Source organism: Pezoporus occidentalis, unplaced genomic scaffold (genome assembly GCF_034315485.1).
Source record: "Pezoporus occidentalis ecotype Australia unplaced genomic scaffold, CSIRO_AGI_Poc_V1 ctg48, whole genome shotgun sequence".
Taxonomy (NCBI): domain Eukaryota; kingdom Metazoa; phylum Chordata; class Aves; order Psittaciformes; family Psittacidae; genus Pezoporus; species Pezoporus occidentalis.
The window spans coordinates 2,242,591-2,314,679 of record NW_026915813.1 but is presented as its reverse complement, the minus strand read 5'-3'; the positions used below and the strand labels follow the sequence as shown (position 1 = coordinate 2,314,679).

At 38.1% G+C, this 72,089-nt stretch overlaps 1 long non-coding RNA gene across 1 annotated transcript; it reads left to right on the top strand.

Moving 5' to 3' along the window:
- The first annotated feature begins 40,386 nt into the window (after window positions 1–40,386).
- Window positions 40,387–48,388, top strand: LOC134172832 (uncharacterized). Its single transcript, XR_009968029.1, has 3 exons — window positions 40,387–40,600; window positions 42,904–42,958; window positions 48,274–48,388. It is a non-coding gene; the product is annotated as an uncharacterized LOC134172832 (long non-coding RNA).
- Window positions 48,389–72,089: the final 23,701 nt, after the last annotated feature.

The following is a 72,089-nucleotide window of genomic DNA, read 5'->3' as shown; positions in this document are numbered from 1 at the left end:
TCCAGAGACCAGGCTTCCCAAATGTCTTCTTGTTTTGGTTCTTCATTTGACAAAATGGAAACATTTAATTTTCTTATGGTTTGTGTGGGCAGGATTTTGATCATATGTTATATGAGTATGAGGTAAACTAAGAAAAAAGTACATAAAAATTTATTTCAGAATAAAAATTGAAATATTAAATTATGAATATAGCCTCAAGACATGTTTTGAAATTGTCAGAAGTGTTGTTTGCTTCAGAATGAAATGCCAGTGAAACAAACTGTTTTTATCAAAATTGCATATTCTTACAAACAGGATTTGCATAAGGGTTTTCTTTCATGCTGAGCCTTAGGCAAAGAAGGGGGACCTGGCTTTTGAGATAGCCTCTAGACAAAACACCTCCCATTCCATCTTTTGCATAATTACTTTTTCTGATTGTGTTAATATCCAAATAAAAAATATAGAAAAAAAAAAAGAAAGACCAAGCTGCTGTTCCATATTCTTGACAGTTTGGTAAAACAGATAGAGTAAGAAAAGACACGCAAAACAGACAATGTGGTAAGGAAGGCGGGAGAAACATTCTTATGCAAAAATTTGTTTTTTTGTCTTCTGATTTCATCCAAGCCATTTTGTTTCTGTGTATCTCATCTCTCATACTGGTATCACCTGGCACGTTCATACCCTATCCTAGCTTTGTTTCCAGAGCCCTAAATGTGGACAAATTTTACTGCTGACTTCCCTAAATTTTCCAAGATTATAATATTCAGGCTGCGTAACTGGGGGTCTAAACACAGATTTAAAGGATTATCATTAAGTTAAAAATGCAGACTCCAGTGAGGGGAAACACAGAAGTTGTGCAGAGATTAAGAAATACCTGCTGACCCTGACAGGTACAGCCTCACTGAAAAGGTCTTAATGGCATATTGACAGAAAAAACAGATGAACCCAAAAAATGTTTTGAAACATAGTAAAGGTGAAAATAGTTGCACAAAGACATAAATATTTTAATTGTTTAGTAAATAAGAATTAATGCAAGAATTTGCAACCAGTTAGGAAAACATCATCAAACCTGAAAGTCTTCAACATAAATTCTCTGCATCTCAGCTAAAGTGTCACAACAAAAACACACACATGCAGAAAAAAAGTCAAAAAGCAGAAGCCCAGAAAGAGCCTGTGACTTGAGTAAGAAAGAGGAGCCTCGCAGTGATGGCACTTGGCACAGAATGCTTCTGCACAGCCTCTTCAGAGCATGGTGTGTATGCCAAACTGATTTGAAAATACAAATCTGAGAACTGAGCTTCTTAGAGAGACTGTGGTTTCCACCTGGGGCTTCATTTAGTATACTCCACCCTGGTTACTTGATGGCTTTTGAGGATGGAGGGTCAAAGAGAAAGATTTAAGAGACTCCCGAGTGCAAACATCAGTTGCAGAATAGGACAGGACAAGATTTAGCACACTCACAACACCTGAAACATAACCATGCACTAGGGGGTCACCAATCATCTAAACAGTTACTCCCTATTAAATACATGGGCATGTTTCTCAGCCTAGCTTAACATTTTAAAAGCCTTGGCTGCCATACCAAGGCAGCTATGAAGCATGTACATGTCCCTTTAAAGACACTGAACCACAGGCCATGTATTAGTCCATATGCACATGATCTAAATACTTATATCTAGTTAAAAAAAAAAAAAGGCAAATAGAAAAAGGAAAACAAAGAGGAAAAAAACCCCAACTGTGGTACAAGCAAATACCACCTACAATATATACATGGAAAACGTTTTCATCTGCTTTATGTTTTGATACGTTAGTCTATATTTTGACTCCAGAGTGTGATGACTGTATAACTTTTCACATGAATTTCATTTTTCCCGTCAAGGCACATTATTTTAAGGGTGACAATAACTTGGCTTCAAATGAGGTGAAACCATCACAGTGATAAATGAGTTTCTTGAGGAGGGAGGTTATACCCTGGGAATACACTTTGAAAGACCACACACCTCAGCTTAACCAAGCTTGTTGGCTTTACAACACATTACAAATACTCCTTCTAATGCACATGGCAGTGAAGAGACCCGAGCACTTGACTTTTGAAAATACAGTGTGTGTTGAATGGGGAGATCAGTCTTGGTTTTCACACTGGCCTTTTGTGCAAGTCTGTTTAACAGCTGAAAGTTGCCTTTGGTCCCTCTCTTGCTCTGTGAATATTTTCAAAATCTTTTGAATTTTATGTTTTCTATGTCAGACTCAAAAAAGAGCTGGTCAGGTTTTGACGTGCAACTTCATCTGCAGCCGTGAGGGACAGTCTCATTTACTTGCTGTGTAAAAAAATGTCATGCCAAACAGTATCAAACTTTTAGAAGCATTTCTAGGCTTCGCTTTAATAGTTAATGAAACAAGCTGCTGAACTTCATGGGGCATGTGATTATCTTGCTATGTCACTCTTGTGTTGCTACCATTGTATGTAACATAAATGAAACAAGGATCAAAAAGCCCTGGGTGCTCAAGAACACAACTGCCATCCACCATGGAAAATATGCATCATGCTGCCAAGTTTAATTTTGCTCTCCCACAGCTTTTTCGCACATGTCGACGTAATGGCTCAGTGGATCTTTGAGAGTTGCATCAAAGAATACCTGTGTGATGCTTTACTCCATTATATGCTTCATGCAATCTCTTTAAATGTTAATAGCACAGCCAAAAGATAGATGATTTTTTTTTTTTACATTAATTTTCTTCTTCAAGGAGTTGCCTGAGGGACAAACAGACTTTTCTCATGGTTAGATGAAAGGATGGCAGAGCTCATGTGTTTGGTAATGTACTTTCTGTTGTTTTATTCTGAACAAAAACAGTAAGTTAAGTGACAGATTTGACTGAGATACCCAAATCCCTATTCCCACAATGCAACCTCTCTCTCCTTTTCTGGTTCACTTAGTCTCCCTCCTTTCATGTCTTAAGGGAGCACTTTTAAGGCTAAGCAGACCTAAAGGTAATGCAAATGAAACTCGACTGTCAGGTGGGGTTTTTAGCAAAAGTCAGTCTCCTGAGCTGCTCAGATTTCAAGTAGTGACTACAGTGGAATCTCAACGCCTTACAGGTAGTCATGTGTCCACAAAAAATGGATGCATTAACCCAGTGATGTGTCACTGGAGCTGTCTCTGCTAGCATAAACCCAGCAGCACTTGATGCTTGAGCACATGGTGTTGGTACCCTGGACATGCTGCCAGCATGCGATGGGAGCTGCAGAGGTACTCCATCTGTTGTACAGCAGAGCTGTGACACCTGTCCAGGAGCATCAGGAGTCAGCTGGGATCTGGAGGCAGTGGGATTATTGGAGGTTTGTCTTTGTGTGGTCCCAAAGCCCTGGATGGCAGAGAACTGGTCATATTGAAGCCAGGACTCCCACAGACAGGAAAGCTTTGAAGATGAGGAGGAGCAGTTTTCTCAGTAGTCTTCTCCCTTCCGAACTGAAGGTCACCACTTCCAGGAAAGAATGCAAAACCCTTTCTGTGATACGGAACCCTTTTCATACTACAGCTACTAGAGAGCATTTCATCTGAGAATGACCTGGGAGTACTGGTAGATGGGAAGTTGATTATGAGTCATCAGTGTGCCAACAGTATTCTGGGCTGCATCAAGAGAAGTGTGGCCAGCAGGTCGAGGTGATCTTCCCCCTCTACTTGACACTGGTGAGGTCACATCTGGAGTACTGTGTCTAGTTCTGGGCTTCTGATACTGGAGGCGGTCCAGCAGAGAGCCAGAAGGATGATCAGGGATTTGGAGCATCACTTTTATGAAGAGAGACTGCGGGAGCTGGGCCTATTTAGTCTGGAGAAGAGAAGACTGAGAGGGGATCTCATTAATGTATATCAATATCTCAAAGGCAGGTACTAGGAGGATGGTGCCAGACTCTTTTCAGTGCTGCCCACAGACAGGATGAGGATCAATAGCCATAAACTAAAACATGCAAAGTTTCACCTCAGTGTGAGGAAGAACTTCTTCACCTTGAGGGTGGCAGAGCACTGGCACAGGCTGCCCAGGTAAGTTGTGGAGTCCCCCTCTCAGAATGCAAACAAAACTCACCTGGACGTGCTCCTGTGTAACCTGATGTAGGTGACCTCGCCTTGGCAAGGGGCTGGACTTGGTGATCTCTTCCAACCCTAATGACTGATTCTGTGATACCGTTTGGCAGATACTTGGGAAACTGACGGCGTGGAGACAAGGGGAAGGGAAAGAAAGAGACGTGACACAGTCTTGGAGTGAAAGAGCTCATCCTCCCTCTATGAGCCCTCTTTGCACCCCGAGGCCAAATTCTGGAAGCCCTCGGGCGGCGAGACAGACGTTCCCCGGTCTGCACTGCCCCCTGCCGGTGAGCGCGGGGAGAGCGGCTGAGACCGACGTGCTCGCAGGGACAGGGGGAGGCTCTGGGCAGGAAGACGTGAGAAATCAGTTAGCGCAAACACTCTTTTCCTTGTACACAACCCATACATATATATTTAAAAAATATAAAACTCTACTTGAATTTCATTTTTTTTTACTCCATGAAAGACGAGGCCTGCCCGCAACAACTTGTGCCAGATACAACACAGACAGGTGCTGTGCAAACTTCCCACTGCGGCTCAGTCAATGCTCCTCAGTCTGGGCTGGTTATGATCTTGGGTCTCTTGTGATGGAAGGAGTGATGTTTTTATGAAGTGCATAATGCTGACTGCCACTCACGCCCGCTTGCCATACACTGGGAGGTGGGAGAGCAGAACACTAAGCCTTTCTGCTGCGGGCATCTGTACTAACCCCGATCAATTAGCACTTGCTTTTGGGGGCCCATCCTCTCCTGCTGCCGAGACCTACCTACACAAGCACTTCTGGGCCACTCACACCTGCTAATGCGAGCCCTGCATGCCACACACAGTCAGTGGGTGAAACTGGGTTGAAAGCTAGTTGTAAGTCAAGCCCTTATGTTGCTAAGTTTCATCCACTCTCTCTGAATAATAACTTTTGCGTTGGCATGAAAGCTGGGATGATATCCCCCAATATTTGGAGTGAAAGTGGCATTCATAAGGGCTGAGCTCCTGGCTGGGAATGGCTGCTGTGAGGGAAATGCTGCTGCCTCTGTCAGGATGTGATGGGCTCAGAATGAAAACTGAAACCTAGCACTGCTCTGCTCCAGCAAGTTGTTGGGGTTTTTTGTAGAGATGTGACAGGTGTCTATTTTTAGAGAGCTGCCACCAATACTGACTGGAAGACATCCAGATGTGTTCAGGGTGAGGATTTTGCCAGGAGTTAGCTCTCATCTTTCTTGCGACAGCAAGTCTCCAGGTGCAGCTGTGCCTGGAGCACTGATTCCTGATGACAGTGGTGCGAAAGACTGCAGGGCTTTCTGAGCCTGTGATAGCCTGCTGAAAAGCTTGACTTTCCTGGCATCCCTCTGCTGAGGTAGAGCCCAAGATGGATTAAGCTCTTGCATGATCAGACCCAGAGGCTTCTATGCCCCTAACTTCAAAGCACTGCATCATATGCTCAGTCAGTACATTCAAAAGAAATGCAGTCTGTGTGCTCTGAGGCTGCTCCACAATGCGAACCGAAGAAAAGTGGGCACTATCAAAAGACAGCTTCAAAATTATGTGTTCCTGACCTGACCTAAACTACCCCTCAGAATACCTCTGAGGCTATTAGGAAGGTTAACTTTATTTTACACCATATTCAGTAACCCAGCTGTACCTCAGTTTGGCCTATTTGTGCTTGCAACATTTTGAGCTTTCCATTATAGCCTAAAAGCTCTTAAATATATATGACGTGCCCTTTATCCAACCTTCAGCAGCAGTGCCAGCACTCCATGCTCATTTAGTGGGATGACTTTGATGCTTTTTCTACCCCCCCCCCCCCCCCCCCCAATCTATGTGTTTTCCTCCCTGTCCATATTTTCCTTATTTCTCCCTTTCCATTCCTGCAACCGCATTTTCCTTGTCCTTCCTGATCTTCAATCTAGTCTTTACTTCAACCCTGACTTATCAAGGTACATAAAGGATTAGTACATGCCAGATACAAGTAGCCTTAATATTAACTTCTTACTAATCATCATAGCTGCTTTTTTGGAAGTGTTTTTAATTTTTTTTTAACCTGTGCTTAAATAATATGATTTTTGGACAGACTTGTGTTTTCATTTTATTTTATTAATGTGCTTGTACTTGTAATAAATACAAAAATCCTATGCTGGCAGTGATATACCTGAAACTGAGGTTTTATTTGCAAGAGAACGTTTGGAAATACTGAATGAAGACACTTAGTTGTGTCTGGTCAGGAAATACTTTTTTTTTTTCCATCTTTCAGGAGAGAGCTAAAAACAATAAGGCTTTTTAGTAATCTGAGTATTTCTATGGTTATGTTGGGAAAAAATAAATCAAGACCTCTTAAAGAGAAAAGTTAGCATTTACAGGTGTTGTTTTCCTAGAGAACCTCCTTGATAATTTTGTAAAAATGGATACTATTCATGGAGTTTTCCATTTCAGCAAAAACTTCCTTTCCATTAAAGTCTTTGATGGAAATTCTTGACCAATTTGAGTTCAGCCTTTTTTAACGCAGCTGTTGATGTGCTTCTTGGTCACTGTGATTTTTCAATTCGGTCATTAGATGGTGCTCAAGAGATTAAATTCAAGCTTTAGATTGCCTTTCCAGTTTTTATTTTAAGAAGCTCTAGGCTAGACACACATTCTTTCTTCACAAAATGTATGTAATGTGTAGCTCTTTATTAAATAGTGGAAGATTTACTATTCACTTTGATGGAACAAGGTATTTACTAATTAACTGGTGTGATGGAGAATAGATACTGGGAATTACTGTACCATTAGACCCAAATTGAAAATGTAGCCACTGTTTTGTCAATATTAATTAATCTGTAAGCTTTTGGTGTTAGCACTAATGGGCTTTTGAAAAAGATTTGGCAAGTGCTTTTGGATTGAAGTAATTAAAGTTGAGGCATATCTGAGGCTTCCTTCTATTGGTTAAAGGCACTTATGAAAATTCAGTAAGCAAGATTTATAAAAAAAAATTTCTGCCCTGTATAGGGTATATAAAAGTGTTTAATGATAAGAAAGGTTTCACTGTGAACTATGATGACTTTTAATAGACATAGGACTGTTTGTTTTTTTTTTTAATTTATTGTATATGCAATTAACACCCAAAAATGAATATACCATGAAGACGTGTCCCTTAGCATAATGTAACTAAATTCTGATGTGTGGTTTCATTAATATAAATGTGTGTGATTGTTTTCACAGCCTTTTCTCACAGCGCTGCTCATAGCCATGTTGTGTGCTGCATGCAGACTTCTGATCTTGTTATGGCTCTGCCTTGAGCTGGAGATTCACAAGGTGGGAGTGCACCATCTGCTGCACTGACTCTGACGGACTATGTAACACAGATGGAGAGTGTTAGAGTGGTACTACAAACAACTATGTGACCTCAAAATGTATTGATCTGGAGATGCTGAACAGGGAAATGAATCCTGCTTATTTCGTCTTCACATCCTGATTAAGCCATTCTTATGATAAAGAGCATTTTCCCCTCAGTATATTGTGTCATTGCTGCTGTTCTGAATTGTGTCCTTGAGAAGGAAAGTCAGCTTCTCTGGTTGCTTACTTCCCTTAATCTGTGCTTGTGAGACTCTAGCTCTAGGCTGTTCATTTGAGCAGTTAAGTGCTAGAAGGCAGCCATACATGCATTTGTTTGCCATGTAGTTTGGTTAGTTTTGTTGAAATTATCACTGCTGAATCAGCAGAGATTTGGCAGATACTACTTAGCTAGGAGTCTCACAAACATTTTAACAGTTTCCCATTACCACTACTTTGCCAGGCTCTTTATTTATTTATTTATTTACTTTTTACTTTTCCCTGTTATAGACCCAAAACAATGTTGGTATCAAAGCGTCAATGACATACTTGTCTTTGTATTTGCCATGAAAAGGTGTTGAGAGAATATTTCCTGTAGTCTTCTGTTAGCATTCAAAATCCATGAAAGAAAGTTATCTGGGACCTTTCATGGCACTAAACAAAGACTAGAAGGTAATTAGCAACTGGTATGAGGGTGCTTTTCTCCACTGATCACCTTAATTTTCTACTAGAAAAGATTAACAAGTCTTGAATGTGTTTTCATGCTGAAGTGTTGAGCATAAAACAATTCAGATAATACCCCAAAGATAGTGTTAAGGTAGAATAGTAGAAATGCGTTACTGATTCTGTGGAGGATATATCCAACATTCTAATGAGCAAACATTCCATACTGAAGCCGGGTCTGAAGATTCCCAGTTAGTGGCAGTGGATGTGGTGGTGGTTGCAAGTTTCATGTTGGAGATATCAAAAAATACAAAGCTTGCATTCTGATTAAGCTACTTATCACCACTCTATTCAAGGAATGTCTAGGTAAAAATCAATGGGAGAAGAATGTGGTATGTTTCTTTAACTGGGAGCTAGAACTGAGATCATGTAGAAGATAGAGGTCTGACGGACATTTATCAATGCTGTTGTCATGTCTGTTCATTTTGCATAAATTGGTTATGATTTTCCAAAAGAAGAGGACTTTGAAACACTTCTCAAAGATGTTTAGATTCTCAACTTAATTTATTTTCTTTTGGAAACTGATTATGAGCATGAATTTCATTGTCTGCATTATTCTAGATGAACTTAATTGGCTTGGTTCATAATTTTATGTTCAACTTCTAGTGTTACTCAGGCTTAGTCTATTAATGGTCCTGAAACTTAGGATGAAAGCCTAAAGAAAATATGTTCATGATTTCTGATTGTCGTCATTTAAGCCATGGCAAAGGCAGGCAGATGTATCACATATTAACTAGAACCTGCAGTTATGCTTCATTTTCAACATCAACTAGTGTGAATAACTGTAATCCAGCCTGGCAATGACAAATATGAGAGTTAGATTGACTTGTTCTCACTTGGAATGAAGATGAACTTTTCTTAGCAGTCTAAAGGTGAAATGTTTTTTCATTTTGATCAGCACTCATTTCCAGCTACTGGTGGTTTGTCATCCAGAAGTGTATGTAGATGTTCTGACATTTGAGGAGTAACAGCTGCATAAATTAAGAATAAAATACATAATTGAGTGCAGAAGACATACGTCTGGCAACTAAATAACACTCTCTCATTCCCTTTCCCATTAGTATCCTTGGGTTTTTAAGACCAAAAGTTCAATAAGCATCTCTGTGGGAACTCGACAGATAAAGACACTTGTTGGGAAGGATTTGTAATTCATCTCTGCTCTCAGCTATGCTGGGGAAAGAAAAGAAAAGAAAAGACTGATTACTAAGGAGCCTGTCTTGGTCCATCACTTGCTCCTACTGCATCACACAAACATGTTAACAAAACCTTGTGGCTCATTATCAAATGGTACAGAGAGAGCAGGACTTCTGGACTCATGTACTCAGTGTTTAACCATGTTTTCTGTTCATTCTCTATGAGTTTTGCCCCTTATTTGAAGTCACCACTTCCCAGAGGTTGCCCGTTTGATTCAAAAAAAATTACAAATATACAAAATACAAGTTACCTCTAGATGTCAGTTCAAAGGACAGATATATCTCCAGGAAAATTATCCCAAAACAAATCAATGCCAGTTTCTACCCACAGTGCAAGATGACTGCTATTGGATATCATTGCTTAGTGGAAAAACCTGCTATATCTACAGCCCAATTATACCAAGAAGTTATTAAAGTCAAGTCTTAGTTTCCTTAGGGAAAGGACTGTGTTTGCATAGATCTGAATGAAAGACCAGAGTTTCAATATCTACAAGAATAAGAACTTGCTCAAAAATATTAAAAGAAGGTGGCTGGGTTTTGTTTGCAGCCTTCACAAGGAAATTAAAGCAAAAAGGTCAGGGTAATGAAGAAGTCAATGAGAGTTTTACCACAGTTGTTATTGTTGAGAGGATGAGATATGTTCCTGTTGCCAGGCATGGATTTACCAGAAGGTGTTAGAAAACATTAAAGCATTAAAACTGTTGCCTTTTTCTTTTCTCTCCTCTCCTGCACTTCCATCATTAAATTGGCACTGTCCATTGTGGAGCATAAAGCCCAGGACCCTGCAACAGCTGCAGCCACACTTGTGAAATAGCACAGCTACATTTGCCCCTATGTTTCAAGGTCATTCACACAAATAATTAGAGTATCATATTGACAGAATATATAGGGCTTTTTTTTGGACATCTGGAAAAGAACAGAATAACTCAAGAAAGTCATTATATAAATCACTAGGAACCAGCAACTCTCATTTGAGGATTTTGGAGGAAATGTAATGCCAAAGAAAAGAAATGGTGTTGAGAACTTGCAATAAATAATTGAAAGTAGAAAGTTTTTCTGTAGTCTAGAAAGATAACAACTTGAGCAAATATAATGCTAAGGGGAATTTTGGAAGGTACAGGCTGAATGCCTTGCTGCTTTGTGTGTAGTATATAGATGTTATAAGGTCAAGGTAATGCCAAGAAAAATCCTGCCTAGAAAGCTTTTACATTTTTCATTCCATAAGAGAACAATCTTAGGTTCCACTTCCAAAAAATATACCCATCCTTATTTGCTGACAGACACTATGTAAACTCTCTTGTGGTTCATATTCCTCCATTCGTATAAAATACTCACAGGCAGCAATGACTTTTCCTGGGTGGGAATGTTACTGATGGGTAGCTAGCACACAACAGCAAAAAACCCCACAGGCAACTATCGTTTGGAAAGACACCACTGTCAATTCCACATCTACCTACAATGTCTTCATGTTAAAACACTTCCAGACTTGGATTTTCTTTATTAAATGATAACTCAGAAGAAGTAAATTAGACTATAACCAATTGTGTGTTCAAAGTAACCCAACCCAAGTAACTACTCTTAAAAGTGCAAGCCAAGCAGGGGTTTTGGAACAGATGAAATAAGAACATGAAAATAAGATCCATTCAAGGGAACCAAGATAATCAAAATACACTCTGCCAATTAAAACATCCTGTCCTGTTCCAAAAGAAATTAAGGAACAGAAAACACCCAAACGAGCATTGCACATTAAAGCTTGTTTAGCTCTATCAAGATGCATTGTTTCTTGACTCCTTGTCTCCATCCAGTCGTGGATGTTCGCATGACAGCGTAGTAAAGAACAAAGTATCCTTAATTTGAACTGGCACTAAAGATTGGCCCAGAGAAATGCTTCTGTGTGGCATGTTGGAAAGGAGAACAAGCAAGCAACAGTTGAAAGAAAGTGTGGGAAAAGAGCAAAAGTACCATTTTCAGCTTTAGTGTTTAAAGGCAGTTGGTGGTAAAGTCAGCATGGATGATATAACACCAAGTTGGATTTTTCAGACATGGAAGCTGGAGGCTGTTCTGTCCCCCTTCAGGCACCTTTTGGGTTTTTGCTTCTTAGTTGGTTCCAGTTGTGCTTTTTGTCCCTTATAAGCTTACTGTTACCCATTACAGTTAACTGCTGCGAGACCTTTTTTTGTTTTTTTGACAGTCTGCCATTTATGATAATGAAATATTTCACTTCCCCCCTCAAATTTTATAAATTCAGTTTTGCCTGCAAAATGTGTAGATCCTGTTTTAAAATTAAATACCACAGATACTTTTCTCTTGCTTTGGTACTTCTCACTTGCCATTTTTATAAATGCTTCCAAAAAGACTACTGATGCAAGGTAGACCTTTACTTTTTTTTATAGGACTTTCTGTGTGTGAAACATTTCTACATTCCATGCAAGGTGCCCTAGATCGGATTTTTGAAGTCTTTCACTTATGAAAGAAAGTAACATTTTTTTTCTTCTTCAGGCTGAAGTCTGACCTTGCTTCTCAACTAATAAAGCACAGATAGACTCTTCTTCTGTTGACTCTCCACTTCACATGCTGTGCTGTATTGATTTTTTTCGAATGACTGTGGAATGTGTATATTGATCTGGTGTATCTGGAAAGATGTAAATGACATGTGAGGAAGCAGACCTGCTAAAATTGTCAGGATTTCTCAGAGTTAGTGGCTGCAGAGGAGTTTAGACGTCTGTAATGCTTGGATAGAAATAGGAGCAACAATTGAATTTAATCTTGACGTTTCTGATTTCATCATTAAAAAGCAGCTTTTTTGAAGTGATAACTTCAGATCTGCCTCATTTTCTGATCTCCCACAATAACTGCCCTTGAGACATGGCATATTTTTCCCATCTTGCTTGTTTAATGAAATGTGCAGCTTCAGTGTTACCTGTGTTAAGGGTGGGTTAGCTTTGTTTCATCTAGCCAGCAGGGTGGCACACCTCAGATGGCTTCTCCCAGTCAAGTGGTGACTCCTGGGGCCCTCCCCTTCTTTGTCAGTCTTGCAGCAGTTGTTTGATTCTGCTCAAAGTTTTTACTCTTCCAGTAATATGAAGACAGCTTTAATTTTACCTGGAGATGTTGGCATGACTCTTAAAATGGAGAGCTCAGAGATTTAACAAGAGGGTGTAGGAAGAGTGTTTTCAGAAGGAGCAAAGTAATGATTTCTTTTCTTTCCTTACTGTTTTTCCATACAAACTCCTGCTGAGTTGGCCCCATAGCAACTTCATCATCATAGCAGTTCATGAATTATTGTCATTCCAAATGCATCAGAGAAGGATACCTTAGAATTATTTCCTTTGACATTATAGATTTTTGCACTAAGAAAAGCTTGTTAACACTCAGAAATTAACTATGTCAAACAGGCTATCTGCAGATGCGGGAGGACTACTATAACCAAAATGACTGAAAAATTAAATGTGTCAAAATAGGTGAGGATAATATCAGATGAACATTCTACTTTCTAAAAAGACATTTGATGCAAGTGTTTAGAAAACATTCCTGTTTCATTTTGGATTTAGGTTAGCATTTCCAATCATGTAGACACTGTGTGTTGAGGTAGTTTTTCTTCCTTTTCTTGTGACATTTTGAATTTTAAATGATCATAAAATAATGAAAGCAAAAAATATTAAAGCTATACATTATAAATGTAGTGGCCCATTGTACAAATGCATAGGAAAATTCATGCCCCAAATTTCCTTTAAGCATATGACAAAAAATTAACCCATTGTATTAGATAAGTGTCTATTACTCATTTAGTTATTGTACTCAGAGGTGAATTAAAAGAACTTCCATTGACTTTTTTTAGGGAAATCACATCTTGGAATATTTTCTTTACATATAACGAATGAAGTAAGTTGTGTGACTGGAGATCTTTTGAAAGATGAACTGTGCATATTCCAGACACAAAAGTCTGGTAAATATTTCTTTAAATAATGGGACTTAGTTTAAAACCAAGCAATCTCAAAATGACAAAACACCTTGAAAATTATTAATATTCTTAAATTGATAATTTTTTTTGTCTTACAAAACTTTTTTTCTTTTTTTAATATTCCTTATTGTGGGGAAAATTTGCAAATGGATCCCTTTTACCCTTTGACAGTGTTGCAAGACTATAATGTATGGAGAACATTGCCATTGAACAATGTACTGAAAATGATTGATCTCTGTCTACATCTAAAAGAAAGGGAAATAAAGAATAATGGGGAGTTAGGGATTATGGTGTGCCTTTGGCCTTGTTATTTTACAGGGTGATGTACAGAACAAAAAAATTCTGTGGATGTTGTATGTCTATGTGGTCCAGCTCTCAGCTGTTGTGCAAGTCAACTGATTTCATGCTGAAAAGAGTTGCCTGTCTCATATTTATAGAAGAAAAAAAGCCCAAGATTATGGCACAAAACTGTGTTGTGACACCTCTCAGGTCACACCAACTATATTCTAAAGCAAGTGAAGTAGCAGAAATTTCTTACAGCAAAGGAATATTTTGACTTGTGGAAGGAAAAAAAGTTATAGTTGAAATGAGATGGAAAACCTTGTTTGAGTGAGTATTTCAGAGTGTCTGTTTTCTTCCTAAAACTATTGACGTTGAAAAAATTTTCACAGACTCTACCCATGAGGTTCTGACATACCATACTTCATATTCTGCTTATTAGCAGGAATTGCTCAAATCCATACGATGTGTTTAGGTCAAAGTTACCTACCCAGGACAAAACTTTGCTTTCATTAACAGCAATGCATCCCCCACTGAAGCCACTGTGACATAGAAACAACATTTTTGTACTAATGAAATATAAATTTTCAATTTCTGACGTTCTACCCTCCTTCGTGATTGCTAGCTAACCAAGCTTACATGATTGATTTGACACAAGAGACACTTAGCAGCATGGGCTCCTCCTTTCAAGAACCCAAGTTCACATGCCATTTGTTGTCAGGAATAGCTCTTGTCACATCTTGCAAAGAGGTGTGAACCACTTTGGCTTTCTGTAAAAAAATTACAGTTCTAGAACTCAAGAAAAACTGTGCTTGCTTCCCATATGGTTTTCTGTGTTTTTCCTTTTAAAATAATCTAATGCTCCACATGACTTTCAGTGTTGGTTTGTTTCAAGAAGCTGCCTGTGCTTCCATTAATTTTTCTCCACCATTTACTTAGATAAAAGATCAGGGTTAATCATTGACCCATAACAGCCCCTATTGCTCTGATTTAACATGTTGGGTTTCAGAATATGCTTAGTTTACCAGCAATAGGAAACAGTGAAGTCTCCAGTCAGTCTGTTTTTTCCCTGTATTTTCCCTCTAGAGTTTTCCTTTATATTAAAATAATCATTAAAAAAATCTTACTAAAAAGCTAGCAGTGCATATAGCTTCTATAATAACTCTAGGGAATGCTGGATATCAGGGGCTGTCATTTTTGTAACTTGTCTCTACTATTCTGTTTCATATCTGTCTTACAGCTACAGAATTGGAAATCCAGAGGCTGTGGCTGAAAAAGGTGTTGAAAGCTTGGGCTTAAGATAAAAGCCAAAAATTAAACAAAAGGAATGGCTCCTTACCACAAGTAGCTTTTCAGCTTAGAAATGAGGAGGTGCTGACCAACGATATTTCTTACACAGCTCCTCAGGTTGCTCAGCAATTTGGTGGTTTGCAGTGTCTGATCTCCTTAGGATTTCTTACGGTACTCACTATAGTAGTACTTGGGAACTAGCAGAGATTGGTGGTTCATTTCTGTGGCTAGATAAAAGCTGCATCAAGCCTCTTCTGTACTGTAAGCAAACATGAATTTGGTTATGACCAAGATGAGGAAAAAGTCCTATGAAAGGAAAAATCAATGTTGCAGCAGAGAGAGGTCTCAGCAAGAAGTGGTATGAGGGATTGGAAGGTCTGATGGGGACATGGTCTGGAAAGAATTAGCAGAAGCGCAGTGGGAGGATGGCCCTCGGCTCTTGGAGTCAGGGGTTGTAACTTTTGTTAGAATAATGCCCATTTTTAAATTCTTTCTCACCAGCTAGTGAGCCCAACCGTCTCTTCACTCTGTGATAGGAGGATGGCACTGATACCTATTACCTACCGAGGTGCCAGTGTGTATCTCCAGCTTATGCTCCCTATGCCACTGCTTTCCTCACCATTCTCTTCAAGGTGTGGTCTCTTTCCAGCCAGTGCAGTGGATGAGGGCTGTAGTTTTTGTTCCTCTGCCTTCCCCTGTCCCTTCCCCATCCAGCTCATAATTCCCAGTGGTGGCAGAGGCATTCCCAGTGCAGGTCCAGCCCAGAAATTAACCCCTGGATTTAAACTGCTCTGCCATTGCTTAGAACTGATCTTACAGAAATGGCACAAATATGGCTGCACTGAAATGTGATTTGGACTTAGTTTGATATTTACCCAGTTCTAGTTGCTATTGACTAAAACACTACTGTAATGCAATGTAGTAAAATATATGTATTATCAGTCCCTGACTTTAAAATATTGCTTTGGTTTATTTTTTAAGTAATGTAATCTACGTTGCTGATAAATGTTTTCCTTTGTATTTTTCCCTTTTGAGAGCAAATCAGATGTGTCCAGTTATTTCCCCACCACATTCCCAGGAATCCAATCTTTCTGTTTTATTTTTGCTCATTAGTGCCTTGATTTCATATGTGCCCAATACTTTAAAGGAACAGCTTATATCAAAAAGCTCCATGGCCTGAACAGTCAATGGCCTAATCCCCTGCAGTTTGGGGTGGATTATCCAAGCTGCGGATGGCTATTTCTGAGGCTTCCTGCTGCAACACAGTGCCCTGAGTGCCCTGAGGAGCTTGACAGTGTACATGCCACTTGCCAGGCTCCTTCTGCTGTTTAACAAGCTATCTGCATAAGTTTTTACTACATTTTTCAAGGTAAATGAGCACATCCAAACTTGTATGTGCCTTTTATTATCAAGGCATTTGTTTTTTAAATATTTAAGAACTCTCTCATAACCTGCTAATATTCATTTGAGAGCTGACCGAATTTTAAAAATAATAATTAAAAAGGAAATGTCCATTAAAAACGATGAGAGAGGAAAACAATTGACTAGTAAGAAAATCAACTCTGGGAGGGTTTGCAAAGGCAAAAGAGCCAGGATGGTAAATGAGAAGTGTTACTCAGCCCACAGTAGGTCCCAACAGGGCTGGAAGGTAGAAGGAAGCTACAATGGAGAAGAGAAATGGAACACAGAAAACACAGAGCATAGTAATTAAGAATACAAAGAGCACCCACATGTAGGCACCCTGCAGGCAAAAATAAAAAGTTTGAATGTACTAGGGAATGGGAAGTGTTGGAGGAAGGTGAGATCAGCCAAATAGCTTCTCTGTAAAGTCACATTTGTTGAATATCTGTAGTCAAAATGTGGTAACAAAAAGCCCACAGTTTGACAATGCTGATATTTCCTTGCCTATTGTAAGAAGCTGTCTGTGGTAATCGAACGAAGAATACATGCAATGAAGCTGTACATCTGGTGTGTAAAAACCTGCTTTTCTCAAGAAGCTTCTTTCCTGCATGTGTTAAATAATGTATTGCTGTGAGCAACAGGAGGAGCTGTGGAATTCCACTGAGTACAGCTGGGAAGATTTTATCCTTCTAAAATCCCAAACCTTTTGAGCCTTGTAAAACCTCTTAAAGGTTTAATTATTTTTTTTCTTTTTCGGAATCACCCACAGCAAGCTATTTATCCATCACTGTCTCATGCTGTAGATACAACTACCACGTACCACTGCTCTGGGAACTGCCATATACAGCTGGATTTACCAACTTTGTTTTTAAACACAGGTGACTGAACTCAGGGAAATGTGTTTTGCTTATTATGATTCAGTTTTCTCATAAGCTAGTCATAGTACCAAGACACACTTTCAGATGTAGTGCCTTCTATTTGACACTGATGAGCTGTACCTCAAATAGAAAGAAAACATTGCATAGTGATAAAATGGGGTTTTCTGATTTATATACATAGAAACACGACCTGTAGGCATAGGCACTATGGACAGGCAGAAGTAGGTTTTTGAAGTTAATGGCCTTTACACACTGTTTCGGTAGGCTGAGAGTTAAGTCAATGCAGCATTTAGGAACTTTTTGAAAATCCTGCTCTTGTTTTCCTATGGGTAAATACCTGATAAACGCAGAGCTATCGAGATGTCTGTGACAGATTTTTTTCTCTATTTTCTAGTGATTTTTTTAGCCCATGTTTGTGTATGAGGATGAGAGTGCAGAAAGATTAGACAATGCATGATCGTGTTATTGTCTGAAACAATCAGTACATGTGTTTTCCATAGTCATTGTTTCTTTTGAGCTTGCCAATACTTATTATGCCTCAGGAAACATCATCTTGCTAAAGCGTACCCTTGTGTCAGTGAATTTAAAGCAGCAGAAAATATTCAAGACAATATGTGTTTCAAGTCTGGTGTATTTTAGAATTAGTGGGACAGGTTGGATTTGAGTCTTTATCCATAATCACACTTTCTGTTAACTGTCTTTAATATATTTTTTTTTCATTTTAAAAATATGACTGAGAATGTGGATTTTTTTTAAGACTCCATTGTGGAGATGAGGCAGCTAATTTTATTCTGAGATAATATATTAGATAGAAGTTATGAACAATTGAAATTAGAAGGTTATGTTTGGAGTTTTTTACTAAATTAAATTAGCATCCACTATGCTTAATGGTAGAATTACTATAAGGTCTAATCCAAACATAGCTGAGTCTAAAATTTATCAGGGAAAAACTATTTTCTTGCAATAATTCATATGTTCAGTCATAAATTTTTGAAAGTAACAGCTATCAGACTAACATAAACTTCATCCCCTGATACTTGATAGTTTTCCCATAGCAGAAATTCCATGTTTCTGTGTGAAGTTCTGTATGTGCACAACTGCAGCAATTGCAGTGATAGAGGCTTGCTTGGCGAGAGAGGATACAAGTGTGCACACTTCACAAATACTTTAGGCTCCAACCATTTGTCCAATACCCTGAAAGATGCTAACTACAGTCTTCACCCGACTAAAAATAGCATTTGTCATCAAAGGACTGCATAAATGTGAGAAAGCAGCTATGCAGAAAGATGAGACCCTGGTGATTATGACCCATGAGATATTGTTGTCCATTTCTTTGCTTTAAAATCTTGATAAAGAAAATAAAAAAAGCCGACAAAACATTGTGAACATTAAAAATATAAATGCCCTTAACAGTTAATTACTTTGCTGGCTGTTCCACAGTTTTACTCTAAGATGAAACTACAGCATAAAAATATTTTAATGCATGTAATTTATCATTGAAATATGGTTATATGGTGGGTTTTTTAGAAAACAAAAGCAAAGTACAAAGCTATATTTAAAACAGGCTTTGCTTTAAAATTTTCCCTGTTTCTGATTTTACTTGAAGACCTCTTAAATAATGAACGTTTCTAGCAATTAGTGTTTCCCACAGGTAAGTGAAAATGTAAATCATAGCTTGCTCAAACTTCTGTGCTCTACAATTTGTCTCAGAGCTAAAGAATATTTCTACTCTGTAAACATTTCAAAAGTTTAATGTTACAATAAAATCTACACTGCAGTGTTATTGACCTTAGAGATCTTATTTTAATTCTCTTGGTATTCCCTGCATTTACTTAAATTACTCTTTTACAGCTTCATTCTTATATCTGATGAATTCCAAGAGATCTATTGCTAATCCATTTGGAAAATGTAAATCCAAAGAATATTCTCTTTAATCATGTAAAATTACTTGTACATGAAAGAAGCTAATGGTAATTTAACTTAAATAAAAAAAAGACCAGATTATTTTTAAACTTTGTATTCATCTTCTGTACATGAAGAATAAGATACTGTAAGGTCAGATGCAAATGGATTTTTCTACCTTAACTAAAATATCAAATGGTTTTTATTTGCATTTGTGATTTAAAATCTGAATTTGTTTTCCAGTGAACGAGTTGATGGCTAGCGATGTTCTCAAACATACATTATATGCAGGAATATATAAAGAAAATATAACTGATATGTAAGAAAAATAATTTGCATAAAAGACGATTCAACAAATTACATGACTCTAGTCAGGCAGCAGAGACTGGATACACCAAAAATAACTGATTCATTAAATTCGTGTAATAAATATTCTGAATAAACTTATCATGAACAGCCCATAAACTAATAAATATTTATGCGAATTATTTAACCAGTGTAGAATAACAAATAACTCAGAAAAAAAATGTATACATTGTGGGTGAATAACATTCAAAAGGAAAGGAGTTAATGACACTGCATAAATTATTCATTGTGAATTATTCTCTTGACTGGAAAGGCTAAGAAAGAAAAAAATTAGGCTTATTTTGCATATTTTGTTTACTGTTTTTCAAAGTGCTTTACAGCCATTACATTAGTGTTATCCCCGTTTCACAGGTGGATAAATCAGGCACTTGCAATTTGTGGTTTAGCTAAAGCTACAGATTAAGTCAAATGCCAGGATTAGGAACAGAAATGTGATTCCTGTCTTAATTTTTAAATCTCTGCTCAGTAAATAATTCTTCCAGATTGATTGTGCAAAGAAGGAAACAGGAAGATTTGGAGGCAAAATAGTTGTCTCTAAACCCAAGAATAAGAACAGGGGCAGCCCATGCTGCCAGGACAAGCCCTGGCCTTGCCACTGATTTGTAAGATTTTGTTTCACACTGGTAAAGCCCATGTTTAGGTTACCACTCTCCTGATGAATGACATTCATAACCTGTGTTGGTGGGTTTAGCAGCGGCTTTAGGGTGCTGAAAGTATCCTAAACATGTGGATGATGCAGTTATGGTGGGGACCACTGTAGTCTTTCTGTTTAGGTTATTCTCCTTCACCACCCTAGATCTCTCCTTACCTTTCTGCTGAGGAAATGTGAGGAAGTACTGCTGATAGTGGCATTCCCTTGCCTACAGTGAGCATGAAGGGCAGCCTTTCAGTGAGAGGGGAATTACAGGTCTTAATTACCAGCACATTCACCTCCTATTCTGTACATGCACCCTCTGAAGAAGCCAGGAGAGTCACTGCAGCAGGAAGGGGAGACCTTTGTAATCTCTGTACAGCATGCATTATCTCTAGCCCCCAGCACCCAATTAAAATGATTGCTTTTCAGCCTGAAGGTTAAGTGGCACCAGGCAGGCTGTTTTAAATTCTTCAAGAGAATATTACTTTCCCTAAGGCACTAAGGCTTTAGATATCCTAAAAGTCAGCTTCTAGGGAGTGTGCACAACGACTTGCTATAGAAACCCACCTAATTTCTGCTCCATCATTTTCATTTGTGTGATGCCTGCTCATCCATTCCCCAGTGCAACCCTTCATGGTCTGAACTCACATGCCTAGTCCCCATCTTTCTTCAGGACTTCTTTCATTGGCACACTCTTTCAATCCATCTCTCTTTTTTGATTTTGATGCCTACTCTAGCTTAATCTGAATAGCGCCAGGCAGACAAACAAGTCTCGCTTGCTTCTTTGCTCAGACACTTCACAAGCTTCTAGGCCAGCATAGGTGTGAAGCACATTGGTGCTTCTCTACTTGTAAAGACCCTTGAAGCTCATATGAGAACTTTTTGATTTAGACCCACATGACCATGCAAGTCTTGGTCTTGGGCATGGCCACAGTGAGTCTTCTCCTTTGCCTGTGCAAGACTCCTACAGCTAACAAGAAACAGGTGAATCTTGATAGCTCCTTGAGCAAAGGTTTAGCCAACCATGTTGGCAGTGGATTTAATTTTTTGTAGGATATGGTCACATTTATACATATAGATATGGACTTTTAAATGTGTGGTTAGTAAGCATGTAGCAGCTGAGTGCAGGATGTAGCTCCATAATGCTCCCTTCATAAGTTTTTTCTTCTCTATTTGGGTAATTTGGAGCTTGTGGAATGCTCTATCTTACAGCTGATGGGTTCAAAGCTGTATGTGGTGCAGTGACTGGAGCTGGTGTCCACAGAGCACAAGTGCTTTAAACTCTAGGGCTATTGGTTAAATGGGGTGCAGCTCACCCCTGCTTAGCTGTGCTTTCTTTGAAACATCAATCACATGAAGATACTCAGGATATTCCTTCCAGTGAATTAAAAGCAGAGCTTTCTCAGTTGCCAAGACCTGATCAGTCCTACACAGAAGTAGGAGCGGTTATAAAATCCTCCTATTCACTGCAAAGTTGGCATTTAGGGGACACAAAATGAGGTAAGGTATTAAGAATCAAGAAAGCACTACCATTATTTTTCTTAAAAGGCTGCTCTCAAATTCTATATAATTTGTTTACTTGTCTCCACTATTTTTTTACTGATTGCCACAAGCAAATGTGCAGGCTTTATATTTCTATGGTTATATTCAGCTTCACTTTTCAATTTAAATGAACAATCCTCCTTTTCTAAGACTGTGTTTTAAGAAAATTCAGGGGAAATTGTGCCTTCTTCCCTCAAAGACAGGCATTTTAAAATTGAACACTTAAAAAGCAGTACAGAATGGCTTTCCTACCTTTTTCTAAGCTTGTGAGATCACATTAAACTTGTTTGCTCTCCTGTTTTGCTCTTGAAATATCCCCCCAGACATCAGGGAAAACAACCAACTTGGAGACACTCCAGGTGAAAGTTTAAAGAAGTATATGCAAAGAACTGTAAAACCCCAAAAAGTAAATAGAGAAAAGAGTTTGCTGTGCTTCTGCCTGTAGTCCAGAAAGAATTTTCTTCCACATATCTGCTTCTGTTCAATTACATATATTCCAGTCTGGATAAAACAGAGAAAAAAGAACGATCCACAATTAATTAGTTAAATAGGATCTTAAACTGTTCCATTTCCTCCAGTGTACATTCTACTTTGTTTCTTGTATCTTGCCTATCACTGTGTCATCTGAGTATATTTGTTAAGCCATTTAAATAAATAAATAATGAAAACCCCACAAAGCCCTGAGGAATCATGGAGAAATTGCTTTTCATAGAGCACTTGTTTATACAATGCTGTGGAATTTTGCTGCGTGGTTGTGGGTGGTTTGAATACTGGTTTTGGTGAGCTGCCTAGAAAAATTTGTGTATGAATAAACCATGTAGACTTCTGTTGTGGTAAGTATTTAGATATTTGAATACCTTAAAGTAACATATGAAGTTTATATGTCCCTCAATGTTCCCAGGTGAGCATGCTTCAAAAGGGTACTTTGCTTGTAACTGTTTTTCCTCTTTTACTGAGAAGCGATGTATGTAAGAACTACAGAGAAACAGCAGATGGCTGGAGAAAAAAGAACTGGGAATTGAAGAATGCAAAAGAAAAGAGGGAAAATGGAAAAGCAGCTGAAGATGAATGAGAAAAGGGTGTAATAATGTAAGGTATTTCTTACAGCCCTCTTCCTCTGACTGCTGTAGCTTTGAGGAGGTTATTTGCAACAGCAGAGAGGTCACTGTACCAGTCATCCCATGTATGACCTTTTAATTCATTTTGAAACTTAGAAGAAACCCAGGGCTGTTGAGAAAAGAAGCAAAAAATGAATTGAACAATGCTCTTACCCTCAAATTCAATTTAAATAAAAAGGAGATTGTAACTCCAGGCTTTAAAGTCTATAGGAATTTACCCCATTGTAATGCCCAAGTTCTTTCCATGATCTGCCATGCCCTCCAGGCTCTGTATCTTATTTCTGAGAGCACTCAGAAGGGTCTATTACTAAAGACTCAAGTCTCAGTTATCAAGAGAAAATCTTTAACGCTTCACAGCAATGAACTTCATGGGGTTAATTCCGCTCTTCCTTTATAATCTTCTTTTAAGTTTAGGGGGGGGAAAATGTTTCACTTTGGGTAATTTATATTTTCAGACACAATAAAATGCTCATAGTGACACACTGAAGGAGTTTTTTTAAGTAGAGTTATGGTTAGCTGTGAAAGTAAAAGTTTGTGTAACTATAGGTAATATTTCCATAAGGACAGGCGTTTTCTCTTTTTTTTTTATCAAGGAGAAGGAAGGAAGCCCATTAACTCCTGTACTACAGAAGGAAACTTCCCTGTGAGCCACTGGTGGCAGCACTCAGCAGGATGGGGCTGCAACTCCCTGTCCTGCTGTGAGGACAGCATAGGGGCAGCTTTGGAGTGTGCTGCCACAACCCAACAGTATTTCTTAGGGAGTATTTTCTTTGGTATAAAGCACGTTTTGCTAGAGTTTTAAGGGTAGGAATGATTTTGGTGGCCTTTTCCACGGCACTGATTTACCATGCGCCTCCCTTCTCAGGAACACAGCTAGATCCATAGTACATCATATCTTCCAGACAGACATCAACTTTCATGTCAAGAATTCTTGTGATGGAGGATCAATAAGGTCCTATATAGATACCTATATAAATGGTATCTGTGTTTAAAAAACTAATTTTTTCCCCTCCCCATATTTACATATATCCTTGGGAGAGAGGATACTAAAGTATACATTCCCCCCTCAGGAGCAGTGTAAAGTGTTTGGGAACTAGAAGAAATCTAACTACTCTAAAGTACCCAACTGTATTAACAGCATTTTTCTCACTCAGGCAGTTTTTAAAGAGACCTCAGAATATCTCAATGGCATGTTTCCCAACCAAGGATGCTGTCACCCTATAATTTTTACTTTATAGATCCATTAACAAAACCTGACAGCTAAATTATAGGTTCCACCTCTGGTCACCCCAATAGTATTTGTGAGTGGGCATGAATGACTGCAAGCAGTTTATTTGTGGATCCAGATGATCCCTTTGACTTCAAATATGCATTGAAATTAATATGTACAGCAAACAGAAATGTCTTTCTAAACAGAAATAAAAAAAATGGAGAATCTGTGCAGCCACAACAGAATTTCAAAACACAGTGTCCCAGCACAAAAAACACATTTTGTGAATCAGTACAATTTGGTTTTAATTCACTCAAATCCACAGAGTTATTCAGTTTGCAGTGACTGGTGGTCTGGCTTTTTTTTTTTTTTTTTTGCTGTCCTTCATCAAGGTTTTAGGAGCACTGAAAATATGTATAAACCAGACAAGACGCTTTTACTAGTGTAAAGCAAGACAGCCAGGGACTGGTGGGTGCAGCCATAAACAAAGTAGCTGAGTGTCTGGAGCAGAACAGTGAGGGATGAAAAAGCTAAGAGACTGCTGAAAAGAGAGGAGGAGAAATTGTATTGGTCCTGCTGCATCAAGAGTTTATCCTCTATGTGAGATGCCAAAGGGAGTGTCCCTGCCTTCATTCAGGTAGATATATAGATTAGATTCATTGGGATATATGGCAAATTCCCTTTTATACGAAAATGTTGCACTCAGTAGTAAATACAGTCTAAGTGTCCGTATTTGAGTTTCAAAGCAGATCCCTAAAAGATTACATAGATCCCCTAAATAAAAATTCCTTTCAGAACCAGTGACCAACTCTGCCTTCTGTTGGTTTTTGAGATGAGCTACAGAGCTCAGTATTTTTAATAATCAACACTGCTAGCACGTAAATAAGAAGATATGAGTTTGGTTATCAGTGCTTACAGAGCTAACTTTTAACATGTTTATTTTTATTCTTGAGTAGAATCAGAATCATTCACAGTATAGTGTTGTTACTCATGCAAAGGGCTACACATAAAGTTACAAGCTTTTACCAATAGTGAAATTTGTCTTTAGTTAACTGATATTAATCAGATCGGCCCATCTCTCCTCTAATGTTGCCGTACAATATTTGCATATAAGGCTATGGGTTTTGTTTACAGTCTATCTTCAATGCACTAGAAATTTGGTAAATTATTTGTTACAGATACCAGGTCATCTGAACTAGGTATAATTAATCATTTAAAGGACATCCCCCTTTCTCTGTTTAATTCACAATCTTGAACTTAATGACAACTTCAAAACAGCAATTACATGACTTGCAAACAGGTTATTCATCTTTTGACTTAGCCTTAAATTGTTTAACGTGTTCCATTTTCCTAAGCAATCTTCTCTGTCATGGGAAAAAAAAAATACTATCTTGTAATAACAAAACGCATCACATCTAATTGGGTCCCCCCCATCTCTTTTCTTTATGAGATGACTTCTCCAGAGTAATTATAAATCCACATTGGTTTGAAAACATTACATTACAAAAGATTATATTTGGTAGGATTGCTCTCAATTTCTAGCAGCCAAACCCAGAGGAGTTTTTACCACTAGTAAACTTGGATGAGGACTTTCTGTCCTGTGTTTGGCCCTGCCACTGCTGCAGATTGTGCCCTTCTGAAGGGTAGTGGCACACACCTCCAGGACATAGGTGAACTTTGAAACCATTTTGTGGTGTATTATGAAGAGGAACCAGGTCTGTCAGAATTCACATAGCATCTGGATAATACACTTAATCATATGGTTTTGTTTTAGGTAGTTCTCCAAGGAGCACGGAGTTAGAATCAATGATTCTTATGGGTCTCTTCCAACTTGAGATATTTTATGATTCTATGAGCAAATGGGATGCAATCTTTGAGAAGCCCAGTGTTGGCAACCACTCATCAAAACAATTCTATTATGCTTATATAATAAAAATAGAAAACTAGTTGTTTCCACACACTTTAATAAGCCCCTGATCATAACATTTTTTCTGGTAAGAGCTGATGTTTTATCTTCTGTTGTGATATATGGAGAAAACATGTCCTTTCCTACAATCAGTCACCACATGAACTATTTTCTTCATATTTAAAATGAGAATTGAATTATTACTCTAGCTATGCTTTTAAGAGCAGCATCAGTAATATTAGTACTCCTGTAGGTGGTTTCCTTCTCACAGAGTTCTAGAACACTGAACAGTATTTAAATAATTTGCATTGAAAATTGTCTAGCTATACCAAGGTATTCATTTTCAAATGGGCTGATGAGGAATTTTCTTTGTTAGGGTCCCATTTCTTGTGCACACAGATAAGCTGCTGTTCTCTGGTATGGGTTAGAGAAGCAGTATTTTAACATCACTGCTGTGCTGACACTGTCCTGGATTCTCCTACGGCAGAACTATAGCTGTGTGGAGTCTGACCCAGTTAGCATCCAATTTACCTCTAGATAATATAATATCTCCAGACAGATTCGCTTTCCTTCCCGCAACTCCAGCAAAGAATAATCCTTAATTTCTCTCCATCATCCATCACACCTGTTCAAATTCTCTCAAACTTCCCTTTACATGAATTTACAGAGTCTGAAAGTAGGATAGTTTTGTATTGAATAAAGTCTACAGCATTTGCTGTGGAAGAAGACTGACTAAATACATTTCCAGAGCAAGGACGTATCCAGTAGTACATTATTTCACATTATACCATTCTATCAATTCCTTTACTTCCTGGTAAGAAGGAACCCATGTTTTCACAGACTGACTGTAAAAATAACTAGTCTGTGTTTTTGAAGTAGGTCAAGATTGTCATTGATGATGACTTTATTTTTATACAGCTTCTCAATATTCTATGAGCATCTATCTCCACACGGAGGCAGAGTACATAAGAAAAAGTTCTTTCTAGGCCTCAGGGCAAACCCAAAGCATTCAGGTTGGGTTTGGCTTCATATTCATCCTCTAAAGCTCAGTGCATACTAAAATTTCCCAAAGACACAAAGGGTTTTTGGGTTTTTTTCTTCTCTATATTCCTTCGCAACTAAAACACATTTTACATAACCACATTATGAGCTTCACAATAATATATGAGATTTCATAAATGATATAAATGGCCTCATAACAATTCAAAACAGCACAAGAGTCAATAAACTTATATTGCAAGAACTCCAGACCGCAGCAAGGAAATATCTGTGCCTTTCAAAATTGGTTCATTTTTTCCTTTTTTAGAAAAGCCCCTCTTTCCTCTAACTCCCTTAAAACACTAAAATTTGAGTATATTCAGTTTCTTCACTGAGTTTCCTAGCTTTTTAAAATATATCTTCATCAAATTATTTTTCCCCCTCGTTTAACGTTATTACTTATACACATACATACCCAAATAGATCTGAAATTGGCTTTATAGGACAACAGATATAACATAAAAGATACTATTTAGGAGGGTACAAGCTTTGGCTCTACTGGTCTGCAAATAATTTATGGGGAAATACTAAAACTCAATTAATGAGATTCAACTGGTACTGAAAGAAAATCTTTGTCCCATGATCACATATGTTATAGATATACATTACTGAATAATTTATTTCTATGTTTATCTTTGATATTCCAATTGACAATAAGGTGTTGTGTGGTCTGTTTGTTACAACTTTTGTTTAAAAAATATAAAAATGTAAATTAAATTACAATTGAAAAACTTTTACTGTTTTTTTTTTCTGTGTATTTTTTCATACTCTCATCCAGAATCTGGTTAATCTGAGAGTTTTTCCTTTGTGTTCATCTTGACTCTCCTGCTATTCACTTGTGTTCCAAGCGACTGTGTTTGTGCTCTTAGAAAAGGCCTCCTAAATATGAAAAAAGTAGATTTTTATCTTACTGACTCACTTTAGAACTGACCATAAAAACATGTGACATTTTGTGGCATGATCCTGTGCCCAAAATGGTAATGAAAAGACTCTTATTAACCTCAGCAAGCACTGGATCTTGGTCTTCAGTTCCTTCATGTTAAACTTCATAAAGCAGCCTGAAGTCAAGCTGTAATTTTATGTAATTGAGCCGTTTAAAAACTGATAAGCCACACATTCTGCCTCTTCTTCTGGATCCCACATGTGTGTAGCTTGATATTGTTTCCTTTCCAAATAAACCCTTAAGAGTAATGATAATATTTTGTTTGACAAAAATCATACTAAAAAGTTATCTATTTATCATTTTTCATTTTAAAGGAAGGGAAAGTAGACACTGGTGAGCAATACTCTCATTGGGAATCCATGCTGTACATGAAAAAGAAAGGGCAGGAAGTTACTTACATCAGTTTCAGATTTTCAGATCTAATGAAAATATGTGAAAATTCTTTGATAAGTATTCTTTATGTGTGAAACTCCCAGGCTTGTAAAAAGGAGAGGCAACTGAAATTTATAGAACCAGTTGTGTAAAGCATCCAGGTAGTATTTGGTCTATCTTTTGATTTATGATTCTGAGGCAGACGGGTTGTAAAAGACCTAGGACTTCTGTTATTTTTATTGATTTTTTTTTTTAATTTTCCTTAAACAGAGCTGCTGAGTGAGGAATAAAACACACATTCCTTTGTCTGGAAGCAACAAATGTGTGAAGTGCTGTCCATTGTTTTAATTTGCCCATCAGGCTGCCCAAAGTTCCACCTAGGCCTTTTCATTTCAAGTGCTGAAGTAGCTGGGAAATCAAGGTTCTTCATAAGTTTACCAAAAGGAAGGTGCAGATGCAGGTGAACATCATAAAGTCTTTGGACAAAATATTAAATAATTACATTTGCAGGAGATTCTGTTTCCTTCTAGTACTACCTTTAGCTGTACCTGTAGTTACTTCCTTTGCTAATCTCTGACTTGCTGAAGTTTGTCACAATAGATGTATGGATCTGCAACATGTGCCTTTGCTAACATCCAAGGAGACAGTATGACATTTTCTCTGACTAGCATAAGATGAAGGAAATTCAAAGGCTAGTACTTTTATAGAAAAATCTTCCTTTTAGTTAGGTTAGTAAAGAATGAAATTTGTCTAGGCACTTGGAAGAAATGGAAGGAGAGAGAGAGAAAATATATAAGCTTGACATTCAAACAAATTCAAGCAATCTAATTCCTTTAGAAAATCTTTACCACAAGTTGCAATTGTACTGAATGACCACTGGTGGGTTACTTTAAACAAGGGTGTACTAAAGTGAGTTCACAGGATTACTGAAAGGAATATTAATTTGCTCTGTTACAGGTTAAGTCTACTTTTGTGCTAAATTTTTTCTTACAAAAACTGGGAAAGAATTAGCAGATTTGAGGCATTTTTGTATAAATTCATTTTTATACTGTAGAATGAACTTTGTTTGATAAGGTTAGATGAACTGGTATTGTTTTTCTTATTATTTTTCAGTATTAAGTTCTGTCTATAGATGGCACTGACTTCTTGCTATTTCAGAGAATCCAGGAAAGAGCTTCTTGACATACCCAAACATTCCTTGGCAGTTTGCATAAAATGACTGGTTTGCAATATTCTTTTAAAACATTAAAAAAACTCCATATTTCTTTTTATTATTTTTTTAAGATTGCAATGACTGTCAATGGAAAAAAGGATCAGAATGTCAGCTGCAGATTTGTAAAAAAATATTTTGAATGTCTTTCATTAATTTGAAGACTCAACCTTTTGAAAGTGAAATCCACTTATAAAAAAGAAATCAGAATGCTGAAAAATATAGATCTGTGCTGGCAGTGGGAATGTAATAATAGAAAATATTGATCAAAATACTTCCTTTTCAAAATTTAGATTACATCATTATATATCTCTTCTGTTTCTACATCTGTATTCATTAGGTGAAAAAATCTGTATGGTTTCCTTACTAGATATTCTGGAAAACGGTATTTAGATGCTTACTTCAATACACTTCTACTGAAGATAATATTTCAGTAGGACTAATAATATATCTAAGCATTAAGATATAGCCTTTATACATTTTATGCCATAAATAACAAATATAAGGCATTTTAAATACTTTTCACAGCTATGAAGTACTATGACACTTTAATTCATGTCATTAGCGCACTGATGTCTGCTGTTAATCCTGATTTAATACAAACCTGTTTACATGAATCTTAATAGAATGAAGCACAGAGCTTGCAAGTGATCATTTATTGAAAACATAGTTATCAATTCAGTAATAATATGAATTGTTTTGGAATTATTAATAAAGAACAGGAATTATATACTTTTATTGATAAAATCCGTCCATGTCATTCATAGAATCATAGAACCATGAAATTATTTCTGTTGGAAGTGGCCTTAAAGCTCATCTAGTTCCAACCTCCCTGCCATGGGCAGGGACACCTTCCACTAGAGCAGGTTTCTCAAAGTCCCATTCAACCTGGCCTTGAACACTTCCAGGGATGGGGCAGCCACAACTTCTTTGGGAAACCTGAGAAATAGTGAAGGTTTTCTTCTAATCCTAATCTAAATCTACCTCTTACAGTTTAAAGCCGTTGCCCCTTGTCCTATTACTACCTGTACTTGTAAGAAATCCTTCTCAGATTTCCTGTAGGCCTCCTTTAGGTACTAGAAGGCTGCTCTATGGTCTCCCCCGAGCCTTCTTTTCTGCAGACTGAGCAGACTCACCTCTCTCAGCCTGTCCTCCTAGGAGAGGTGCTCCAGCCCCCTGATCATCTTCATGACATCCTCTGGACTCACATGAGCAGGTCCATATCCTTGTGTTGGGGCCCCAGAGCTGAATGCAGTACTGAAGGTAAGGCCTCATGAAAGTGGAGTAGAGGGCGAGAATCACTTCCCTCAACCTCCTGGTCAGGCTTCTTTTGATGCAGCCCAGCATACGGTTCGATTTTGGGCTGCAAGCACACACTGCTGGCTCATGTTAAATTTCTCATTGACCAGCACCCCCAGGTCCTTCTTCTCAGGGCTACTCTCAATCCATTCCCTGACTAACCTGTAGCTATGCCTGGGATTGCCCAGACGCAGTTGTAGGACTTTGTGTTTGGCTTGGTTGAACTACATGAGTTTGGCACTTGCCTACCTCTCAAGTGTGTCAAGGGCCCTGTGGATGGCATCGCTGCCCTCCAGCATGTTGACCACACAAGACAACTTGGTGTCACTGGCAAACTTGTTGAAGGTGCACTCAATCCAACTGTCCATGTCACCAATAAAGAGCAGCAGTCTGCTCTTCCTGCAGAAGCTGCTAGTTAATTGTCAGAACAAAGCAAATGTTGTGAGAGTCTGTTATAATACAGGATCCATAGTGCAGGACAAAAATGGTGGTCCCAAAATAAAGCTGGAAGAGGGGAGAAGGACTCCTTCGTGAGAAACAGTTGTGGCTATAGTAAGGAAGGACTGGTGAGGAAGTCTGTAGCTCTTTTCAGAGAAAAGATTCAGAGCAGCCCTGCGGAGAAAGACTTGGGGGTGATGGCTGATGAGAAAATGAACATGAGCCGGCTTCAGTGTGTGTGTGCAGCCCAGAAAGCCAACCGTATCCTGGGCTGCATCAAAAGGAGCGTGACCAGCAGGTCAAAGGAGGTGATCCTGCCCCTTTGCCCTGCTCTCGTGAGACATCAACTGGAGTATTGTGTGAAGTCCTGGTGCCCTCAACATAAAAAAGACATGGAACTGTTGCAACAAGTCCAGAGGAGGGCCACGAGGATGATGAGGGGACTGAAGCACCTCCCGTATGAAGACAGGCTGAGAAAGTTGGGGCTGTTCAGCCTGGAGAAGAGAAAGCTGCGTGGAGACCTCCTAGCAGCCTTCCAGTATCTGAAGGAGGCCTGTAGGGATGCTGGGGAAGGACTCTTCATTAGGGACTGTAGTGACAGGACAAGGGGTAACAGGTCAAAACTTAAACAGGGGAAGTTTAGATTGGATATAAGGAAGAAATTCTTTCCTGTTAGGGTGGTGAGGCACTGGAATGGGTTGCCCAGGGAGGTTGTGAATGCTCCATCCGTGGCGGTGTTCAGGACCAGGTTGGACGGGTGTCGTGGTTTAAACCCAGTCAGGTAACTTGTTCACTCACTCCCAGTGAGTGGTGCCGAGCTGACAACAATCGAGGTCCGTGTCCGTCCCCCCCCGCGCCCGCACCGGGGCTCTCCCCTTCCCCGCTCCCGGAGGAACGGGGAGGAGGATCGAGAGAGTGCAACTCCTACGGGTTGAGACAAGAACAGTCCAGCAACAAATCACCACCGCTGCTATCAACTACAACAATGATAAGGGAAAATAACAAGGGAAGAGAATACGATACCACCGGCCAAGAAACGAGTCCCACCCGGAAGCCCGTGTCCTTCCGGGTAACTCCCAGTTACCCCCCACCCCGGGCATGACGTGTTGTGTTATGGAATACCTCCCCGGCTAGCCCGGGTCAGGCGCCCCATCTCTGCTTCCTCCTGGCTTCCCCTCCTCCCTGGCAGAGCATGAGCCTCACAAAGTCCTTGGTCAGGGTAAACATCACTTAGCAACAACCGAAAACATCGGCTTCACCAACACTGTTCTCAGGATGGAAGTCAAAACACAGCACTGCACCAGTTAACACAAAGGAAAAACATGACTGCTACTGCTGAACCCAGGACAACGGGGCCTTGGATGATATGGTTTGGTGTGGGGTGTCCCTGCCCGTGGCGAGGGGGTTGGAGCTGGATGATCTTGGGGTCCTTTCCAACCCTAGCTATTCTATGATTCTGTGTTGAATAGGATCATTCCTAACATCGACCCGAGGGACATCACTCGTCGCTAGTCTCCACTTGGCCATTGAGTAGTTGACCACAACTCTTTGAGTGCAACCATCCAGCCAATTGCTTATCCGCCTTGTTATTCTTCATGTGCATGGTTTCAAGGAAGATCTCCACAACTCTGGTGGCCACCAAAGTGAGATTGACTGGCCTGTAGTTCCCTTTTGGTTTGTATTTTTTTTTATTTTTAAAAATGAGGGTTATTTTTCCCTTTTTCCATTTATTGTGAACTTCACCAGTCTGTCAAAATTTCTCAAATATGATGGATAGGGGCTTAACCACTTCATCTGCCACTTTCCTCAGGAGCTATATATGTTCATCCATGCAGTTTTTCATTCTTGTTGCTTTTGCCTTCTGTCACTTGGGTGAAGTGCCTGGAGCACTTGCTGGTGAAGTTTTGGGTCTTCCTCTTTGTTTAATTCAGTATTCTGCCACCATTTTCTGTGTGAGGTAACTAAACTAACCCTCCTTGAACTCTTGCAAAATAGATTGTAGAAAACTTTTTATAGTTAATATTCAGTGAAAAAGACCTGAATTGCAGTATGTAGCGGTGTTTTCGCAATATAAAGACCCAGGCTTCTTCAGTATACACTGTAGGGTATTTCTGGCAAAGCAATGCTATTAATGACTAACACAAAAGAAAATATATTGAATGTGTTCACTCCTGTGCTGATGTAGAGACCTCTAAAACATACCATGAATACAAAAATCATACATATGTTTTTCATAATTTAACCAAAATACCTGTTTATGCAACCTAGTCTTCTGTATTAAGAATACAGCCTCCAAAATAGCCCACATGCAGGCCACACTGAAATTTCAAATCCAGATTTATACATAGCATTTAGAGATCAAGTCTATCCCTTTGGCCTTCAGCTATGGATTAAGGAGACATTCAGTGTCTTTTCCATTGAAAGCCTAATACTTCCTGCATAAGCTCTTTTAGAACTCTTTCAGTATGATACTAAATTATTAATGTTTCATTTTCAGGTCAGAAACTTCAATATGTTATTTGCTTTAATATTCCACTTATTAGAACTAAGACAAATGAATAATTGCTAAGCATTAAAATAATTCAAATGATAGTGAGCTAGAGACCAAAGTGGAAAAGAAGTGATCAACAAAGTGGAACAGAAATGATCAACAAAGAAAGTCTTTGGGCCAGGAAGTACTGAGTTACCTCAAGAACTGTCAAAAGCAAAAAACCAAACAAAAGCTTATTTAGATTTTTCCAGGAACATCATCATCAAGAAATCCTTTATCCAGTGAGGTAAAAACAGAACAAGAAGTGGGTCAACTCAACAGTGAAGATGGAGTCAAGACAGACTGAAGAGAACCTAATGCTCTCCGAGAAGTTGAGAAATTCTGCCATAAATTAAAGATGATGATAGAAACAGTGCAAAGGCAGAATGGCTGGTGGAAACAAGATGCAAATCAAAACTTTTGAGGAGGAATTTAGGTGAAGAGTTTAAGGCACTTAGGGAAGCAGTGAGCAGATATCTCCATCCTGGAAGACTGAAAGATTTAACACGTGAAACCACAAGTCAGGCTGCAAGGGCTTTTTATTATAGTACTCTATATTACTCTAGTAATTTATTTAAATTAGTACCGTATGACTGAAGCATAACAAATAGAACATTTGTGTTAAAAGCAAGGTAAGGAAGCCATCAAGGCACTACAGACCCATCAGTCTAAACTCAGTAAATACGGCCAATAATTTCAATTAAAGAATTTTTAAGAATATGGATAGAAATTAAAAAAATGCAGATAAAATGCATTATGGATTTATTAGGTTAAGCTGATAAGTATCTCTGGTAAAAATTATTTTCCACTTTACAGAAATGCAGATTTGAACCTAAGACAAATTTGTATAGTAAGAAGTAAAAAATTAAGGGCAGCATTGAGAAACAGATTAACTGACAAAGGACAATGAATGAGACACTGAGGAACTGCTAGGTTCATGGAGTTCCCTGAAGTTCCTTTTTGGCATTAACCTTATACAATACTTTTAGAAGTGAATTTGGTTTAGAAGTTTAGTTACACTTGTTGGTGTTCAGGAACACATCTAAGTTACAAACAGGACTGGAATATTAGTGGTGGTGAAGACTAGAGAGATTAAGACCAGCATTGTGAAGAAAGTATTTGGAGAGCAATCTGTGATTAAAAACTGGGGGTTCCTGATTCTTGTGAAACAGAGAAGTACCCTGCTGTATTAGTTGTTAAATGGATGGAGATAATTTTTTAATGTCCAATGGATGCAAAAAGAGATTGAATTGCAAAAAAATATGTCTACCATTCAATGTATGAGGCCTTGTGGATGACATCTATAATACTGCACACTCTTCGTACCAAGATATATGTACTAAACTAGAGCAAATGCTGGGAGCAATCACTAGAGAATTCTGACAAATACAGTAACTATCACTGCTTACTATCTAACTAGTTACTAGCTAACTTCATTTCCTTAGCATAGGATACCTGAAATTATAAAGCTGTTCTTGGTAACATGTTTAGAAAAAAGAAACTAGAGGAGTGAGTTAAAAAAGAGGACACATTAACACAACCTAACAGAATTTAATTTGCCATCATATGTTTATTGTGGAAATTGCAAGGTTTCTAATCATCACTGCAGTGAAATTATATAACACCATTTTAATACATACTATGGACAAAAAAAACTAAATCACTTGAGGATGAACCTTTGAAAGTTTCATTTGGAAGGCTTAATTTGGAGCTTGGCTCAGATGCCTCTATATAAATGCACATAGCATGGGGAACAAATAAGAGGAATTAGAGATGTGTGCATGTCTACGGGTGTGTGATATATATAGGCATCGCAGAAACATGGTGGGATGGCTCCTATGACTGGAGTGTTGGAATGGAAGGTTACAGGCTCTTTAGAAAAGACCAGCCCGGCAGGCGGGGAGGGGGATTTGCCCTTTATGTTACGGATAGGCTGGAGAGTATGGAACTCTGGGGACAGGTGAGCAATCAACATAGTTTGTGGGTCAGGGTGTCCTGGTTTAAGCCCAAAAGGCAGCCCAGACCCATGCAGCTGCTCACTCACTCCCCCTCCTTCCTCCCCACGCTCCTGGAGGGATGGGGAAGAGAATCAAAAGAATGTAACTCCCACGGGTTGAGATAAGAACAGTCCAGTAACTAAGGTATAAAACAAACCACTACTGCTACTGCCAATAATAATAATGATAAGGGAAATAACAGGGAAGGGAATACAACCGCTCACCACTTGCAGACACATACCCAGCCCGACCTGAGCAGTGATCTCCCCCTTCCAGGTAACTGCCCCTAGTTCTACATCCTGGGCATGGCATGGAATACCTCTTTGATTAGTTTGTGTCAGGTGTCCTGTCTCTGCCTCCTCCTGGCTTCCCCTCCTCCCTGTCAAAGCATGAGACTCAGAAAGTCCTCGGTCAGAGTAAACACGACTGAGCAACACCTAAAAACATCGGTGTTATCAATGCTGTTCCCAGGCTGAAAGTCAAAGACACAGCCCTGTACCTCCTACTAAGAAGGAAAAAAATGACTGCTACTGCTGAACCCAGGACACAGGGTTAAAGGGAGAACAGCGATGGGAGACATTACTGTGGGGATCTGTTACAGACCACCTGATCAAGAGGACTCTGTGGATTAAGTGCTCTATAGACAGATAGGAAAAGCCTCACGCTCACAGGCCCTTGTTCTCATGGGTGACTTCAACCACCCTGACATCTGTTGGAAGGATGGTACGGCCCGGCACAAGCAATCCAGGAGGTTCCTCAGTTGTGTGGAAGACAACTTCCTTCTGCAAGTAACAGAGGAGCCGACAAGGAGAGGTGCCATGCTTGACCTCGTGCTCACCAACAGGGAAAGGCTCGTTGGAAATGTGACTCTCCAGGGCAGCCTTGGATGCAGCGATCACAAGATGGTTGAATTCAAGATCCTCAGGACAGTGAGAAGAGCGTGCAGCAAGCTCACTGCCCTGGACTTCAAAAGAGCAGACTTTGGCCTCTTCAGGAACCTGCTTTGGAAGGTTCCATGGGATACAGCCCTAGAGGGCAGAGGGGCCCAAGACTGTTGGTTGATATTCAAGGATCACCTGCTACAAGCTCAGGAGTGTTGCATCCCAACCAGAAGGAAGTGCAGCAGGAGGGCCAGAGACCTCCTTGGATGGATAAGGAGCTCCTGAGGAAACTTCAAAGGAAAAAAGAGGCTTATAAAAGGAAGCAAGGACAGGTGGCATGGGAAGAATACAGAGATGTTGTCCAGGAAGCTAGGGACCAGGTTAAGAAAGCTAAGGCCCAGTTAGAATTAAACTTGGCAAGGGATGTTAAAGATATCAGGAAGGGATTCTATAGGTACATAGCAAATAAAAGATAGACTAGAGGCAACATGGGCCCTCTCCGGAAGCTCTCAGGATAACTGGCTACCCTGGATTTGCAGAAGGCTGAGGTTCTGAATGTCTTCTTTGCCTTGGTCTTCACTGGCAAAGGCTCTGACTGCACCACCCAAGTCTTGGAAGGCAGATGCAGGGACTGTGAGGATGAAGACCTTGGGCCCACTGCAGAAGAGGATCTGGTTTGAGACCATTTTGAAAACCTGAACATACACAAGTCCATGGGTCCTGATGAAATCCATCCGCGAGTTCTGAAGGAGCTGGCAAATGAATTTGCTGAGCCACTGGCCATCATATTTGAGAAATCATGGCAGTCAGGTGAACTTCCCGATGACTGGAAAAAGGGAAATATAACCCCCATTTTCAAGAAGGGGAAAATGGATGACCCAGGGAATTACAGACCAGTCAGTCTCACCTCTGTGCCTGGCAAAATCTTGGAGCAGATTCTCCTGGAAGGCATGCTAAGGCACATGAAAAACAACAAGGTGCTTGGTGACAGCCAGCATGGTTTCACTAAGGGGAAATCCTGCCTGACCAATTTGGTGGCCTTCTATGATGGGGCTACAGAACTGATGGACAGGGGTAGAGCAGTTGATGTCATCTACCTGGACTTGTGTAAAGCGTTCGACACTGTCCCACACGACATCCTTGTCTCTAAATTGGAGAGACATCAATTTGAGAGGTGGACCACATGGTGGATAAGGAACTGGCTGGATGGCCGCACACAAAGAGTTGTGGTCAATGGCTCAATGTCCGGCTGGAGACCAGTAACAAGTGGTGTCCCTCAGGGATCGGTGTCAGGACCGGTCTAGTTTAACATCTTTGTCAGTGACATGGACAGTGGGATTGAGTGCGCCCTCAGCAAGTTTGCCAATGACACCAAGCTGTGGGGTTCTGTTGACATGCTGGAGGGGAGGAATGTCATCCACGCTTGTGGGCTGATGCCAACCTCATGAAGTTTAACCATGCCAAGTGCAAGGTCCTACGCCTGGGTCGGAGCAATCCCAGGCACAGCTACAGGTTGGGCAGAGAAGAGATTCAGAGCAGCCCTGTGAAGAAGGACTTGGGGGTGTTGGTTGATGAGAAAATGAACATGAGCTGGCTTCAGTGTGCGCTCGCAGCCCAGAAAGCCAACCGTATCCTGAGCTGATCTAAAGGAACGTGACCAGCAGGTTGAAGGAGGTGATCCTGCCCCTCTACTCTGCTCTCGTGAGACCTCACCTGGAGTATTGTGTGCAGTTCTGGTGTCCTCAACATAAAAAGGACATGGAACTGTTGGAACAGGTCCAGAGAAGGGCCACGAGGATGATCAGGGGACTGGAGCACCTCCTGTATGAAGACAGGCTAAGAAAGTTGGGGCTTTTCAGCCTGGAGAAGAGAAGGCTGCGTGGAGACCTCCTAGCAGCCTTCCAGTATCTGAAGGGGGCCTATAAGGATGCTGGGGAGGGACTCTTCAATAAGGAATGTAGTGACAGGACAAGGGGTAATGGGTCAAAACTTAAACAGGGGAAGTTTAGATTGGATATAAGGAGGAAATTCTTAACTGTTAGGGTGGTGAGGCACTGGGGTCCTTTCCAACCCTAACTATGATGATCTTGGGGTCCTTTCCAACCCTAACTATTCTATGATTCTATGATTCTATGGTTCTATAACAGGCTGTACTACAAGTACAAACAATGGTGGACTGAATTTTATGATTCAGGAATCTGCTTCTCTTTGTCTAATCTGATATTCTGAGTAATCTATAAATGATGCTTTTTCATCCAAGTCCACCAAATTTAGTAGCGTTTGCATAGAAATACCTCCTTTCTGCTCAGCAAAGCACCTAAGACTGTTATCTTTTGATGTTTGACTAAGTTATTAACTTCAAATGCTTTTCAGTAGAATTTATAGAGAGGTTTCAATGCCAGCTCCTCTTGTATGCTGTATCTTTGCACACTAAACGTACACAAACATAATTCCTGCAAATTCTGAAAAAAAAAATTGATGATACTACTTAAATAAACTACCAATTTGTGAAATGATTGTGATATTCCAAATGGTTATGATATTAGACAGATTTTTGCCAAAACCATGAATTTAAACTTTTTTAAAACAATAAGAAATAGTGAATATGAGTTGTATCACAAAAAAACACTATAAAAAATGTAGTAGTGGTGTAAAGACAATTCAGTTGATCTTGCTGAACTTTTATGTTCAAGAGATAGAAATACTATCCAACACCACTTTCTTTTGCGTGTCTTTGGGTCTAATTAGATAGTTGGTTTGGGTCCCTTTTTTTTCCCAAAGAAAACAGTTTGAACTAATGTACATGAAATTCGCAATGCTGCTAATGTGTTCTCAGAACCTGAAGCATGTATTGATAAAATGGAAATGTCCTGGGGAAAATTTATTTCAGTTGCAATTTGTTTGGCTCCTACCACATTGGACAAAGGAGTTGAGTAGCTGCCAGAGAAAGTGAGAAACTGAGCACTCAGTCACCACCCCTGCAATTCCAAAATTTTAATTGCATCGTTCACTGTGAGATTTTGGGGGGAAAAGTTCTGAAAATGGAACATGTCATGAGCATTATATTGCTGACAGAGTCTTTTTTCTTATTCCAGACGTCTCAATCACTGCCAAAGAGTGCAACCCAGCTCCCAGGAGCATGCCTCTGGTAAGGACAGTTCCTGCATCAGTCATTGGGGAAATGCAGGCAAATTATGCAGATGAAGAATGTGACCATGTGGATCTTCAGGGAAAAAGTAGAACAATAACATTCTTCAGGTACGTTTGATTATTTAAACTGTACCTTTCATGTGCACAAATTGCAATAGCGATTTCCTACTATCTCATTTGTAAGTATCTGAGTGAGATGTTCTGAGCCTGATTGACAGGGCAGCTAGTTAATTTTGTAGACACCCACTGTCATGAACAAAATTTGTGCCTAACTCTGCAGGTGCCTAAAACTTCCCCTATATCATCTTTCCTCTGGGGAAGCTGTTGGTGTATTTTTATATCCACAGAAGTCTTCACAGCATAGAGATACTAGGCAGATGATGAGGGCCTAAGCTCTGTCAAGGTTTGCAAAATATTCACCTACTTTACCTGGAAGTCCTTAGCCAACAGATGTGCTCAAGGAATGAAATAATTAACAGTGCATTGGCCTGGAACAAGAAAACAAAAATGCACTTAAATCTATTGCTTTCAGTTCAGGATAATCACTTGGAGGTGCAAGAACTGGCTTTCTGCCTCTGTGCCAATTAATGTTCTAATCACTAAATCTGTGTTTTCCAAACTGGTGGGGAAGATCTGGTGAGTAGAGGCAAGAAGGGGAAAGACACAGATGAGGAAAACATATTATTTCCATTTGTGATGATGAAGGAGGGTTAGTCGGATTGTGTCCTTTCGTGATGGTGGAGGAAAGCTAGCTGGCTTGCAATAGGCAGGTATGGAAGGTATATAGTTTATCTGTGACAGGTCAGTGTTTTAAAGGAAGAAGGTAATCCACATAAGTCATTGCTCCCTCTTTGCCTTTCTGGTGAGTTCTGTGTTTTGGGTGAAGTGGAATAGCTCAGAAAAGCACGAGTGAGGAATTCCCCATGCAGGGATGCTGCTCAGCTGAGTTTGTAGCATTCTGCTCCCACACTCATGGTGAATAAGCTCAGTGCTGAACTATTGACTATCAGCTCCTCTTGTGTTTGAAACAACTTGACAGGTTCCTGGCATTTGAAAGGAAGAGCTTTTAGTACTGTGAATCTCTGAGAACATTAGGATATTAACATGAAATGAAGCTTAAATTACCCTCTCCTTCAGTGTATCTACCAAACTGACAATCTAAATCCCTGTTCAAGGAATGATGAGCCCCCACTTGTTGAGCACTTCACTGTCCTCATGCTGAGGTGGCTAATTTGAATGACCTGAATTTCACAATGTAGAAGATCATCTAAAATTTAGGTCTTAAATCCCCAAGATTCTCCTATGAATTTATTCTTTTGTGGTATTTTAGGAATGACACTCAGCACACAGCATTTTAACAGATGCAAATTCAAGTGCCACTGAGTATATTTTTAAAGCCAAATGAGTGTTCTTCAGAATAACTTTCATCCAAAGTTGGAGAAGTTCCACAGCAAACTGAGATGAAATTTAGTAAGTTGCAGCATGACCGAAGTGTCCTAGAATTTTACTAACATGACAGATATGTTAAACCTCCCATAGGCTATTCTGTGTTTGCAATAGCTTAGCAAAGAGCCATTCCTATTAATGCTATGAAAAAAATCACATTTAGATTCAAAAATGATTAAACCCCATGAAAATTATTAAGTCAGACACCCAGAGGCACTTGCATCAGCTATTGGTACTCAGTGCTGAAAAGGTGAGCTAGAAAACTACTTCAGTTTTGGGGCTCATTAAAAATAAGAAATAGAATTGGTCTTACAAGGTCTTACAGGATCTGTATTTTTCAAATAAACAATTCTTACCGCAAAAATTACCATTATGGTTATATGAAAACTTTATTACCCTTGCTGCCTTCCTATTATTGTCTTAAAACACTGTTTTTCAAATAAATACAATGACAGACCTGCTTGAGAATGTTCCTTAGGTTTATAAAAGGAACATGGAAAAATTCTGTTTAAAGTGAATAGCAAAGCAATAAACTGGTCTGTGAAGTAACAGCTTCTAAATTTCTCATGAAATGCTTCCTCTATTTTTCTGATAGCTCAGATTTAAGGCATTTGGCAACAGACTCAACAGCTTAGAGCTGTGTTCTAATCTGGACACAATATGTAGCCTTTATTTGCATTTTTCTCCCTGAAAAATGATATACAGTTGGTATGAAATCTCACAGGGAATTCATTTGTGTAAAGTGCTTATTCTGAAGTCAGATGTGTAAAGTCCTTATTCTCTGGACAGTCTCTCTTTGGCTTATATTTTAGTAAGAAATGTTGGAATTAAGATCTTAGCTGAAATATTTGGGTGTCAGTCCTACTTCTTACTCTTAGTTGGCCAAGACATCATGAGTGTCTATGGCAGCTGATAAAGAGACAGTGCCTGAGGCAAACTGGCAGAGCACAGTGATTTACTTTTTTAATTGCTGGCATAGAACTGATTTTAGCTGTTGTATGTATTATGAATAGAAGGCCCTGTATTCTGCATGCTTCATGCATGCAACTTAATGAATGCAGGACTCTGTGATTTATCATAGGGTAATAAATGAATGCTGTAGGCTCATTTGAGTGTGCTGAACTGTCATTCTACAATGCTTAAACACTCCTTTTGTAGGTGAAAGGGAAATAGTATGAATTAACATGTGGATTGATATTTTCTTTCACCACAGTTTTGTTATCTGCAGCAAAACTAACTGCTTTCTATTTGAGTACTGATAAGTAACAAAGGACAAAGTTTTGATGTAATTAGAATGTAAATGGACTGTAATAAATTATTTCCTTGTTAGTCTGATTTAATCTATATTACACTTTTTTTATAACTGCTTGCTTCTAATGCTTTGTTGCTGTGTTTCAAAATGTTATGCAAAGTATATTCAGCCAAGAGAAATGAATATAATTTTAAAGTATACTTCCTGTTCAAAATGTATGGCCTCTGTTTTTCCTCAGGAAGGTGAAAAAGCTTAATTTTTCTTTGTATGTTTCATGTATAAATACAGAGGAAGGGGTAACACAACATATGAAACACAGCTGACGAAACTTGGGAAAATGATCAATGTTTTTTATCCCACGGGATTGGGGATTTTTTTTTCTTATTCTTTTGGGTGAACATTGCAAAAGTAGTTTTGTCAGCATGAATTCTTCTCTGTCATAAAGTCACTTATTCTGTTAGTCTGTGTTTTACTTAAGAAATGTGATTATGGCCTGCATTACAAATGTTTTCCCTCAAACTCATTTCAAACAGATTTTCGTTCTGGGGATGGCTGATGCATGGTTTTTCTTGTTTTATAGGTCTGCTGTTAGTGACATTGTATATTGTTGCAACTTTATAGGAAGTAAAGAAAAGGTAAACCAGAAAGTAAAAATGACCAAGAGCTCAGTGAGGTCAAACATATCTTTCTTTTTTGTAATTATTTATTCTAGTAGTTTTTGTTGTGGGAGGAGCAGTTGGGTAAATAACCTATAGAATTAACCATTCACCTGGATGCTCAGCTTGACATCTGGGCCTGAGCAATCTGCTTCCCTGATGCAGCTCTGTTAGGATATTGGAAGAATTAAATACACAAAATAAGAGAAGGGAGGAACTACTGCTGTAACATTGAAAGTGGCAAAAAGGAAGAGAAAGAAAAAGTAAGGCTTCTGTACATTTGTTTGAGTATTGCCTCCTCCCAGCCTCCTTTTGCGATGACTGCTCCTCCACCTCACCTGATTCACTGAATGTGGCTGATTTAATGTGGGTGGTTGGCTCTGTAGTCAATCTGCATGGTGCAAGGGTAGAAAGACTTAAGAAATACCTGCAAGTACTCAGCTAACTAATGGAGAACTAAATATAAGTCTGGGACAGAAAAAAAGAATGCCTAATCCCTTGCCTAGGCAGTCTGCCTAGGCAAATTAGGTGATGCTGGAAGCTGTACCCTCCTGGGAGAATGGCAGTGCTATGGCAGCCACCCGTTTCTTGGCAGTGTTTCCACTAGGTAAGTAAGACTTTTTGGCTTGCAAAATCTGTTCGCAAACTTTGTGTATACACAAATGAATTATTCCAGCCATAACATGGATGTAGCTATCAGTACCCTGTTGTTCTTCAGCTGGAAGCAATTCTTGGGGATTTGTCTCATGGCTGAACAACCAAAGTTATTGTGGTTTTGCTGTATTGAGAAGTAGATTGTGGCAATTAACCAGTGAGAATATCTTACTGGTTTAGTGCTGTACAGAAAACTTCCCTGACTGTTCTGAGCAGTAACAGAAGATCTTTGTTATGAAATCACAAGAAACCTCTTTCTGGCACCCAAGAATCTTGTGCTGCAACTGCTTTATATGCCAAATATTTCTCACATGTAAACATATTATAAGTCATCCGTGTTTTATTAGAAAAGCACTACCAAGCTCTGACAAAGGGTACTCTCAGTAGGTTCAGTTGTTTGTTCCCGTCTTAAAAGAGGAATGTCGAAGTCCGTTGTGTGATCAGGAGTTCCTGGCAAACCCAGCTCTCGGGAATGTTGGAGACATAACTGTTCCTCTCGGCTAATAAACACTGCAGGCTGTTATTAAACTAGTCCAGCCAGCATCAGAGCAAGAGCCCCAGACGTTGCACTAATTGCCAAAAAGGGAGAATAAGTGTACTTCATGCAGACGGGGTTGTACAGCAATTTCTCTTCAAGGTGTACATACCTGTAGGGAGATGGGTTGTGCTCATAGAAGCCAGAAAAAAGGCTATACTTGTATTTGGTGGTTTTGGAGTGACTCTCCTATCCCCTCAACAGTTCTGTACTGTAATGAAAACATTGGACTTCCTCGACACTGACACTGCTTTGGAGAATGTCTCTAAAGTAGCACCTAATCCTGAGCTATTTGGAATTTAAATGTCTCCTGGAAATAGCTATTTAGCACAGAGGGAATGTAGAATATCTTTGCCTGAGGTATTCTGGACTAATTTATACTGGTACTCCTGATCTCAATGTCTTTTATATATATACATATATATATATAAAACCTTTTTTCCTCCCTCCCATCAACCTGACCAGTTTGTTCAAACTAGATGTATTAAAACTGCTGAGAGATGCACACAGCTGTCAAAGGGATTGAAGTCAATGGAAGAGGGAGAAGCAATATGCTTAGTGTCACTGTATCCTTTAATCACAGTTAAGGAAAAATTTGGGTATATTTCACCAGTAAAGATCCAGGCTGATTTTGTTGAATTCCAGATATGTCACATTCTTGAATTGTGAATTTATGAATGAGGTGTCAAGAGAGAAGCCTGTCCCACATGATTTGAGAGAGCCTTTGGTTTTAAAAGAACAAAAGACATTGAGGAAATGCTGAGATTAGGGATTTTTTTTTTTTTTTTTCCAGGTAAGACCCTACAGTGAATTCCAATGGGTTGTTTCATAGTAAGGATTACTTTTGAGGGGTAGATATTGTATAAATCCCAACATACTCTCCTAAAAGTCACTTAAGAGAAATAGGAGCCCTCCTTTTTCAGCAAGGGATGTGACTCTCTGGATTTAATGTATTTAGTAACTAAGATGAAAGACCAATTCCACTGCAAAACACAGGAAAAGCAAAGGGCTTTTGTTTTACTGCAGTGTACAGTAGGTGCAGGCAATTGCTGTTGGAACACAGAACACTTTACAATGCAATTTTCTAAATGCAATTTTTCTAAATGTAAAAGTCTGGTAACAGATTTTTTTATTTTTCCTTAAGGAAATTCATTCTTGATCTGATAAATACAACTTTTGCAAATTTTTTCTTGTACTTGACATATTTTGGCCAAGAGAAAAGAAAAAGAAAAAAAAGACATTTTCCAATTGGATGTTATTTTAAAAATATCTCAAGAAATGTCTCGCCTGAGTTAACAAGTTGTAATTGACAAATGCAGGTATCTAGCAGTTGAAGTCAAATCTTTAGGTTAAAAAATAGTGAATATTTCTCTTGTTGCCAAGCATCTTGTGTATAAGTCATATATGAATAGAAATCCATAAATGCTGGCTACTTCATCGACATGAAAATTAGAAACCTAAAAGTGCCTTGGCAAAACAGTAAAGCAGTGTTTGAAAAAAAAAAAAAGAAAACAAGAAAACAAATACTTTTACTTCTGAAAGTATGAATAAAAAAGCCTTTTAGATCTGCTGGACTAAATCATTGCCCATTGCCTTATGCTCCATGGAGCAGAGTTTACATCAAACCCCCCCAAAATATAAAGATGTCAAATTCCATTTTTCCAGAGGAAAAGGATGTTTTTGTGGGGTGTTTAAATTTTCACAGCCTGTCATTCAAATGATGTTATTGGCAAGCTTGGCCTACTTTACCAGTGCTAACAGAAGAGTGCCAGGTGGCAGTTAAGGATGGGAAAAAGCAAGAAGAAATTTAAAAACACTACTAAAGAAGGTAACTAGAGAAGCCTGTGGCTGAAATTCTTCCATTATGCACATTATTTTCCATAGCACTTAAAACTATGATATTTCTTAGTGGATGGAAGAAAAGATCTTTCTAAAAACACATAATAGAGAAAAACATACATGCAACACATCCTCTAATTTGCACTTACTTTGCAGCTTGGAATGGAATTTCTGCAGGACAAATGTATACTGTCATGCTTTCAAATTTGTTTCTAAAAATGTTTTTACACGTGGTTTAAGCTCCCACTGAAACTGGGAATCATGCTATTTTAGCAATTTCCTTAGCCACCTTCTTGGTTTATGATATGGTAACTGTAGTAACATGTCCTGTAAAAGAATAAAATAAATGTTATCAAGACACTGCTACAAAGGCAAAAGAGTTAACAGAACCAATAGTGACATTCTCCTTGAGTAAGCAGACATGGGGAATACCCTGCTGCCTCTGCTTGACTGTATAGCATTTTGCTGATTAGTGAGCGATACTCCTAGTAGCATGTAACAGGACTGTCACACAATATCTCATTGCAGAGCACGGTAGTGGTAGTAGTATCTCGGGTCCAAATTAGCTCTTCGGACAGGGTATCTACATGTTTTCTCATGGTTGTGGCAAATGTCATTGGCAGCTGTGCCAATGTAAGGAGAAAATAAGTAAATAGTAGACTGTTTAAACAGTTTGTGAAATATATGCGCACAAATACCACATATTACTTTGAGGGTATCCATAGAGCTTTGCTGTGCTTTTAAAATATTTTTTCTTAACTTGGCTAAGAACATTTTATTGGCAGGAATGTTCAAGACATAAAAGTGTTTTGGCTACATCTATGAATAGCCTAAGAGTCACTCCAGAAACGTTTGCACAAGCATCTTCAATGCCTCTTGCGTGTTCAGAAGTTGCTTATTCAGAGAGGATAAACAGGTTGGTGCAAAATATATAAACAAGAAGTATGGGCTTTTCTGAGTACATTGTGAAGAACCTGTAGGTTGAAATCATCTTACATGACTTTTATTTTAATACATCAACGATTTCATTCAAGAAATGACCTGACAAAAGGTAATTTTAAAAAAGGTAGCACACACTATCTCCAAGATAGGGTCTAAAAGGTGTTGAAAATGCTGCCGACAAAAGGCCTAAAATTAGCTCAAGACTGAATGTTGATGTTGCATAAATTCAGCTGAGAAATCAAGGGCATAAGTTAGCCATGGGAATGAATAATAGTTAAGAGTAGATATCAAATGAAGTTGTAAGTCTTCTATCTGTGGATGTCTTCAGGTCCAGAAAGGATTTTTTTTTCTCCCCCAAAGATATTTTTATTCACAAAACACAGGCTTAGTAAAAGAGTTACTAGGTGAAATTTTATAGCTGGTATAATACAAATGGACAGGTTATGTGATCTAATGGTTCATAGTCTTAAAATACATTAATGGAGAGGTCCTAACATACTGAATGCATTTATTAGTTTTCCAAGAAACCTATGGGAATTAAGCACCTAAATCGCCATAAAACTAAACCTAATTCAGTGTATTTTCTGGTCACTTCTGTCCAACTCTTCTGTCTTTTCTTGCTATAAATGTAGAATGAAAGTCTCCTGAGGAAAACCAGAATAACATTCTGTGTATTTTACACTTTCTGAAGTTCAGTGAATTTCTTTATGGACTAAAACCTAAATATTTCTTAACAGAGGACCAGCAAAGTGAAATCTGGCATGTTTCCTAATATACAATGTAAATGCATTTGGTTTGTAAATATTGAAGCATCTTTTCTTCAGCTTTCAAGGTAATCAAATCCTGACACTATTTACAGAAAAAAGGACTACTGGTTCCCTTCTTTCTTTTCCATTTTTTTTTTTTTCCTTGAGATTTGACAATTTGGTGGCAATGCTGTAAAATCAAAACCTGTGAGTAACACAGTCTATCATTTCTCTGCAGCTAGACAATATTTCTGCAACAATTCCTGTGAAGTGAAGGAGGGATTTTTTTCATGTGATCTCACCTGGCATGACTGGTGTCACCCTTTGTCACAACCACAACTGGGTGTTGTTTAATGGAAGCAAGTGCGAAATTAGAACGACCAGAGTTTCCTTGGTAAATGGTTTAAATGTTCTGGTTGAAGAAGAGGCTTATATACTGGGATTTTGACCAAAAGTTCCGAAATTCTCCTCTATAATAATATCTTGAAATAATACTATTGAAATAATAATAATACTCTTGAAACCTTTTGGCTTCCATCTCCTCAAGTGCTTAAATATCTGCTTTGTCCCGTGCTTAGGAACACCAGACCTTGACACTGTGGATGTCCTCAGAGCACATGAACTAGACTGGACTCTGCAAAAAAAGAAGGCAGTGGGACTTACTGCTGAATGAACATCATCTGCTACAAACAAGTGCTTAGACACACACTACATGGGCTTAAACTCTTAGCATTGCATGTTTTGGAAAATATTTTTTTTCCTTAAAAGCCCAGCTGCTGAGTATGAACCTCCTGCTAAGAGGCAAGCCTTCAATTTTAACAGCTAGCAGTTTAGCCTCTGTATATAAGTGAAGTAGATAGCACAGTTCCTAAAGCTTCTTGAAGAGTGCATCATAACCTGTAAAGGGAATTTTCCTTGTCATTCTACTCCAGACTTAAACAGTGATTCCCCAGTTAAAGACTGAACAGGTTTCTCAGCACTCCGACTTTCACCTCATCTTTACTTGCCAGTTTCATTCTTTCTTGAGGTTCTTTCTTTGCTTCCCAGGTAAAAGTCAGAGTGAATAATCTTCATCATAGCCAGGAGCATGTCTTTGAAGATTGTACACTCTCTCCAGGCTGGAAGCACCTGAACCGAGGGTATTGTTCAGTTGTATTTTCCTCTCTATTGCCCAGGACAAATCCCTGGAGCATTACAGCAAGACAAATTACATAGGAGCTGTGTAAAATTAGCAGATGAAGTTTCAGTGAGCAGATTTGTAGTACAAAAAACAGTATTGATAATTCAATTGGCAGCACTGCTCCTTTACAAGTGCAGCATGACATTGGGAACATTTTACTATTGGAGAGTTTTCTGTTTCGTTAAAGGCAGATGCATCCTACTCTTGCATGGGAGCTCGAATCTCTGAAGAAATATTTTTCAGCCATAGTAGAGGGTGATGTCCTTCACTCATTCCACTGTGAATATTTACCTTCTGCTAATGTAAAACACCTTCTGCTTTCATTCAGGCATGGTGCTTGCCACTTTTTCTCCTTTGCTACATGCTTCTGGAGAGTCGCTCTTTAATTAACAAGTTGGAAGTACTGTCTTTTGGTACCTCTGTAAAGTTTTTACCCCAATTTGTAAGGCTACTTTAGAAATGTGAACTTTAATTACTACTAAATTAAAGAAAAAATATCATTGTATTTATGCCGAAGATAGTCAATTAAAATAAATTAAAATAAAAATAAAATAAAAATAAAGGAGAGTCTCCTTTCACTTCTTTTCCTGATGTTATTGGGGCAGACTTGAAACAAATTAAATGATTCATGAGTTCATCCTGGCTGGATATCAGTATTTTTTTCTGATACAAAAAGGTTAATGAGCTGGAAAGTGGCTAATGAAAATATTCTAAATGCTAAGTCTGTTTCCAGCAGAAGTAACCCATGTGCTTGCAATTTCTCTTCAGAGCTGCTGCACTCTATGGTGTCAACAATTACTTAGGGACTGATTAGCACGTGGACTATCAACACAACAGACTGTATTGTAATGTATTCTAATGCCCTTTCAAAGGTATTATTAGGTCTTTCCAGCAAATACATTTCCACATACTTTATGTAAGAAAGATCTTCTGGGTGTTTAGGTGTTTGTCATATCATAATTCCTCTTTACAGAAGAGCTGAGACAAATACAGGGACTTATAATTCCTCTTTACAGAAGAGCTGAGACAAATACAGGGACTTAAAGGGTAACACTATGATTTGGCCAACTAGGAGTTAAATGGTTGAGAAAGCTTATTGCAGTTGGCCTGCCACAAGTTGTTTAAACAACATCTGAATCCAAGATGATTCTTGCTACAAGGTTAGCTCCAGTACAGTCACAGGTGCTTTCTGGTCTTTTGTGAGAGGTGCTGATGAGCACCACAATGCTTAGACTGCGCAGGCTGCTTCATGCAGTCCTGAGTTACCCTTCGATGCTTTGTTTCAACTGCTAAAATAATAATCTATGCTGTTTTTCTGTGAATGGTAATTTCTTATAACATAGCCTTAGTAATAATATTGCAATATGTGTGTCTTTTTTTAACATCACCATGTCCTGCTATGAATGTGCAAGAAATAAGCAAATTACTGCTAGAAGAAATTCTGTGGGTTGTTTTTTCTTCTCAGGTTGAACAAAAAAAATGAGAACATTTTGTTAGCGTCGAGACAAACACATAACCACCGGGATGGTTATATGAGGTGCTTTATTGAGGCGCCGGGAACCAGGGGTACGCACCCAAATCTGGTTCCGACTCCCGTCCCATCGCGTTCGCAATTTATACACTAAAAATTTCGTAACTAATACATATTCAACACAGATTACATCATTTACTAATACATACGCATCAAAGATTGCTACCTCAGTCTCTTACGACATCAGCCTCTTCTGCGTTTGCGCAGCCCCCTCTGGTGGTCGCCCTGATGAAGTAAGGAGTCTTGCTCAGATGAGGTAAGAAGCCTTCCTCAGATTGTCCTTTTCACCTTTCCTCTACTTGGCCAGGTCCCAATCGCCTTCCGGACGTTAGCATTCTCTTATCATCACCAGGATGCTTCTGGTATGCCCTTTTTGGCTATCTTAAACTTAGGTTCTGCTTGGGTAGAGTTTTACAATACATACACCTATACTCCCCTCACCATATGCAGTTATGCTAGCTCTTGCTACCAAGACTACCATTGTATCATTTAGTTACAGAGTAACTATGATAAAAAACGGCAAAGTTACAACGTCTTCTAATATACAAAGCCTCACTATTGATTTATAAATTTCTCAAATATAATCATTTTACTATTTTATATGATTATTTTATTGTAAAAACTTCACCCTCTCTAACAATTTCAATGCTAAACACTGTCTTAAATGAGATACAGTTTTGTACATAAGTATAAGAAAATCAGCAACAGATGACCAAGTACAGTTTGACTTTCATACTATATTACTGTTGTATTACTGTTTCTTGAGCACTGAAGTGAGTAAGGCACCTCTGAAAAGAAAAGGACAAACTTATAATGAGTAATTATGCCATTTACTACTTCCACTGGGTATAATGGCTGAAAATAACTGTTATGAAACACCTTTGAAGATTGTACTGTAAGTGTGAGTGTAAAGGCATGAGATTGAAAACCCTTGAAATGTAGCTGACTGTTGCCTAGGCAATATGAAGGGCTTTTTCCATCTTTCTTATATAGCTTTGCCTACAGAATCTGTTTCTCCTCACAAAATTCCAACCATGCCAGGATGAGAAAATGGCAGTGAAAAATAGATGTTCTCTCAAGACAGAGTGATCAGATACAAGTTTAGATTTATGGGATAAATATTAGATGTGAATCCAAGACCATCTCTCTCAGACTGCACATTAAGATGCACAACTAGAGGGAATATGCTGCATGGGGAAATAGCACCTGCTATACAAACACCTTATCATAAAACAGTGGTGTCCGAGCTGTTGTCAGGCAAGGGCTGAAAGTCCTTGATCAATACTTTAAATCCATTAGCTCCAGAAGAGTCATCAGACACATTTTTGCTTTGCTTTTTTGTTTCCTTCCTTCTCTGGCCTAAGTAGGGAGAAAAGTGTAACCTGAACCATGTTTTCCTCTTACACTGGCATTCCTGATGCATGCTTAAAATTAGCTCAGCACCTGCAATACTAGTAACAGCTTTGTGTCACTAGCCCCTTGTAGAGGAATCCCAGCCCGATCTCACGATAAGACCTGGGTACATATAAAATTCTTCTTAGTTCCCTGAGAAGTAAAGGCATTTAAAATGCCCAGAAATTATCTGTGGGCTATTCCAGCTGTGTTCCTCACCTCTTACCACATCAGGACTAGTAGGAACCTTTAGGGAGCTCAGTTGCCCTTCAGCTTAAATACGATTTTACAAAATTCATAGTCATCCTGCAGTAACAAACATCCTCTCTTCACCATAACATTGTTTTGCATAAGTGCTCTACCATTAATAGTTCATCATTGTTACAAGGTCCATCTCGGACTTTATATTAATTACTGACAAGGTTCATGTAGTGTGGGTGTAAAGTGCGAGGAGCACACAATGAACTCAGTCCTGCGAATGTTTCAGGCAGCACTTGGTTCTGATGGTACTGATCATTAGCTGTGACTCTTGTTTGGAGCCTTGCAGGTATCTTCATTATTTAACACTTATTACTGCACTTGAAAATGTCTTCTGCTCATTTCAGGATATTAATAATTCATTTCATATGTCCTAACTCTTAAAACATTCACCACCTTTGAGGATCAGTTTCTGTACTCACATAGCAGTATGTGGGTTCATTGTTGACCCAGCTATTCAATATTATATCCAAAAGAACAACAACAACAGAAAAAGCTTTATTTGTCAACTTCTTTTTCTTCACTCCTTCCCTATCATACCTTATAAAAATTATCTATGAGTGCCACAGGGCTCTCCTTTGATAGACACAATTTATAAAATAACAGCAATTAAATATTACATGGAACAGAAATGAATTCTTCAGTTTTTGTAATGTAAGCAATAATGCAGGCAGTATGTAAAAATACATAATTCAGTCATATCTGTTGTCATTGGACAACAAAGAGAAGTAAGAACTGGATGTCATTGTCAGAAGACTGAAAAGAATCACAGCATGTCATCTGTGTCTAAGTTCATATATTCCATATTTACAGTAGCTTCATGCATTGAGTTCTTACAAAAAGGCTAACTTTCAGCTAACTTGGCAGAATATATTTTCTCTGCCATAACTGAAAAATGAAACAAAATTTGCAGCAATTTTATTGTGAAATCAGTATTCAGCTCCCTCCAAAAGTCTGCATCTTGGAATTAATAAATGAATAACATGTGAAAATTATAAAGTATATATCGTTGTATCTGTTAGTATCAAAATTTAAGATTCTCAGAGGATGGAGATACAAAATACTTTCTGATTGATTGAGAGACAGCTGTGAAGCAGAAAATATCTAAACTAGTGATAAAATGAAGATCCCAATCCTAAAAAGTGAGGTCTCAAGTGACCAAATTGTTGCTGATGTGAAATGAAACTATGTCTATGTGATGAAATCTAAGCTGTTTTTTCATTTAACTAATTGCATTAGAAGTAAAACCACATTTACCTCATAATAATGTATTGAATTTTCCTTGTGTCAATATTTGGACAGAAAAGAAAAACAGTAATCAAGGACTCACTTCTGCAAAGTGCTAAGCACTCTGAGTCAGACAGTAAAAGCTTGTGATTTAACATCAGGAGTTGTCCCCCTGACTTTCATGATACAGAGCAGGACTGTGACATTCCTTTCAATTAAACATGTGCTTTACTCTTTGGAGGATAGAAAGCAGTTGTAGGAATCAAACCCTAAATGCACAAACTGATTGGATTTATAAGCCTGCATCCCTTTGACCCGTTGTCAGTAATATTGATGTATAAATTTAAAATTTTCTGTGTGATATTGGGTCAGAATCTTTTTTTCTAATTTAATATATAGATTATTAATAAGGAAATATATGTTAAATAGTCAGTTGCCAGTTACCTAAGCTTGTGTATAGCCTACATCAGTCCTGGGAATGGAACACCAGTGCACATCTAATTTAGTTGGTTTCATACTGCTATTCACTGTGAGACTTTAGTATAAATTATGCCCTTGGAGAGATTAGACTGTTGCTGTGGATGCCTCAAGGCTTTGGCTTGAACAGACATCCTAAAAAATACAAACACATACCAAACAAAAAACAAATTATGCAAATTAATGAGCAGCAATTGTGGTGGAGTGTGTGTCCATTTATATTATGTTTGTCCTTGACTTTCAACATGGATTCCTAATTTGTCAATGAGACAGCTTTCAAAAGAGAGATCTTGTTTAGAAAATTCTTGTTAATCATAGAGGATTGCCAGGCTCCCAGAATGTCTTGAAATGCGCCTGTTTCTTTTGATAATTGTACACCGAATTGCAGGTGCAGAGGTGTGTGTGTGTTTTGTGAGGATGCTTAGCCTTTGTGGTTAAGACTCTACACTTGTAATTAGGGTCAGGTATCCTATTTAAGTAGTGGAAGATGTGATACAGAATCCAACCTTACCTACTCTATCACATCAGCCACAGTTCTTCCTTTTACACATGTTTATTCTTTGCTTCGTTACTGTACATGGAATTAGAAAATAGTATAATGGATTTTTCACAGAAATAATTGGTAAGGTATTTGTACACTGCATACAGTCTTAGTCTTTTGTGCAAACAACTAATAAACCTATGAAGAACCATATAACGGTAGTACTTTTTTTCAGCTCTAATACAGTGAAAGGTAATAACTAGTTTTGTATCTGCATGTATCCTCTTTAAACATAGGGAGGCTGAGATGCAGATAAATTAGAAAAAAAATATCTAAGCACAGCCTTTTAAAAGTGAGTGTGAAAGTGTAAAAAAAACCAAAAAACAAAAAACAACCCAAAAACAAGCCAGTGACTTGATTATAGGAGGAATCTTTGATAATATCTGTCTCAGTGATTTGCTCAGTGCTACTTTCAGCTGTGCTGCATTGTCATAAAATGCAGGAGTCTTTCCAGATTTTTCCCGTGGGAACTGAAGCAGGATTTCAGGGCACACCAGGAAAGGCATCTTAAGCACAATGGGTCCTTGCACACAAGGCCAAAGCTCTCATGCATGTGTCAGGGAACTTGATTTTTTTTTTCAGTAAGCATTTCCAACAAGAGGAGAAGCTATGGGACCTTAAAATAATAAAGAAGGCTTACAGCCTCTGAAACTAAATGGACTGATAGAGCAAAGGCAGTCTGGCTGTTCCATCTGGATGAGATAATGCTGAAGGCTGAAGTACCTTTATCATAGTCTTCTCTGAATCTCCCAGGTGTCTCTGGAGGAGCTCTCAAAGTCTCAGAGGAAAGTGTCGTGCATGATGGCACTCAGAAGTGTTATTGCCTGAGATCAGTTCTGTGACACTTCCCACATAAAAAGTTCTGTCTTTGTCTTATCATATGATAAAATAGCAGAGAAAACGTCTCTGCTCTGAGAAGGCTTCTTATCAGGAGAAGTGATTCCATCAAGAGGCTTGCAGGGAACAGAAAACTGGCATTACTTCCTGTGGATCTGTCAGTCTGTGGTGAAGAACCAAAAGGGGGAGTTTAATGCCTAAAAATGTGTGCTGTTTCTCTGCCCTGTAGGTTTGATGAGGCAGGTGTATCAACAGGTCTTATTCACAGAGTAATAAGCTAAACTAATATTTTATGAAGATGTGAAATAGCTTTCAGCAACACTGAGCACAATACATGAGCAGAGTGTGGACTCAGTACAGAGGAGATATTTCTGAATGAGTATTTGTCACTACAGATAATACAATGACAAAGTACTGGTTTTCTTTATAAGTGATATCCCATTCTTTCCTTTAATATTTCCTCCCTAAGGTATAGTTAGCTAATCATATGAATGCTATTTCTTGAAGTGTGAGTAATAAAGTCCTTAATGATATACTTCATTACAAAGCATGGCTGCTACAGCATGAAAGTTTTATGAGCAGTATAGCACTGGGCACATCACCCACATGAAGCATCATCAAATGAGTAAAAGAGAGTACTCTAACAGGGTGTTAACTTGTTCCTTAAGTTAGCGAATCATTAAATGGCAGAAACTTTGTCCTCTGCAGGACTTTACTTATTTTGATGACCACAAGTATGCTGGTTTACTTGAGTTTTAAGGTGTCTTCCAATGAATGGTAAAAATCAAAAAAAAAAAAAAACACTTTCAAAATATGGGTTTAAGCAGCAGTAAGATCTGTTTCTAAAGTCTTGATTTGAACTGAATTTTAAATAGCTGCTAGTAGCTATCATGCTGACTTATACTCTTCAGAAATCTGAAGAAAAGATATTCTGCCTAATGCATCTGTTAAGCTGTCCAAGTTGTGTCAGAAATCTCTCATCGAACAAGGTCATCAAAATCTAAGTAATACATACTGTCCTTACACTTTTAAACTAAATTTAGATAAGATCTCTGTACAGAATATACCTCTTTTACTTGTTTGTTCTTCAAAAGCTATCAATATTTCTACTAGAAAACAGCTTGCCATATTTTCATTCCTTAAATGTCTATCTTTGGTGAAAACTGAGGTCTTTCTCTAGCGGAAGCTAAAATATCAATGTAGGGCAGAAGAAGTGGAACAAATGGGGCTGGGAGTGTCACAAATTCTTGCTTTAGACCTGGAAAGCACAGCACTGTTCTTAAATGTCATTTGTTTAAGCTTCATAGCTAGATATGCGGCTACAAGACTGTCAGCTTGTTCCTAGTTGAATCTCTTCTAGTCTGAGTCTGGATATAGCTGAACAAGGTTGCCAAAATATGTGATGTGCCATGTGCTCCACCAAGCTCTGATAATGAAGAGGCATTTCTGTCAGATTCTCTTTTCTCCTTTGCTACACTCTGCATTACCCAGAGGAAGATTTAGCTGGAAGACATTTGTAACACCCACTGACAGAAAGTTTGGCAACCATGTTTTACAACGAATACCATAACATCAGCCTGGCAATGTCATCACACTTTCTGCCTTTGTCTCTCAACTGATCTTCCACCTGCTGAAAACAGCAGACTGATGTAATTCGTGAAGAAAAGCTTTTGCTTCTTGCATAGAAATCTATTGCATTTTTTCAGGCTGTGCAACCAGTCCTATCGCAAAGTCATTCCCAGCTATGGTTTTTACATAGTAAGCAAGGGAGAGTTGCAGTGTCTTACACCTGCCTTCAGGTACTTTAGGAAAAAAAAAAATCCAAAACTTAATAGTACTTTTCTCTGTCATTTTGATACACTCCTCTCATATGCATCACAGTAACGGGTTACTAGTTCCCACTGAATGAACCCTCTATTGTTACTTTGACTTTTAAAAATATAATAAATAAATATTTTTGTTTAAAACAGGGGTATCATTATTAGAAACTCTTTCACTCACCAAATTATGGTGTATAGATATTATACCTTCTTTGTTTCATTTTAATTTTATGTAAATGCTTCTCTTCCCTGCATGTATAGAAGAAGGTGACTGAACATAGTGGTAAATGATTTGAGAAAGAGTGAAATGGCAAAAACTTTCTCCTTCCCCTTACCTCTTCACAGTCCTCTAAATATATTCATCTTCCTGTCACATTAGGAAAAAACTTGAAAGACTTGAAGACAGGAAAGGGAAAGAGAGAAGAAAATGAGTAGCATACTCTTGTATTAGAAAAAGCTCTCTATATTTTTATGCCCTCTCATGCCAGGCCTACATCAAAAATCTATTCACTCACTGGAGATGAGCATGATCTCTACCCCAAAACATGAGCCGTTGCTGTACAGTAATTGGATTGGCTAAAAATCGAAGGCTTTGTGAATGTAGTAGCTGATCCCCAATAGTGTGGTACAAGCAATTGTGATATTCAAGGTTGAACATCATCCGCTTAAATTAGCAGTTTATCAGAGTCCAAAAGGATGGAAACAGCTGCGGGGATAAAGGATGATGAATCACATGACACAGAGTAAATGTAGCTGTGATTAATGGGACATCACAAAACAACAAAAAAGAGAACCAACTGTGGAAAGAGATAACTACCACCACAAAGAGCAAATGATTGTCTAAGGTGGTGTAATTAACTCCAAGCCTCCCCATGGCTTGGATAGACGATCCCAATGAGGTTTGCTATTGTGCACACAATAATGACAAGGCTGTGGATTCTTAGTTTAAATGCTGCACTATTAAGCTTCATTTTTACTCATTGCAGGGAACTGATAGCATGTCAAAGTTGAAGATATTGTAATTTGTAATAGTACAATTACAATATACTGTTGTGACTCATTCAGCTAACATTCCCTGTGAGAGGACAATTGGAAGAAAAGCTTAAATATGGTGCACCATGATTTATGGGGTCTTTTAAATGTTTAAACTCAAGACTTACCCATTGACAACACTTTTTGTCACTACATGAAATCAAAGCTGCTCCCCAAAAGTGTTTTGTTATAGTAGGTGTGATTAAAAGTGGTTTTGTTTTATTTTTTTTGTTGTTTTTTATCTTTATTGGCTATATCCTGGATGGACAAGAGATATTTTTCTTGTTCTTTCTGTAGAACTGTTTTTGCCCTGGGAACCTTTCACTGGATTACTTGCTCAAAGATACATTGATTCATAGTATATCAACTTCATCTATTTAGCAAGGCAAAAGCTTTATTCATATAATTTGCCAGCAATTCCTGCCTCTCCTTTCCTCAACTTTAGAAATGAAGGTTTATAAGCACCTGAAGGGAATTTGCTGACAACTTAAAATATTGGAGTATTCCTAAAAATTCAATACTTGAAAACTGAAAAGTGAAGCCAGAATTTTAATTTTCTCCACTGGCTGTGACACTTCAATGGCTATTCTAAGCTCTCCTAAAGACAAATAAGTTAAATAAGGCACTCCCTACAATTTGCTATCCTAGTATAAAAAGGAGAAGTTCTAAATGGCCTGTGATTTTACCGTAAAATATATATTGGACTTGATTCACAGGAATCTTGCATTAGATTCTGCTGTGGCAGCAGACTAACTTCACACTGGCAACTGAGCCTATTCACATCTGAGTACTGTAGATTGGTCACTGAACTGTAGATGAAACCTGCCAAAATTTAAAAGCTTTCTTGAACAAAACTGAGACAGTGTAAACTGCTTGGTGGTTGTATACTTTCTGGATACAGTGGTTTCTCACTGTATTTTCCTTCTGACTTGTTTCTCTTTTGTGTCTAATTAAGCGTAGACATGTGCCTATTGTGCTACTAACAGGGTGCTAGCTGTGTCCTGCACGAAAATCTTCTAAAAGCCTCTTGACCTCGGAAAACATAACTGATTAGTTTTATTTGTTTTTCAGATTTCAAAATGATATTTTTTTCTAAATATTTTGCAGCTCTTACAAATCTGAGATGCACTTGGGGTAGGCTAAAGGTGATGCATAGGCATTTCTGCATTTTTTTGAGAGACAGATGTGAAATAGCACTGTGGGCTACTGGTTACATACAGCTTTTTGACCATTAAAGCAAATATTTTATTGCCTGCTGCAAGGCTTAAGGTTGTGATATTCTTGAGATACATGTCACAGTTCCATTTGTTTATAAAACATGTTACACAACACAGCCCAATCTCTCACTGACCTAAAGGTATTATAGTTGTATAAAGAGAAGATGAAGAGTAATCACACTATGGAATCGAAGCTATGAACTGTTGTAGCTTTTAAAACAAGTCTTAGGGAAAAGAAGGTTTCATTCTTGCCATTCATAGAATTCTTTCTCTTCTACACTTCATACTCCATACACTATAGCAGTATACTATTTAAATTGTAGCACGCACAAGAAAATATTTTATTGTTAGCATAAGAAAAGCTAATAACTAGTACTGGTTTAGAGCCACTAGCACATGGTTATTTTTATATCATATTATATATCACCTGTTCTAATGAAGCGGACATTTATAGAAATGAGGATTGGATTTTACTGGTATTTAGGCATATTCATGCAGGCCAGGATCAGAAATATCCCAATGCCTGTTCTGCAGAAGTAGAAAACTGAAATTTCAATGCTCAATCACAGTTTTAAAATTATTCGTGTAAAAAATAATGTCAGTATAAGAAATCAATGCATAATATTTTCTATAATATTTCATAGAATCATAGAATAGTTAGGGTTGGAAAGGACCTTAAGATCATCAAGTTCCAACCCCCCTGCCATGGGCAGGGACACCTCACACTAAACCATGTCATCCAAGGCTCTGTCCAACCTGGCCTTGAACACTGCCAGGAATGGAGCATTTTCCACTTTTTTGGGGGCAGCCTGTTGCAGTGCTTCACCACCCTCACAGTAAAGAACTTCTTCCTTATATCTATCTGAACTTCCCCTGTTTAAGTGTGGAAATTCTTAAGTAAAATAGTTCTGATTTGTACTTTATTTAGATTTTTGAACAAGCTAAACTTGACGTAAATGTCAACTTTTAAAAAGCTCTTAGGACTATATCAGTGAAACTGCAGCCATCCACGGTGAACTTGAGTTTGGTATCCAATGTTGAAAGGGAAGTGAGTGCTTACAAAGGCCATTGTTTAGTTTTGCTTACAGCTGCAGGATTCTCATTAGGAGAAAAATTCATTACCAGCAAACAGTTTACTTGCACTGGTTCTTCACTTTAGTTTTAGTTCATTCTGTATTTTGCAAGCAATACTGGCAACCTGCTAGGAGTGCTCTTAATTTTCTCCTCTGAAGGAAACACACTGTGTATATTAGTCGCACAGAATGGCCTCTGAACAAGTTCTGCCTTCATGACCGCAGCGATACAAAGCTGCTTGTTTGTATTTGATCAAGTTAACAACAAGGTAAATTGCAGATCCTGTCTCTGTAGACAGACCTGTTTATTATCTTGGGGTTCATTCAATAAATGGATTTAGTGTGTGTATCACTCATAGTCCTTGTATGACCAGCATCCCGCAGTTCTCTTTCCCAACACAATGCAGTCAGCGCTCTATTGTCATTGCACTCCAGAAACATTTTAGGAAAGGAAGAAAATTGGATGTGGACCACATCCATCTGTAGATGGTATTTCAGCATCCAATGAATTCTGCATAGGGTATCAGAGTTTTAAAAAAGGGAGCCTAACCTTATGTTCATCAGCATGTGTGACAGACACATTTTTCTAAGTAGTTTGAAGTGGAGATCTCACTTCTGAAGCTTCATCCTGTTCTCTGAAGATAGCATACACTGCAGCCAGAGAGATTATGCAGAAGGTCATGCAGGAGGTCTGGGACAGCTGTACTAGAGATAGGATGGAACAGCAGTACATTTGTCACCTAATTTAATCCCCAATTAGTTTTTCTCTAACTTAAACTGTTTGGCTGCTTATTAACAATTTCCCTGAGCAGTAGAACCTAATTAAAACTTTTTCTTTTTTTTTTTTTTAACATTAAGTAGGAAAACAATAGCAACAGAACTTTGCATATTTGTTATTTTTCTTTTTTTTATTAGAACAAGTAACAAAACATAAAACCCAGGCAGTTTTTATCTTCTGATGAAAGGTGCAACTCATTTGAATGTGTCTCAGCAAAAGTGTTCTTTTTTTCACCCTCAAAAAAGAATACTAACCTTTCAATTTTATTTAATCTAAGCCCATTCAAAGTCTTCATGGTTTTAGCACTGGTATCACCTACACTTTCACACATGACTCATTACCTTTTGTACCACAAATATTTCTGCTTAAAATATGTCAAAGGTTGTTTTGTTTTGTTTTCCAAATAGACAATTGAGTGCTTCTCACAACAGCATGCAGGGTTTATATGTCACATCTAATTAATGGTGTAGTTAATCCTTAATTGCACATTTATAGTTTAGTTTATGGTTAAATGGAAGGAAAATAATTTGAAAGTACTTACAGGAAAGACAATAGCTTTCCTCAGGGATTGAAAGTTGCCAACATTAAAGTCTGTTACAGAAATGGATTGTAGGAAAAAAGATCTACGATGCACAAGATTTAGTCTATATATAACAAGTTGTTCTTGGTTTAGTTATTACTAAATGAGCTATTGCCATTTTCATTGCGTGACTAGTCTTATTTGAGAGGAAAAATGATTTGTACCTGTTTAGTTTAAACCATTTTGGAAATTCATTTCACTTGCTCTAAAATACGAATATAAACAGCAAAATTGTTCAGCTATCATTATTCAGATTAAATCAGGGTGTTATATTAAATTACCTTTCAAATACAGAAATATGTACTGACTACATATATTGCAGAAAAATAGTAAATAAATTAAATGAAAAAAACCCGAAAATAAACCCAAGAAATAAAACGCTTCAGCTTCCCCTTCTTGTACTGGCTTTAAAAATCACTACAGAGCTGGAATTCCTTCATCCATGTGTCTTTTGCAGGTCATGCCTTGTGCCTTAGCATAATACATGCTTTAGGACTCCCATTTGAAATTGATTTATGTCTTTATTTTCATTTTTTTCACATGTTCTCCTACAGTTAGAGTTTCTAAGTCCCTAAACTGAATGATGGTAATACTATCATTTGAGGTGGGATAACACATCTCAGGGCTTAAGTTCAAAGCCACTGTGTTGGGTGAAAATCACTTCTCTGCATTCTTGCTTTGACAATATGTTTTCAGTGGTTCTACAAGGCTGTGCTACAGAGTAGAGGAGCTAACAGTGGGTGCCATGCAAAGCAAGCAGTAATTTTACTTTTCTGAAATTGCTGGCCATTTGTGATATATCCAAGAACTGGGTTTAGATTTTCATCACTTGGCTGCATTCTAGACTCTTCTTAGAATTTAGAGATTAGATTTTTTGGAAAGAAAATGTTTTTAATATAGCAATTACTAACGTAATTCTAGTTCCCACAAATACAAATTCTTAATAGAAAATGTCCTTAATAGGCAGCATAAACTTAGTTTACCAAAATCATCTTTAGTACTTGTGTTGAAAGTTGTCTAGTTAAAAGAAAGAGCAAAACACTTGCACATTGTCTCCACTGGGATTTTACATCAAGTTAGCTAACCGTGGTATATAAACAAACATTTCTGCAGCAGTAACCCAAGCCCAGAGGATGGGGTTTTTTTATATACCCATATACTTTGTCCTCACTCAAGTGAGGACTCAAGCATCTCAATAACATGCAGCGCGTTTAGTAGGTAAGTGGTGTGCTGGAACAGGGGAATTAAGGATCTGTATGTGATAAAGCCTCTGGGACTGGCTTTGTAGGTGTTATTGAACAAGTTATTCTCCACCCTCTTTTCCCCCCATATTTTATTTTTTGCTTGGTATGCCTCAGATACTTCATCTTTTTGCTGGGACTTGACAGCGTAGTCTTCTGTTGTACCATGCTTTCAGAGCAGCTCCTGAGTAGGACTGTAAAAAGCAGGCTATTATTACTTCTTAGAGGAAGTATAGACTTTGAAGCTTAAGTTCAAAGCCTCTCTACTGAGGTGAAAAAGCACTTTCTATGTGTTGCTTTCCCTTTTTCTTCTGAAAAGGCAGTTTCAGCAACAGGATGTAGAGTAACTAAAAAGGTTAAGGCATTCTTTTGACCAGCAATGTGTACTGAAAAGGATTTAACCTAATTCCTAATTAAGTGGTTTTATGAACAATCAGCAGAGCGTTACAATTAATCATTATAAGAAGTAGCAAACTTGTAGTTCAGCCAAATGTTTTGGTACTTGAGGTAAGCATGTCATAAATAATTTCAACGAGTGGTAAAAAAAAGTTACCACCTAAGTCCTAGAAAAACAAAGCAGAATAGTAGCAGGGGAATAATCAATTTGAAGCTTTAAAGAAGGAGGTGGGGTCTTGTTCTTCATGCTGAGATTGTTTTCATTAATTACCTTCACCAGATACTGTAAAGATAGTCAGGATGTTCCCACTTTTACCTGATCAAACATACTGTTAAATATTTATGACTCATATGTTGTATGTGTTGCTTTTTTGCTTTTTATTTCTCGTACCAAATTTGGTGAGATAGTTTAGCCTGAAGAAAACAGGATGTTGGTCAGATCTGGACAGATTTTATAAGAAATTGCAGCTCCCTAAAATAAAATGAAGTAAATCATTATGTGCTAAAACAGGAAACACTAAGTGGCAGTAGTTCCATTTATGAACAAGATCTCTCCTGAACAGATTGTTCCCCTTTCCTCTACCACTGTCCTCAGAGAACAAATTATGTAATTATAATATTGTGTTCCTATGTTTGTTAATGTTCCCTTAAATTGATACTGATGACTTTTCAGAACAATGTCAGGAAAAAACTGCTTTCACTGACAAATTAGACATGGGACTTACGTTAAGGGTCAGCAGCAATGAAAAGAACAGTGAAAGTTTTTAAGGTGGACACAAATAGCTATAGGTCACACAGCTGAAACTACACATTCAAAATCACAGTGTCTACCTCTGCCTTCTCACAGTTACCATATGCTTGTATCCATTCTCTATTTTTCATATGTGAAAATAAATTCAGGAATACTGTTAGTTTAAAATACTGCATGTTTTAGGTTTCTATACTCTCACATGGGCTTGGTGTGCATCAAAATCACAATTTTTCTTCACTGCTCATAGTTTTTTTTTTTTTATCTCTGGTTATTCAGAGAAAATATAAATTTCCTTTAGTTTATTTCAGATGTCAGACACTCCTAGAAACAGAAATTCCTCTCTCGTTTGGGAACGTCTTAGGCACGGAAAGCTTAGGCAGGCACTTTTTGTAACAGTTGCTTTGTCAGCTCTCTGTTGCCTGTTTTGACAAATCTCTTGTGCAAGGACATTCTCAAGAGGCTGGTTAAGCTAGTTTACAACTGTTTTGTACCACTGGAGAGTGCCTAAGGATTTCTGAGATAGCTCAAAGTGGACTTGAATATAAAGCAATGCAACAGTCTTTGTGTCCTGTTCCAACCCCCCCAAGTTTCCAAGTATGCTAATGAAGATTGAATATATTTGTAAAAGCAAACCAATATTTCACTATTACATAGGTATAAAAGGATAGCTCTGAATGCTTTTTTGAACATCTAAAATTGAGAAAAGAAACACTAAATCTGTGACCAGAGCTTAAATTCCCGGTAAGTTGGCATGTAAAACTGCATTGCAATTTGTGATGTCACCTACTTTGCCCACTGTCTTCAAACAAATGACTGCACAGCCTAAAAATGTGCTATTACAGCACTTAAGTAAAGTTGAAAGCTCATCAGGATGAGTCTGTTTTTTAATCCTGCCTTAAAATGTAGTCACTAAAAGCAGTGCAAACATTGTCCTGTGTAACTGCTGCCATAGCCTAATTTTTGTTTGATCTTCCTCCCAGTGTTTTTTGACCCTAACATTTTTCTCCCTGATATTTAACCTCAATCATCTTTCTTGCTAATTAAGCTGGCTGTATTTTTGTCTTATACACAGTGAATAAGACAAAATGATCTTTCAGAAGTTGTCCCCATATAGAGATCTCCTTTTTGTCAATTACAGCCTGATGTTGAGAGTAACTTTCTGCATTGGTGAATATTTATAATCTGGCTTACGGTCATGGGTGAGGCAAGCAATGATTGACAATTTAAACATGAGTGAAACAAAGTAATAGAAAGAAATGTGTATAGATATAACTGTGTTTTAAAAGGAAAGGCAAATTTGCAGAAGCTCTGTATCCTTGCATAGGCGGTGAGGCTGTTCTTGTACAACAGAAACAGCTCTTTCAAAGCTGTGGTTTGTAGCCTGTCCCAGTGTCCTGTATACACTGTTACACTTCATCACAGAAAGTTAGGGCTATCTTGGACAGTGTATTAAAAGAAAGTGATATTCTGAGTGTTCTTTTTATGGGGCAAATTGATATCCTTGGTAGTCCTCCAACTCATCAAAATATCTGCTGAATCAGGACTGAACATGTATACACAGGACCTGAAAAATTACTGTGACACTTTATTAATGTTATAAATAATAAAAACATGGAATAATTTAATTGTCACTAGCTGCCAAAGTATAAAATTAAATCCTTAGAATCTCTGTTGGGCTTTAAGATCTGGGAGGACACATGTTCCCCTTGGGGCAAGTATGCAAACAAAGTATTGATTGTGCCAGGCTGGGATATGATGCCGGTTAATGAGGCTGGGTATCAAGGTACATGTTTGTATTGCCTACATAGTGGAAGTTATAACAGTTATTGTGTGATTACTGCACTCACATAAGATACATTATGGCTTAAGCCACCTTCTGCCCCTGGGATATAAAGTGGTTTGGGATGGATATCTCAGTTGCACAAAGTAATGCAGCACTGGTTATTTGATTTCCATGTTCTTCACACATGGAAAGGCATTTGAATTTTTCACTGGAAGAAATGTATTCCAGGGGATGCATCATTTTGCAGTGTTTAGCAGTGGTGGGTGGTTTAAGACTCTGACAGGGTCTTATTCTACCTAGGCTGTAGCTAGCTGCCCTGTTCACTGTATAGTCGATCAGCTTGGGCATCAAAGGAGGAAGAACTGAGCAATTATTTAAAACAAATGAGACAGAGACTTACAATGGAGACCTGCAATGCAGTAGAATGGGCAGCTGAGGCACCCCATGTCTTCAGGGCCCCAGGTAAATCTTTCTGAGCTTCTGTTCGGATTTTTAGCAACCATATGAACTATTTCCCTTGTGGATCTAGTCTGAGATCTCCAGCATTTCATCTGCTCCTGTGCATAAAAATGAGCGAGACAGGTTTGTTGTGCATTGCCCATCTCTGTCACAGCATCAGCTTCATGAATTTCAGGGGAATTACATTAGGTTAGGATCAGAACAGGGGAGAGAGTGAGTGAGGCCTCGCAAGGGGATCACAGATAGCAACATGCAGCCTACCACTTTTGATTTTGGTAGGCATGGCATTTATGTCAGTGTGCTGCATTTGAACTACACGCAGCCTCATATTAAGAGGTTTACACTTCATTAATATGTTAGAATATAGTAGAAAATCACAGACTGCAGAAAACCAGCATGGAATTACAGATTTTCGCAACTTCATTGCTGTAGAAAAGATGCCTGTTTTAAATAAAACCGTGTTTATCTTAAATGATAACTAGGCGGCTAGTAATTCTTCGTACACTTAGCAATGGCCAAAATGTTCTTCTGAGTGCAGCTTGGTCACTGAATCTGACCCAAATCTGTCCTCTGTTTGTATTATTCACATGCTCTTGAGACATTCACAGACACATGCAGACAAGTATTCTGTTTACCTGCTCATTTCACAAACAAGTCCTTTTATTTGTTATGCACATCAATGTGCTTATTCCTCTGAACAGTTAAAATCCCTCATGCATTTTCTTCTGTATGTTTTTCTCTTAAAAATGTCCCCCTTGTGTTTTTTGAAACACTTCCACACTGTGTGAAGAAATTCATGATTGATGGATGTGAAGTTGCATTCAATTATTGCATTCAATAAATACTAAGTTTTTACTGTTCTAAAGTGTTTTCATGGCTGCTTCTACACAACACTGAGGAGGACAATTGAGAAGCAGTGGAAATCTGCAGTAAGCATTGTCACTTCAGGAATCTCATTTTAACAAAGTCTGAAGTCGGCACCCTGTAACACTCCCTCACATATACATTTCTTCAGTGTCTTGAATACCAGCCTCTGGAAAAAGGAACGACTCAGATGTAAAGGACTAGTTAATAATCACTGTATTTTAATTAGTCTGTAAAGTCCATAAACAAACATTTATCAGAACAATTAACTTTTAACTGAACAGTGGATTTCCTTGAACACAGAATATACCAAAAATCCAAGAGCAAACTAAAAAGGCTCAGTTTGGGTAAGAAGTCTTATCCTCTGAGGGTTGTGAGTCAGTGAACTGAATAGGACTTTCTTGTTTTACAGCAGCTGAAATGTTGGTGATTTTTATTTTTATTTTTTGCATTTTGTTGTCCAAAAATGGTTTCAGCACTTGCACAAAACATGACTTGCTAAACAACATTTAATTTTCATCTTTGTTAACTTAAAGGTCAACTGCACATGCCATTGATTTCTTTTTTTCAGGTATGTAGTTAAATAAGTTCAACAAATAAATTTATTATAGATGATTCATTGAATGCTTGCAGTAGCACACAAGAGTTTAATTTTGACTACAATCAATAGACTTCTATATTTCCAATACAATACACAGCTAAAATAACTTTGATACATAAACTGGGACTCATGGTCACTGACATTTTCAGTCAATAGCATTTTTGAAAACAACAAATATGTTTTAAATCAACTACAGATTCACTGTTCTTGTTGTACAAAGGTAACTATTTAAGAATTAAAAAACATGCAAGAAAACAAACACTCCTCCCTCACCCCCATAACAAAAAATAATCTGTGATAATGTTTATTTCTTTTGGAGGATGTAATAATCACCAGTGTAGAGTAGTGAATTATGGTGGCCAAAGTACTTTATGGTGATAGCTTGAAAGCACTCTGATCATTTCCTTCCTGGTTTTCTCCAGCTACATAGGATTTTTTTTTCCCTAACAACAAAAATTTTTCAATGATTAGTCGACTGAGTAAATTTTAGAAACTTTTCCTTGGAAAATAACATATATCTGTTATTGTCTACTCAAAGGAAGTTGATATACTATGGGTATTTTAGCTTCTTTTTTTTTGATTTTTCTACTGTAAGGCTGCAAAACAGAGCTGTCTTTTTGTAGAAATCAGTTTAAAGGGGAAAGGTGAGCAACTTCTGAATATACCATTGAAAGCATTTGGGGATTTTTTGAAGTTTAATCTAACTTCAAAGTTAGTTGGTTCTGCTTCAAGTAAAAGGTTGGCCCAGATGATCCCCAGATCTTCCTTCCATCTAAATTACTTTATGATTCAGAATTTTGTGAGTCAGCTGAAGGTCTCAAAGACTGCGGTAAAGGTGATATCAATGAAAGACAAGGAGTACAATGTTTAAAAGTTAATCTTATCCCTACAGATATTCTTTAAAAGATGGAAGTGGCCTCTTTTGTTGCCCTTATGCATAAAAAAAAAAGGGATATAATCCCAAATCCCCCTGGCTCTAGTATAACAGAAGAAAGAGAAATTAGTTTTAACTCAGTGAAACTACTGGAAAGCTCCTGTTCTGCTTTATTAGTACGGACTGTTCTTACCATATACGTTTTAATATAGGAAATATCAACAACTTCCACTGTTTGCTAATCTCCTGGGGAACACTACGGAGGGCTTTCTTCCAGATCTCATCACTTACTGCAAGTTTTGCAACTTCAGATATGAAGTGTTTCTTGTCATAAATTGACAGCTCTTGTTCCACCCTAATCCCACGAGGCTTTTCAAAAGAAAAAGGAAATGTAACAATCAAATTGTGTGATAGGAAGTGACAGGTTGATTTGTAGCATTTAAAGGACGTCTGCTATTATTATTAGACAATTTGATTGAGCGGAAAAATGTAATTCTTTCTTCTACAAACACTTTAGTGCAATTTCAGTAACTGAATTGTATTTTACTTACATTTTATTCACTGGAAATTTTGTCCCTACTTCCAGGAAAATAGCAAATCTCTTATGTCAGAACATTTATATAGCCCTTCCTTACAGCTCTCCAAACTTTCACTCTTACATTGCCATTCAGGCAAACATGTGGGGAAGCCCTGGTTTAGATTAGATATTAAATTGTGTGTACTTAGTTACTGTCCTCTTAAATCATAGACTCATAAAACTGTAGAATAGTTAGGGTTGGAAGATGCCTGCATCCCACCTCATTCAGTTCCATCTGTCATAATTTAACGCCTCTCCCATTATGAGGTATCTGGTCTCCTGTGTATGGATGAGTAGCTGAAAAGTGAGTTGTCTTGGCACATTCTGCAGATTACTGAGTGAAGACTTTCTGATTTTAATACCTCTTCAATTTTTGGTACTCAGTGACAATAGGTGGCATAGGAACAACTGAATTTCCATGACCTGGGGAACTGACCTGCTACCACTATAGGATAAGACACATCAAAAAAGAAGATATGGTCCATGCAACACTCTTCTAAATGCCTTCTATAAAAAGATTAAACTGAATCTATTTAAAATCTGACATAAGTTACATGTGATATGTAAGTCAATCCAAGCCATCCACAGCAACGATGGAAGCCACCTACACTTCACTAGAGGCAATAAGGAAAACACAGGAGAAAGAACCATATGGCTTTCTGTGTTGTGCATCTCTTACCTCAAAGATTAGAGTTATTAATAAATAGTAAAATTAATTCATCATTGTGGACACGTCTTTTCACTGTATTTGAAATCTGATGATTTTTATGGTTTGCTCCCAATTATTTAATTGATTTCATTAGAATTACATTGGGTTAATCTTGAATGTAGTTGCCATTAAATTGTATTTGTTTTGCTCTCATTGATGAAGTACACACAACTTAATGGTGAGCAAGGGACACCAAGGGGCACCCAACTGGTCCTTCAGTTTTTCTGCTGTTCTGACTCTGCCTTACTCTACCCGTTTTGCTATAAAATTAACTGAATAAAAGCCATGTCAACAGCCAACTCTCAGGATTCAATCTCACTTTTTAAAAAAACAAGCACAAATGCCAAAAGTTCTGAAAAATAGAGGGAATAACCTTTTAGCCATTTTTAATCCAATAGAGGACTTTGGATCACTGCATAACTAAAACAGTGAAGGATGATGGAAGTTTCATTTTCCAAATCAATCATTTTCCTTTATAGGTTAAAAAAGACAATATCTTGTCTCGCTGATAAATGACTAAATATTATCCAGAACTTATAACATTTCCCAATGCTCTATTTATGTTCTTGTACTGAATGTATTTAATAGACAGCAAAAGAGAAAGAATCAAGACCAGGGAACAGAAATACATAGCATGTTATTGTTTGAAGAAAGGGCACATTCCTGCAAAATGCAACATTCCACTAAAAGTAACATGATACCGTATTTTCATGACATGAGAAACAACAATCAAAAGACCATTGTGAAATAGATTTTTCCACATTTCTTCAAGTGAATTCCATATTTACATAGTGAGTATGTGTCAATTATGAGTCTGTAGAAACTGTTACCAATTCCTACACAAAACCAATGAAGAGCTGAGGCCCCAGATGCATGTGTAATGTATATGCACGTTATCTCTTGGTTTAGGAACTAGAGAGACAACACACCATGCAAAAGAAACCTCATAAGAAAGGGAATCTTTTGTCAGCAGACCGACTCTTGCCAGCATCTGGCTTAGATGTCATAAACTACCTCTTTTATTTGGCTGTACAGGATGTCTGGAAACCCTGAGAGTAGGTGGCTTGAATTTCTCATTAATCTGTTGTACATAGAACAACAGTAAGAGCTAAACCATAGCCAGATGAGTGTGGCTCTTCATCTCTTCTTGCCATCCACAGGCAGTCTTTAGGAAACCTAGGAACTGCATTTGCTTCTGCATTTGCTTCTTCTCCATGCTAATTAAATTTCTTGGTTGTAAGGCAAACGTCTTGCAAAACTCAAAAAACTTATGTGAGATACCAAGTGTGTAGTACATATTTTCCATAAATCGGGGTACCTTTTCTGCAAAGTTTGACTACAAAAAAATCCTTCATTATTCAACAGCTGTGGCTGTAAACTCAGCAGTCATTTTATTATAACATATAGTTCTCAGAGCTATTAATATGAGTGGTGCAACCACAATGAAGGTAAATGTTTAGACATGAAATGTGAGAAACAGCATGACAATAGCTCCAGTTTGAAGAGGACCACAAAGATATTTTGCAAACTTTTTTTTTTATGCTAATTTTATATATATATATATATATATTATGAAAGTGGGCCTTGTTTGAAAAGAACCACAATAAAATGTGCTTATTCCTGGCCAGAGGTGTGCATATGTGTTGTAGCACTTTCAGTTCTGATCCCTGAAACATCTAGGCATTTTGATCTGATCTCTATAGCTAATAGAAAATGTGAAGCCTGTGTGACATGTATATGTGCTCTGTGAATTAATTTTTTTTCAGAGCTGATTTTTCTAGAAAGAAAAATAACACAAATAAATGTGTGGGAACATCTGTAAAGATGAACAGAAGAAAAGATGGCCTGACATAAGAATTCCTATGTTTTTTCTATCCTGGGTCACAAGCTGAACATCATATATTATTCTTCTCTTCTGAAACTTCCAAGTTTCCACTGCAGCAATTATAATATATTATGTTGTGAACGCTCCAGAGAGTGTTGTGAAGAATGAAGTCTTAAGATAAAAGATTTCAATGAAGGCTCTAATTTGTGGGGCATGGACATAATAATTCTGTTTTAAACTCTCTAACTCCCTGTCAGCTGGGAGACAAGGCTATTTGTGAGAAACAACATTTAAATGGATAAAACTGAATTTCCCCCTCATTTCTGTCCCTCTGCTGATAACTCAGTTGGGCCACAATGCAGCTGCTACTG